The sequence below is a fragment of the Rhyacophila brunnea genome, unplaced genomic scaffold, assembly GCF_057557595.1.
Source record: "Rhyacophila brunnea isolate RB1 unplaced genomic scaffold, BYU_Rbru_1.0 scaffold_13, whole genome shotgun sequence".
Taxonomy (NCBI): Eukaryota; Metazoa; Arthropoda; class Insecta; order Trichoptera; family Rhyacophilidae; genus Rhyacophila; species Rhyacophila brunnea.
In genome coordinates this window covers 3,707,441-3,779,529 of record NW_028232785.1, presented here as the reverse complement: position 1 = coordinate 3,779,529, position 72,089 = coordinate 3,707,441, and the positions used below count along the sequence as shown (strand labels likewise).

General features: G+C 34.3%; 2 protein-coding genes across 2 annotated transcripts; one reads left to right on the top strand and one right to left on the bottom strand.

Moving 5' to 3' along the window:
• The first annotated feature begins 31,790 nt into the window (after positions 1-31,790).
• Positions 31,791-32,785, top strand: LOC147076179 (uncharacterized). Its single transcript, XM_085941565.1, has 2 exons — positions 31,791-32,004; positions 32,279-32,785. The coding sequence occupies exons 1-2, from the start codon at positions 31,813-31,815 to the stop codon at positions 32,405-32,407; spliced, it is 321 nt and encodes a 106-aa protein (XP_085797691.1). The 5' UTR covers positions 31,791-31,812; the 3' UTR covers positions 32,408-32,785.
• Positions 32,786-45,911: 13,126 nt separating this feature from the next.
• Positions 45,912-46,889, bottom strand: LOC147076178 (uncharacterized). The gene is made up of 3 exons (XM_085940885.1): positions 46,720-46,889; positions 46,311-46,463; positions 45,912-46,053 (listed from the first exon to the last, which is right to left on the bottom strand). Exons 1-3 carry the CDS (start codon positions 46,858-46,860, stop codon positions 45,991-45,993), a joined length of 357 nt encoding a protein of 118 aa, XP_085797011.1. The 5' UTR covers positions 46,861-46,889; the 3' UTR covers positions 45,912-45,990.
• Positions 46,890-72,089: the final 25,200 nt, after the last annotated feature.

The following is a 72,089-nucleotide window of genomic DNA, read 5'->3' as shown; positions in this document are numbered from 1 at the left end:
ATAGAACTGCGTTCTAGCAAGACAATGCAATATTTAACTCAAAACAGCCATTTTTGTAGTTTCGCCCTTATGATCCTAGAACTCCGACTTGATATCCACATAATGTGCATATAGAATACCTATTTGAGGCGCCGAGCGCCAAAGGAGCTCAAGCACCATTTAACAAAAGTGCTACAAAATGGCCGTCAAGTTTTCAGTGAATTTATTTTTTTAATTTTAAACTTGAATGTTGAAATGGACAATTTTTTTCTAAGCAAAGCAAATTTAAAAAAATCAAAGTATTATTTGCAATAATATTTAATGAAAAATATCTATTGGATTCCAAAAAAAAATGGTGTTTGAGCCTCTTTGGCATATAGAAAAATGAAAAAAGGTGGCACTTGATACTTTTATTTATTGCATAAGCTTCTGTGGCATTAACATTTTCAAACTCAAGTAATGGCATTAATTTAAAAAAAATGTTTTAAAGTAAGGGTTTGGTAAGCAATAAAAAAACATTTTGATATAAACAAATTTTATTATGCCAAATAAACACTGAAAAAATGGTCAAATTTGTTATGATTGTTACATGAGTTTGTTTGGCATAAAATTTGCCATATAATATTAAATACGTTTTTGCCATTACAGCAATGATTTCAAAGCCTTTGGATTGTTTTTTTTTGTAATAACTATCTATATACCCAATATTATTAATAATACTAAATCAAATCGTTACTCCAAACTGGCCAAAATAACAAAATCATTATTCAAATTTAACACCATCATTTTTTCTCAAGGATTCAGGTGATTTTTTAAATACTTTTTTTAGTGTATATCAATCGTAATTGGATATAAAACAAGATGAAATTAGAAATAAGAATTATTTTCCTTTCCACACTTCATGTGTTAGTGGACATAATTACTTAAATGATGTTAATAAACATATTTCAAAAGTAATCTAAAATATTGTAAAAAGCTGCGTACCTATGTGAGAGAAAAACGGATAGAACATGTTAAACTTAGAGCGATTTTCCTCGTTTACAGGTTTAATACAGTACATCGAAACTATTTTTCTAATCCTTCTTGAGCTCATTTTTAGTTTTTTTCACTGTTGATAACGTATATTCAATACGAGAAATCTGACAGCTGTTTTGGTCTCGCGCTCTCCATAGTATAATGGCGGATAAGCTTCTGTGGCGTGCCGACATAACGACCAAAACAATTATGCCACAGAAAATAAATGTCTATTGTAAAATATCTATAATTATTTGAGCGATAAGACTTTGTGGCATGAGACATATCGATTTATAGAAATATCCTACATTCAAATGTCAAAAATCGTAAAGTTGGCGCTTGAGCTCCTTTGGCACTCGGCGCCTCATTTTACTTGTTATAAAATAAAAAAAAAAAAAAATTTTTTGTCATAGACTCTCTTCTTCCTTCTTCTGAATTAATTCAATAAAATCAAAGAAATATTTTTTTCAATGGCTGGTTCTCCCTCGGGTCTCAAGAGGTATGTTATGACGGTATTATTTGCGACCCGGGTTTCGCCTTTCGGCATCTTCAAGGTACTGTGTTCACTCACCAAAAGGCAAATAAACACTTACAATGAGTACGTCTTTTAACTCTAACTTATATAAAAAATCAATACAATAAAGTAGGTAACATTTCCATTACCTACCTATCAAGTCATGGGTCACAATAAAAAAATATTACAAAAAAATTATGAATAGTTGGTGTTTGTAAAAAACCCCCTCTATTATCATCAATAATAAATCGTCAAAACTTAATAGGTCATTAGTAATTATAAACAATAAAAATACTTCACTCAAGACGTGTAAAACATCTGTTTTGACTCATTGCCGGATACCGACTAGACGGCGCTGATTCGGCTTCATCAGCTTAGGATCGCTCTTCACAGGAAGCACGATCCAAATTTGACCGACATGTCTACCAACCTAAATTTTCGCTGTATTACGAATTGGAGAAAGCCGCCGATAACTGTTTAATGTATGGAATGCCTTTCGTATTAATTTGGACAATGGAAATAATGGAAACGTACTAAAGTGATGACCGTTAAGAATAGACCTGTTGGAAAGGTCTATTATTTACGTCGATACTTTATTAAAAAGGAGCGTTTCCGATTTTTATTATTTGAAAGACGACGTCATAATGTCACACCTTTGAATTGTTCCCATTTGGGGATGTCTTCTCTGGGGGTCTAGAGAGGCCGGAACCATTTCCGAGCTGACTCATAGTACTGGTTGGTTAAGAGAAAAAAAATATCCGGCAACGCTGTTTGTCCGAACACAAAAAAAGCAACGCTCCATTTGTGTACACCGCTTTTATGGTGGGAGATCACTTGCAGTGCTAAAGCGCGTCTCGCTGATAGCGATATCAAAAAGCGCTTCTCGCTGATGGCAAGATCGTAAGCGAAAAATATCTAATAGGCTTCCACCAGAGATTGCTATTGTAAACATATGCATTTCGCATTCCGAAAAATTTATGAAAATGTAATAAATAGTAAACTAGGTATATGTCAAATAAAAATCTCCGTTGTGTTTATTTGATCTCTCCCAAGTCCCAAATAACAGAAGATGACCAGCAACAAGCATACCGAGCGAAGAAAGAGAATGCATATTCTTCGCACTGACGGGAGATGGCAATAACTATAATATTATGGGTTACAATAATAAATAGTTTCCTTGTGCGAACAGGTGCTACTTATTATGAATGGGAAAGTGTGAATAAAAACGATTAAAACCAAATATGTTGGCTTGCTTGGCGAAGCTTGCACACATTTATATTTTTATAAAAATCTATGTTTTTTAAAATGATTATAAAAAATAATAAAACAAAGAATAAGTAAAAATCTCTTAAGCACATCATAGAAAACTTAATAAACTAATACCTTAATAATATGACATTAAACTATATGTCCCTAAGTAATAATAAAATGGGGTCCTTTGACAATTTCACATGTTACAGGCATAAACGAAAATACGATGACAGTTGAACATTTTTTGTTGTATTTAGTGACGTCACACGTATTTGGATTCAATTAAGTAGATGTGTTTATCTACCAGAGCATCTATTATATACACAAGACTGATATCAGCCGCTATCGGCAACTATCGAGGGGGGTTTTCATTTTTTTGTGTCGAAGTATTAGCAGGTCTTGTAACAATAACAAGAAGTTGGTTGTAATTGTTACAATACGTGCTAATACTTCGACGTAAAAATGAAAAACTACCCTCGATAGAATCTTGTGTAAAGAATAGATGTGCAGAGACACCTAGCGCAAAAGTACGAAGCTTGCACACATTTATATTTTTATAAAAATCGATGTTTTTTAAAATGAATATAAAGCATATTAAAACAATGAATAAGTAAATATCTCTTAAGCACATCATAGAAAACTTAATAAACGAATACCTTAATAATATGACATTTAAAAATATTTCCCTAAGTAATAATAAGGCGGGGTCCTTTTACCAATTCACATGTTATAACATTTTTTTTAATTGTAAGTTTATCTTGGACTTTAATGTTTTCAGATAGGTAGGTACTTACATATTTATTAATTATTATAGATAAAATTGTGAATTATCAAAAATATGTAAATCGCCTTAAACCCTGCGAAACCAAACCATAACAGAATATACTTTGTCAAAAAATACTCATCTATCTATAAAATATATGCATGAGAAATTGCAATTATCATATGTAAATGGCTTTAAACTAGAATGAGTCATTTTGTGCAATTTTATGCTACCAGATTTTATGCACGAGTAATTATTACATAAATCACGTTTAAAAAGCTTTTCACCAGACTGCGTGTTTTTGTGTTTTTTCATGGTACCTGAATGTATGTATAAGTAATTTTTCTTAATCACATTTCATTGTTGTTTAATTTATTAAAACGCATCCCTCTGAGTCAGACGAAACCGGACCTAATTTATTGCTTAAATGTGGAATAAGTACAACAAAAAAAATGCGTTTTATTAAATTAAACAATACAATGCAGTTCAAAAGTTTTTCACCAGAATGAGTCTTTTTATGCAATTTCATGGTACTAGATTTTATGCAAGAGTAATTATAATATAATAATAATAAATATAATATAATAATAATAAATATAATATAATAATATTAAAAATAAAGTAACATTTAACACATAATAACTTTCCAACAGGATGAGTAATTTTTTGTCTTGTCATGTGACTAGACGTCGTGCATGAGTAATTTCATGTGTCACATTTAAATGTTTTTTCACCAGAATGACCATTTTGTGTCTTTTTATGTCACTTGATTGGCTGCATGAGTATTCGCACTTATCACATTTAAATGGTTTTTCACCAGAATGAGTCATTTTGTGTCTTTTCATGTTATCAGACGTCGTGAATGAGTCATTTTGTGTCTTTTCATGGTACATGACTGTCTGCATGAGTAATTGCATTTATCACAGTTAAATGGCTTTTCGCCAGAATGACTCATTTTGTGTATTGTCAAACTACCAGACGTCGTGCATGAGTATTTGCATTTATCACATTTAAATGGCTTTTCACCAGAATGAGTCATTTTGTGTCTTTTCATGACATCTGATCGTGTGCATGAATAATTGCATGTGTCACATATAAATGGCTTTTCACCAGAATGAGTCATTTTGTGTGTTTTCATGTTACCTGATTGTTTGCATGAGAAATTGCATATATCACATTTAAATGGCTTTTCACTTGAATGGGTCCGTTTATGCAATTTCATGCTACCAAACGTTGTGGATGCGTAAGTACACTTATCACATTGAAATGGCTTAGAAACAGAATAAGTCATTTTGTGTGTTTTCATGTCACCTAAATGTTTGTTTGAGTAATTGCATATATCACATTCAAATGGCTTTTCACCAGAATGAGTCATTTTGTGTTTTTTTAAGTTATCTAATTGTTTGCATGTGTAATTGCACTTATCACACTTAAATGGCTTTTCACCAGAATGAGTCATTTTGTGTTTTTTTAAGTTATCTAATTGTTTGCATGTGTAATTGCACTTATCACACTTAAATGGCGTTTCACTTGAATGAGACATTTTGTGTTTTTTCATTTCAAAAGATACTCTGCATGAGTAATTGCATATATCACATTTAAATGGCTTGTCAAAAGAATGAGTCATTTTATGAGTTTTCATTCCACCAGACGTTGTGCACGAGTAATTGCATTTCTCACATTTAAATGGCTTTTCACCAGAATGAGTCATTTTATGTATTTTCATGCGACCAGACTGTATGCATGAGTAATTGCATTTATCACAGTTAAATGACTTTTCAACAGAATGAGTCATTTTGTGTGTTTTCATATGACCAGATTGCTTGCATGAGTATTTGCACCTATCACATTTAAATGGCTTTTCATCAGAATAAGTCATTTTGAGTGATTTCACGTGACCAGAACGAAATCTTGAAAAATTACCATCGTCACATATAACCAGATTTGCAACGGAATCGGTCGTTTTTGCAATTGTGGTTTTATGTATCGCTTTGTGAAGCAACATTAGGTCGAACGATGAAAAAAAATCAAAACAGATACTGCACACAAAATTTTCTTTATGAAATGATTTTTTTTTCAGTTGTATAACAGCCACTAATAATTCTGTGGTTAACATATTCGATTGACAAATATCACGTTTAGTATTGCGACAGGCGACATCTTTGTACCTTTCAATATATTCCCCTAGTTCTTTCTTAATGTTTTGTTCCTCAATGTGTAGGTCTTCACTAGACGCTCGTTCTTCAGTCACGTCCCTGGACGATATGAAACTCGCAACATTGGCCGGTTCAGTGCTTTTAGCGATAATCTAAAAAAGACATTTAAAAGTATTAATAAATTTAAATTATAAGATTTTTAAATAACAGTTAATTATAAGTAAAAGATCTAGGTATAAATATTATACCTAGACACGGTGTTAGCAAACCTTTTTACAGTGGCACCCGTGCCAAAATTTTCTATATATAATCTTTCGACTGTCTGACGTGCCGAGCAGTTTTTTTTATTGTGAATGAAAAAATGAAAAAGTAGTTTTTTTAATAAAAAGGATTTAATTTTTGCAATAATTCTTGAGATTCTATCTTTCATCGTGTTTCTAGACGGATGCATATATTTTATTCTTTGAATATATAATTTTTGCTTGTTTTAAATTTTTTCAAAAAGGTCGTAGGAGCAATTTAACTACGCTTGTGTCAGTCAGAATTACTACTACTAGCTCCACCAAGTTTTTGTTTTTTATTTCGTACACAGGCATTTTTGTTGGTGCCAATTAAATGGTTTGTTACTGTAGTACTCAGATGAGGCATTCTCTCGCTGCAGTGGTCTCAAGCATTGTAAATCGATCAAAATCAGAAGTTCGCGCAGCGGCATCCTCCGCCGCCTGATGAGGTGACTACGACACGATTGTCACTTATTTTCTTTCGTGAACCGATTATAAACGATTGCTTTAGTTGATTTCAAAAAATGGACCTCCTCCAAGGTCGTGCAATTTGATATATCTGGATTAATTCCTGTAATACTTCGTGGAGTAACTGGTTTATGCTGATAAACCCAATGGAAACCATTATTGTTCGCGATATACACCCAGCAGTTCTCGAATAAATGACATCCAAATTGGGTGACCAGAATTTTTTTCCTTGAGAATAATTCTGGTGACCATATTAATTTTAATGCCATGTAGATATCGATTATTCGAATATAAAAAAAAATGTTTAAAAGTTGTGTTATTAGTGAACCTGTAAATGAACGTACCTGGTCTACTGGGCTGTATTGTCGATCCAAGGAGCCGGGTTGAGGATTCTCATTATTGATTTGGCGAATTTTTTCGTCAACAAATTCTTGTTTGATGATGAACACCTCATTATCATTCTCCGACCTTATATTGATCAAGCTGTCTCCACACTCCTGAAAATAACAACATGATTAATAATATTATGTAACAGTATCGCCATTATGATCAGCCAGAGTCAATCCATTTCTGGATAAGACCTGCCACCAATGTACGACTGCATTTGGCAAGTGTGTGTATACTCACCGAAAGACATTCGTAAACTTCGTACTTTTTGTAAACATATAGCACATTGAGATCTATAGGGTCGTAACTGCAAATAACATGATCGTGAGTAATTTGAGTTTGAATGTTAAATAATTAACTACAATTTAATTAATTGCAGTAGACTGCAGAAAATTGTACCATGTTTGAATTCTTTTGTTACTTTACCCTGTAGTTCTTAAATATATTAATATATTTTAAAAATTATATTGTGGATTTTAGCAGTTGCGGCCATATAGTTTTAGAATTGAAGAACATACTTGCAGATGCGGCTTCATAGTTTTAATATAAAAATTTTTTATTGAAGAAATAAAAAAACTAATAAAAATAATATGGAACATATAGAAATAAAAGAGGACAATAAAAATAACTTAATCATCAGTATGATTTGAAATATCATATATTTCAATGTCGGACTAATAAAAATAATCGGTGTGTGTACTTATGTATTTACGTTAGAAGTTATACTTCTTTTGCGTAACAAAACAAGAACAAAACTTGCGATAACCTAGATTCTTCGACTAGCTCTTAATCATCTTGTTAAATTACACACGTAAGAAATCGGGCCGCCTATTGAAGCGCCGTTGGTTTATTTCTATAAATTATATAATTATTTAATTTATTTTTTTTATTTTTAAAGTACCAACTGTCACTCTGACGTTTAATTGTTTGTTTAGGTAAGGAATTGCAAATTGCTGACAATAATAAATTCGCTGCCTAGGCAACGAAACAATTCTTACCTATAATATTATAGTGTATAATCGTCACGATTGCAGTATCATACTGTGGCGTAAAGGCAGCGCGTTCGGCTGATAACTGAACAATCGGTGTTACGAATCTAATCGACTGCGTTTTTTTTCGTGTGAAAAAATAAATTATGTGTACATTTTTGGATAAATTTGCAGTTGCGACCCTATAGATCTCAGGGTGCGATAAGTATTTATCATACCATGTTAAACATACATAATTTATAAACACTCATGAGAAAATATTGCCAATAGAGAAATTATTTTTCGAAAAAAGTAAGAATCAAAACTGCGTATCTTGGGTATCGCGCACTGTGCATTACCACTATCCTACGACTGCCATGCTTAATTACGAGAAATTTTAACTATTGGTCTTTTAAATACCTGCTCATAAGCGCTTTCGAAAACTGAAAAAATCTATAAACACAAAAATGTCGATCCTCAGCCATGAGTGTACGACCAATAAGAAGTGCAAAGCATAGTGTTAGCCGCGTTAAGCAGGCTCTCACGTAAAAACCCGTCCATCTGCAACGTGTCGAATACGTCATCGTTATTCACAAAACACACGGTGCCAAATGGATCTGCGCAGATTGGCAAAAATAGTAAATTAAATTATTAGCAATTTCAAGTAAGTTACAACATCTTCAAGTGATCCGTGACGTCAGTTTGTAATTAATGTAATTAATACTTATTTTGATTTAAAATACAAAATCTAACTGCCGATAATAACTCAATTTAGAAAGCGCTTCACAGAATATTGTAAAAACTAATAGTTAAGAGTTCGTCGTCGCAATTAGATAAGATGCCTATAGAACTGTGTTCAATGAGCGTGGGCGCGAATTCCGAGATGCAGGGTCGATTTTTAGTGGGTGTCAAAAAAGATTTTTTTCTATTGGTTATATATTTCTCAGAAGTGTTTTCAAATTATGTATGTTCAAACATTCATAAATCTTGTGAATTATTCGTTGGATAAAAAAATAGCTAATACACAGTTACGTATATAAGCACCTTTCCATTATTTATAGTGACTTGCCGGATATATTTTATAAGTATATTATGCGTCAATAATTCGCAACAATACGAGGCGGTGTACGCGTGTCTAGTAATAGAACAATTGTATCAAGATGACCACGCGGCTTAAGCGTCAGCCAACAGCGTCGTGGATCACAGGTTGGAGTCCTGGATCTGGCAAGAACACATTGTTTTTCAATTTGTGTATGAGATAATATTGACCTAATAGGTTGAGCAGAAGGCTGATTAAAAACAAAAATATGTTAATACAAACCTCTACTCTGTGGAGGCCCATATGAACTTATTAGGAACGTACCTAGATCTGAAAAATTAATACTCACCAAAGACGGATTTGGGCGTTCCCCAGATTCGACGAACGTATGACAGCTTTCATTTTCAGTCTCTCTGAGAAGAGGATCAACTTCACATATTATTTCCACGTCAGGTTTGACGTCAACCTATAAACAAAATAGTAAATATGCACTGTCATTAATATATTTATAAAATAAATAATGTGTTTCACGAGATATCATTGTATAACATTGAATCATTAAGCCTATTCCAAACCAATATAAATACAGTGTCACCTTAAAGCAGACTTAGAATGCGGCCACCTTTAACTTTTAGTTTCAAATTGTCAATGGATACATTTTGAACACAGGACATCCTTAGAAAATGCGAAACGGAGTAAGTCCATACTACTATCCAATCATGGTAGGGCGCACTCGAGACAACATGGTGAAGTGGGGGTTCTCCGATGACCAAACATGTGAGTGCGGTGGAATGCAAAGCATGGAGCACCTTTTTTCATGCAAGGCTTGCCCAGAACGCTGCAATTTCGACGAGGTCCTATAGGCGAGGAAAATGGTGTGGCCTTCGACAACTTCTGGAGTGACACATAGTAGCTATTGAAGACCTGACACGACGAAGAAGACTGAGACTTTTTAATAAAGGTGCCCACTGGAGAGATAAGAACGGAGAATTAACAAAAATAATTGCTTCTAATTAATTCACATAGGTATAACATGTAAAAACAAAGCTAAATCAATACAGACAAACTAAAATATGTGAAGAGAACTACACGTCCGCAATAAGACGTCACAATGTTTCTAAAGTAACATAAATACTTGGCCCTTGTGGCGACCAGCTCGGACGGCCCGATGGGATTTTTTAAAACTATTATAACTTCAAACTTTCTAATGAAGCGACAGCAGCGTCTGCTTTTTGGATATATCTAATATTGTCATTGGATCCTTCATTCGCCGCCTTTTAAAATGTGCCGCATCTATACAATGAATATCCTGCCAAACCCCACGGGATGTCACCGTAAATATACTATATTTGCATACAAATAACTGACCTATACAACTACATATGAAGCTATACGTCACAGTGTATAGGTATAAGGACACTTAATGAAATTCCACACCTGCAAACGACTATACCACATAATACAAATTTGGCGTAGGTTCTGAATTGAAACAATCCACACCTGTCGTACAAAAGTAATTGTTATCTACACATATTATAGACCCACGTGCAAACGTTGACGTCACCAAGGCCGTTGCATCGAATGTCTTCGAGAAAAGGTGCTGAGTAGGATATGTGGCCCTATACCAGGAGGAAACCGGGTGCCCTACACCAGGGAACACAGAATTAATGGGGACTGAAATACCTAACGGGTGTGGAGTAAGAGTCAACCAATCTAAAGTGTGGAAGACTATGGAATAAAATAAACACATGTCAAGAATACACTTGTATTTCGTTCTGACAACTGCTCTCGGTTTAGGCACTGGCGCTCATTCAATATTGGTGTATTGTAAGGTTGCAACACACACTATTGCACGTCTATAATGTTAGGCTCATTTTTGTAGGAGACTCTCGTGGTGCAGTGCGTAAGCCGCTCGCCTTCCATCCGGGAGCTCCGGGTTCGACCCAGTAAGGTTAAAAATATATTTGCATAATCTAATAGATAGGTAAATAAAAAAGCTAGGGAGTTTTGCCACTGTTATTGGGCTTCACGGCCTGTTGTGGTGTTTAACAAAGAAACAAAACCCTGCATGAAAAGGTAGTGTATTGGGGTATTATAGCATACCGGAAGTCTATTTATTAATCTGTTCTGTGCTCAAAACCCTTCAATACGTAGATTGGGTACAAGTTGTTATGGGGAAACCAGCAGCAAACACATTTTGAAAATAGCCGATATACTGTATTATTTGTAAGGTTGGGCTAGTTTAGGTCAGGTTAAGTTACTTTAGGTTATCATTCTTGAATTCAAAAATTAGGTATGCCAACATCAGCTATGACAATTAGAGCGGTTCCCGCCTGGCTTCCCCACAACCGACTTGTACCGAAAGTTGTAATTACCAAAACGCCAATATTGGTACTTAGGTATATAAATATATAATGTATTTTACTGCGAACCGATAACATATTCAAATGCACTGACAGACAAGCTGTGTACATGGTTACTGTTTTTTTCAGCAATGCTTGGCAACGCGCAAATTACTACGGCGTGGTACTACTTGTCCACACTTCATTTAATATGATAATAAGACCGAATGATTCTACGCGTAGAGTTTCAAACAATTGGTTCCGCGCCTTCATTGGTATGCGTCAAGCACTGTACAATAATTAGATAATATACTAAATATTAAACTTAAACATATTAAATTACCTCCAAAATGGCGGCGTACGAATGCTCGATACGGAATTGTTGAATAAAATATGATTGTGACGTTTGTCCTTCCGGGCTGTGCGAGCGTTTTATCGGTATATAGACAGAACTGAACGACGTTCCGGGATCGGTGTCAAAGTCTGCTGGTTCACTTTTAATTTCCATCTTTTAAAATGTTACGTAAATTGAATGAACAATAATTGGCATCAGTGACAGCTGACAGCTCACGAAAACGTTACTAAAATAGTGTCAGTGTTGCCATAAGAGAGAAGGTTGCAATAAAAGGCGACGAAATAAAATTTTGTTAAAATAATATGTGTGATAGATTAACATAACAACTCATTGAGAGCAATATAGGTATGTTGGTAAACAATCCATGTACCTATGTAAGCGAAAGCGTCCATCCAATGATTTGGGTTTCGGCAGCTAAGCGATTCACTGAACAGCTGCCTTCTGTTCAGAACTGGTCTGAAGTTTCATACCAAACCATTTCTGACGGTCAGAGAATGGCTAGATTTTCGCAGGAACAGTGAACCTAACGTAAAATCTTAAACGGTCTCCGTTTTGCCTACTTTCTACGCGTTCGATTATTATTTTACTAATATTGTCTACGGTCACGCGGATGAAAACATCACTGGAACGCACCTTTAGTCAATTGTCTATTGACACGTCTGTCAATCTTCTTACCTACAATAATTGTGATAGTTTGCGTCAATTAAACTTCTTAAAATGGATGTTAAACGTGAACTAGATAGTTTTGAATCTGACACAGAAGTCCAGCAATGGTTTGATGTGCCAATAATCCATCCAAACAATCCGCTTATAAAGATTTGTGTAAAGCAAGAGAATGCTTATGATGCCAACAGCACTATTGAGGTTAGGTTTTCCAAACTTATTAATCATTTTAAGATTGTGTTTATTCTACGTTGAAGTGGTGTCTTACTAATGCAAATAAAACAGTGGCACGATATATTGGACTTTACTAACTGAAACATGACTTAATAAATTATACATCATAATATTGACACTTCACAAGGATCATTTGTCTAGATACCTACCTACCTATAGGTTCTGCGTCTCTGTGACTGCTGGTTTACTACATTCATTAATCTGAAGACAACTTTACTATAGAACGTTTATTAATAGTAAGTAGACAGTATCGAATCATGATAATAGGTCACGTACAGAAACGTTCATGTGTTTGCGCACAACGCTTAATAATACTATATAGGTGTAAACACGTATTATAAAATACCTTCTGTCTTGTTTTTCAGAGCCCTGTAACCAGCTGTGCTGGTATTAAAACTGAGATTGATTCTCTCCGAGTTGATTTCAAAGAAGAATTTACCGAAGACAGTGATCCGCAACCTAGTTGCTCATATTCAAAATGCGAGCCAATAAATCAGGTACCTACTTACCTATCCATACAATATTTCATTAATATTTTAAATATGTAAATATTGTGTAATTCACATCGTGCTTGTATGAGATCATTTATATTAGTCTCCGTTATTATTATATCATTGGATACAAATTGTATTTTGTAAGAATATGTTTTATATAAATTTAACGTATCGATCAATTGTTTGGATTTTACACTCCTTCAGTGTCTTGTTTTAGGATACTAGATTTGTGAAAAAGACTGCCTGTTATTTTTATTAGTATAATGGTATTTTATTATTGACATTCATTGATCTGCCTAATTAATTGGGTCGAATTAATTTGTCGCATAATAAATCCCGGTGCTGTGAGTATCTACAGCAGTGTTTGCCAAACGTTTTTACTTCACGGCACACTCGTGAATGGGATTTGTACCGCGGCACACAAAATGCGTTAAAAAGGAAATATTCCTTATTAATATGAATAAAGGAAATCATAGTGTGTGTAGATCCTTTTTTTATTATTATTTTATGAACAAATATGTACACAGGTGGTAATAATTTTATTAGTAAGATGAAAGCAATTGATTTTTAGAAAGAATTCTGTAAAATCTGGCTCTATAGTAGATAAACAAACACGTAACTCCACATCTACCATTTGTTACTGTTCTCCTTTTACGATTTCATTTCCACGAGTGCTGCAAAACCAATTTCGCAAAGATACGACGATTCAAACGGCAACAGGGATTAAATGGCTGCTGTAGATAATTGACGATATTGACGCCAAAACGATATCCAAAATGCCGACAACCTAGCTCAGAAAATGAGGCTGTGTGCTTAGGATTGTTTTTTAGATCCTTTCAAATGTCCTCCTTTGTTAATGTCAGGTGTGTATCGTCGAATCTTGAGAACGGATTGATCACCCACTGGTACATTAGATAATCATCATTATCCACTGCTGGATAAAGGCCCCGCCAACCTTTCTCCAACTCTCTCATACACTTCTCCATGCCTCGCTGTGCCAATTACTCAAGATCATGTGATTAGCAGTTGCAACCCTATAGATCTCTATTCGATATCTTATGGTATTAAAATTTATATGATAACGCAGTTCTCAAGGAAGAAAATTCTTGTCACCCAATTTGAACACCACTTCAATTTGAGCACTGCTGGTAGTACATCGCGAACAATATTGGCTTCCATTGGTTTATTAGCATAAACCAGTGACTCCACGAAGTTTTACAGGAAATAATCCAGATATATCAAATCGCTCGACTTTGTAGGAGGTCCGTTTTTTGAAATTAACTAAAGCAATCGTTTATAATCGGTTCGCGAAAAAATATAAATGACAATTGTGTCGTACTAACCTCATCAGGCGGCGGAGAAAGCCGCTCCGCGAACTTCTGATTTTGATCGCTTAACAATGCTTGAGACCACTGTAGCGAGAGAATATTTCATCTGATAGAAGCATATTTGGTGTCATTTTGTGTGTAAAAAAACAAGCTAAGTACTACACTAACAAACCATTTCATTGGAACCAACAAAAATGCCTGTACCAAATAAGAAACAAAAACTTAGTGGAGCTAGTAGTAGTAATTCTGAATGACGGTGAAAATGGAAAATCGTTCAGTTATGGGAAATCTATAAAAGAAGCGTGGTTAAAATGCTTTCACAACCTTTTTGAAAAATTTGAAAACAAGAAAAAATATATTTGAAGAATAAAAAATATGCCTTTGTCTAGTAACACGGTGAAAGGTAGAAATCCCTCATAATAATTTGTAACCCTTTTTTAAAACATTTCTTAAAAACCACTTTTTCATTTTTCCTTATAAAAAACTGCTCGGCACGTCAGACAGTCAAACGATTATATTTTGAAAATTTTGGCACGCGTACCTACGTATAATATGTTTGCTAATACCGTGTCTAGGTATAATATTTCTACCTGGATCTTTTACAAATAATGAACTGTTATTTAAAAATCTCATAATTGAAATTTATTAATACTTTTAAATGTATTTTTCAGATTATCGCCAGAAGCACTGTACCGGCCAATGTTGCGATTCGCATATCGACCTGGGACGTGACTGAAGCACAAGCGTCTAGCGAATACCTACACATTGAGGAACATGATATTAAGCAAGAACTAAAGGAACATATGGAAAGGTATAAAGCTGTCGCCTGTCGCAATAGTAAACGTGATATTTTTCAATCGAAGAATATGGTAAAAACCGAAGTATTAGTGGCTGTTATACAACTGGAAAAAAAATCGTTTCATAAACAAAATTTTGTGTGCAGTATCTGTTTTGATTTTTTTTCATCGTTCGACTTAATGTTGCTTCACAAAGCGATACACAAAACCACAATTGCCGATTCCGTTGCAAGGCTGGTTAAATGTGACGATGGCAATGACATATTAAATGGACGACTCACTTCATACCCGGCGCGCACGAGAAATTGTGCATGAAAGTCATTCACAGATGTATAGGTAGATGTCACGTGACCATTGACGTATTCGTTTCCATTATGCGATACAAGCTTCGAGAATTTATAGTAATATAACCTTTATTGTAATGGCGTATTAGTGTCATGACTCATTGCGTTAGAAACAGATTCTCGGTTACTTACGACTTCTCGGAGATTAGACGCAAGTGAGCCCAACGAATCACAGGCGACTGACTGTCCAATGGTTCCTGTAATTCAATTGCATTGCATAAACATTCATCAATATCTTAAAATGGCATTTTATAAATAATAAATAATACTAACACATGCAAAGTGATATCCCATCTTTCTTGGAGTGTTTAGTAGATTTTTTTACGATTTTTAACTAGGCACATTGGCATTTTGTAACACAATAATAACGGTGGAGTCGAAACCTGACAGTCAGAAATTTTGTATGGGTAGACCCATCGGTGTCGCCAGACCGCTTGCAAGCAGAATGTTCATTTGAGCGTAGTATACCGATATTAAAATATGAATTTCGCCATCCGGCAGACCTGACACAAAGTGAGTGTCATTTTATTTTCTAGATGCTTCGTCCATATTAATGTCATTGGACGATGGTCATTTTTCAAGATTTCGTTCTGGTCACGTCATGAAGTCAGTCAAAATGACTTTTTCTGATGAAAAGCCATTTAAGTGTGATGAGTGCAATTACTCATGCAGATTATCAAGTAACATGAAAACTCACAAAATGACTCATTCTGGTGAAAAGCCATTTAACTGTGATAAATGCAATTACTCATGCATACTATCTGGTCGCATGAAAATACATAAAATGACTCATTCTGGTGAAAAGCCATTTAACTGTGATAATTGCGATTACTCGTGCACGACTTCTGGTAGCATGAAAACACATAAAATGACTCATTCTGTTAAAAAGCCATTTAAATGTGATACATGCAATTACTCATGCAGACGTTCAGTTAACATGAAAACACACAAAATGACTCATTCTGGTGAAAAGCCATTTAAATGTGATATATGCAATTACTCGTTCAATCAATTAAGTAACATGAAAACACATAAAATGACTCATTTTGGTGAAAAGCCATTTAATTGTGATAAATGCAATTACTCATGCAGACAGTCTAATAGCCTGAAAATACATAAAATGACGCATTCTGGTGAAAAGCCGTTTAACTGTGATAAATGCAATTACTCGTGCACTAGTTCTAATACCATGAAAACACATAAAATGACTCATTCTGGTGAAAAGCCATTTAACTGTGATAATTGCGATCACTCGTGCACGACTTCTCGTAGCATGAAAACACATAAAATGACTCATTATGGTGAAAAGCCATTCAAATGTGATAAATGCAATTACTCATGCACACAATCTAGTCACATGAAAACACATAAAATGACTCATTCTGGTGAAAAGCCATTTAACTGTGATAATTGCGATCACTCGTGCACGACTTCTCGTAGCATGAAAACACATAAAATGACTCATTCTGGTGAAAAGCCATTTAAATGTGATATATGCAGTTACTCAAACAGACATTTAGGTACCATGAAAATACACAAAATGACTCATTCTGGTGAAAAGCCATTTAAATGTGATAAGTGTACTTACGCATCCACAACGTTTGGTAGCATGAAATTGCATAAACGGACCCATTCTAGTGAAAAGCCATTTAAATGTGATATATGCAATTACTCATGCAAACAATCAGGTAACCTAAAAACACACAAAATGACTCATTCTGGTGAAAAGCCATTTAAATGTGATACATGCAATTACTCATGCAAACAACCAAGTAACATGAAAACACACAAAATGACTCATTCTGGTGAAAAGCCATTTAAATGAGATATATGCAATTACTCATGCAATCGATCAAGTAGCTTGATTAAACACGAAATTACTCATTCAGGTGAAAAGCCATTGAAATGTGATATATGCAATTACTCATGCGAACAACCAGGTAACATGAAAACACACAAAATGGCTGATTTTGGTGAAAATCCATTTAAATAAGATATATACAATTACTCATGCAATCTATCAAGTAGCTTGACATCACACAAAATGACTCATTCTGGTGAAAAACCATTTAAATGCGATTTATATAATAATTACCTATGCACTAGATGCTGGTTGCATGAAATTGCATAAAAAGACTCATTCTAGTGAAAAGTTATTTACATAATTATTATGATAAATGCAATTACCCATGCATATATTCTAATAAGATGAAATTACATAAAAGGACCCATGCCAGTGAAAAGCCATTTCGTGTAAATTCTTATACGCATGCAAATTGTCTGTAAAAGATACTGGCTGTGCTTTTCAGTGAATTGTAAACTGTGAAGGAATAATTCGGATGCTGCGAGGACAGGGTATGTCTAGGATGCCAGGCCCTGACCTTTTATGCTATTGAGGCTAAATCCATGGTCTGGTTGTCAATCCTGGTCGTCTTATCAAATCTCGTTCGGTATTGTTCATTAGGTCATCCGGTGCGTGACACTTCACGGTTTAGCTTAAGTATGTGTTTATATGCACAAGGTTGATGAATGACTGGCCGATATTTGTCTCGCCAGGCAGGGTCAAATTGTCAGGTAAGTATGAATTTATCTGTTGTATTAGGGCCACACTAATTGGCGTACTCAGACAAAGCCATTGGAATATGATATAATTACTCAGGCATAACTTCTGGTAGCTTCTTTCACGACTTATTAATTTTTAAAAAATCCCGCATTTTTGTGGAATAATTTTAATATAATATATTATACAAATAAAGGCTTTGGCTACCCGTTCATTTATTAGCTAGGATAAAGAATCTGTTGGTAAGACTTTGAAATAATGGTCAGTCGAGAAGGGACCGAACGTGCGTACGTTATTTTTATCATCAACCGATTACGTAAACAATTTATATTTTTGTACCCAATCTATATCGACATAATATTATGTAACCATATGTAATATTATTTTAAACCATACAATAATAATTATTGTCTCTGTGCTTAATACAGTTTTTGAATACTTCAAACCCACTTGCTCTATGAAATCTCGTTTGATGGTTGGTGTATTTTAAAAAGTTGAAGTTAGGTCTTAGATACATATCCATAAATTGAAGTGTATCGAACTCGACTACCGTAAGCTTGTTGTTTTTTTTTTTAAACCATATCCGATCCTAATAGGAACATATGGGCCTCCAAAAGATTTTGTTTTTACGAGAAACGAATGACAGCCACTTGCTCAACCTAATAAGTCCATACTCTGACTCTATACAGTTTGAAAAACAATATGTGTACATGCCAGACCCAGGATTTGAACCTGGAACCCACGACGCTATAAGCCGCGCGGCCATCGAGGGACTATTAGCTAGTTCATAGCTTTGTTTGGGTGATCCGACAATATGGTGCACACTTTTTTATTATATTTATTTGTTTTCGTTGAATTAGAAATACATATCACACATGCTGTTTGTTAATTTTTTCATGCCCTCCCCAAACTAAACTATAGTCGATTAAATATTATTCTATCTATAAAATATCTTATTTGTTGTATGATTAAATGGCATAATTTAAGATATTTTTTTGATTGATGAGTATTTTTTACAAAGTATATTCTGTTATGGTTTGGTTCGACGGGGCTTAAGGCGATAGACATTTTTTTGATAATTTACATTTTTATCTATAATAATTAATAAATATGTAAGTACCTACCTATCTGAAAACATTAAAAAATATATTTTTTATTTCAAGTCAAAGATAAATTTACAATTAAAAAAAAATGTTATAACATGTGAATTTGTCAAAGGAACCCATCTTATTTTTACTTAGGTACATATTTTTTATGGTCGTATTATTTAAGTATTATTAAAATATAGTTTAATAAGTGTTCTATGATGTATTTAGGAGATTTTTACTAGTTCATAGTTTTAATATTTTTTATATTTATTTTAAAAACATCGATTTTTATAAAAATATAAATGTGTGCAAGCTTCGTATTTTTGCGCTAGGTGCCTTTGCACGCTATCGAGGGTAGTTTTACAATTTTGTGCAATTACAACCAACCTCGTGTAATTGTTACAATAAGTGCTAATACTTCGATACAAATTAATAAAAAACTATCCTCGATGGTTGCTGATAGCGACCGATATCGGTCTTGTGTATAGAATATGCCTTGGTAGGTAAAGACATCTCTTTAATTGAAATACAAAAAAAATGTAAAGCTATCATCGTATTTTCGTTTATGCCTGTAAATTATTGGTGTTATTTAATGTTCTGTGCATGCTCCTCTTAATCGATAATTATTAAACTTTTGCCTTGTTATGGTAATAATAGTTATGTCCAAAGAGATTCGACTTGCTTCCGTGTAAATAAAATGTCAGCCGACGGAAGTTTTGTTTAAAATGAATGAACCCAACATTTTTAGCCGTTTAAAGGTGGAAGGTATCTGCTGATTATGACGATAGCTTGGTTTAAAACTATATTTACTGACAATATGTGTTATATTTTATATATAAATAAAGAAAATCTGAAACTTATTTGGTTTTTTATCGTTTTTATACACACTATCCCATTCATAATAGGTAGCACCTGTTCGCACAAGGAAACTACCTACATTAATATGAGATTCATTATTGAAACCCATATAGTTATTGCCATCTCCCATCAGAGCGAAGAAGGTGCATTCTCTTTCTTTGCTCGGTATGCTGGTTGCTGGTCATCGTCTGTTATTTGGACTTGGAGTGAACAAATAAACACCTCTGAATGGTCTAAAACGGCGATTTTTATTTTTCGGAAGGCGAGAGGTATATTATGTTAACAATTACAATCTCTGGAAACCTAAAACTTTTCGCTTTTGATCTCACTTTCAGCGAGACGCGCTTTAGTGCTACAAACTATCTCCTATCATAAAAGCGGTGGACACAAATGAAGCGTTGCATTTTGTTGCGTTCTGACAACGTTGCCGGATATTTTTTTCTCGTTATCGAGCATTAGGTACTATGAGTCAGCTCAGAAATGGTTCCGGCCTCTCCAGGCCTCCAGAGGAGTTTGACATTATGTCTTCTTTCAAATAAGAAAAATCGGAGACTTTTTAATAGGTATATTATTGAACCTAAAGTTTTTCGCTTTCGATCTCTCTATCAGCGAGAAGCGCTTTAGTGCTGCAAGCGATCTCCCATCACAAAAGCAGTAAACACAAATGGAGCGTTGCATTTTTTTGCCTTCTGACAAACTACATTGCCGGCTATTTATTTTCTTGTTATCGACCACTACTATGAGTTAGCTCGGAAATGGTTCCGGCCTCTCCAGGCCTCCAGAGGAGTGTGAAATTATGTCTTGTTTCAAATAAGAAAATTCGGAGACTCTTTTTTTTAAATTTGACGTAGAAATATCTTTCAAGCAGGGTTATTCTTAATGGTAATCACTTTAGTACGTTTCCATTATTTTCATTGTCCAAATTAATAAGGCAGGCATTCCATGCAAACAGTTATCGGCGGCTACCTATCTCCAATTCATAATACAGCGACAATTTAGGTTGGTAGACATGTCGGTCAAATTCGGATATGTTCGTGCTGCCTGTGAAGAGCGATCCGAATCAGCGTCGTCTAGTCGATAACTCGGTAATGAGTCAGAATAGACGTTTTACACGTCTTGAGTGTACTTAGTATTTTTATTGTTTATATTTACTAATGTTCTATTAGGTTTTGTTGATTTATTATTGATGATATTATAGGGGGTTTTTTACAAACACCAACTATTTTTTTTTATTGTAACCCATGACTAGATACCTAGGTAGGTAAAGGAAATTTACCTTCTTTGTTGCATTGATTTGTTATATAAGTAAGAGTTAAAAGACGTACTCATTGTCAGTGTTTATTTGCCTTCTGGTGAGTGTACATAGTGCTTGAAGATGCCGAAAAGCAAAACCCGGGTCGCAAATAATACCGTCATAACATACCTCTTGAGACTCGAGGGAGAACCAGCCATCGAAAAAAATATTTAATTGATTTTATTTAAGAGAATTCAGAAGACGGAAGAGTCTATGTCTATAAAAAATTTTAGCTTTTTTCATTTTATAACAAGTAAAATATTCTATATGCACATTATGTGGATATCAAGTCACTCTGCAGATGAATATTACCTACTTTATAAACTTAGAAGGTAAAGAAATTAACTTGTTCATAGGAATGGATAATAATTTTATTAGAACATTATAAATAGGATAATTAAATATTATTACACTTAAAATTAGTTAAAATTATGAAATAAAACCCTAAACATATACTTTAAAATTGCTGAGCTGCATCCTATACCGTGTGATACAGCTGAGGGCAAAAAATTGTACACAGGTATATATTGCATTTTATGCAAATATACCAGGTGTGGGACTTGCATCCAGGATATCAGCACACGAATGTTGAATGGCCATCCTAGAAGCGAGGAAGATGGGAAGATGTCCAACGTTCTCCAAATGCATCTCATCGATCGGTTGCGGGACATCATTTCTCCTGCCTGCTGGTGGCTCTGTGTCTACCTGCGATGTTGACATGTTTCTTGGCCGACCTCGTGCTGGCCGTGTTAAAATGTTGGCTACCCGACCTTCATATCGAAGCATAGCTTTTGCTAATCTGATTCGATACGACAGCAGTCCCATAATTTCCATTCAGGGAACATTTTCTGGTTTGCAGTTCTGCATATTCATCAACCAACAATTTACCACCGCCAAGTCCACAAAGTGGTTAAAAACCCTCACAGGCCATTTGCATGTCTTCATCGCAGTCCTGTAATAAGCAATCATCCGATCGCAAAGATCAATGCCACCCATGGACATATTGTAGTGTGCTTTACAATGGCCGGCTGAGTGACATTGATCTTCCTCTTTACTTCCTTCGACCATCACAATATGCAGGTACCAACAGGAGTACTGCCGACCTCGGTCGAAAGTAATAACACGGATTTATTATCTTCCCACTTGACTACACAGACTTTTTCTTCCTGCTGAAACTTCTCATCCCAATCTCCCCTCTCCATTGCCTTATCGTTTTTTAATTTCTTTATCCCGTCGCCGATTCTATTACCTAGGTACCTATTTTTGACAGTTCCAGTTAAGGATAGTTTGTCTTGAAGTAACGAATCGGCGAGCTATAAACTGATGAAAAAACTATCAGTAGGTATAGACAATGCAGGAAGAGTCATTGGCGAGAGTCCGGCAGAGTAACTTGACCACACGTGCGCCCAGGCCGAACTGCTTTATATCTCCATCCGATACCCTTCCCTTCTCTACATTATATGTGAAAATCTAACACTAATCCATCTCTGGCCGCGAGAACAAAATTTTTAAGACCTACCTACATGATTTGGCTTGTTAGGCACAAATTGTCTGTGTTCACAGCGGCCAGTGAACGGCATCATTTGCCCGTCGATGGAGTTATGAGCAGGTCTGGGCAAAGGATGGCATTTTTTGAGTACCTAGCTCACTCAAAAAGGGACTAATCTTCCAAAGTTTATTTGTGCAGCCCGTGCGGTCAGCAGTATTATCTGCAAAATGCAAGTGATTCCGCAGTTCGAAGTACCGGTCTCTGGGCATTGCTTACCTAATATTAAGTAAATCAGGTTTATAATGTCTAATTTTACAGTGTTTGACGCATACCAATGAAGGCGCAGTACCCATTGTTTGTAACTCAACGAGTGGAATCATTCGGTCATAATATAATATTAAATGAAATGTGGTCAATTCACGTCGTAGGTTATTTGCGCGTTTTAACACATATTATACTTATTATTATGATGATCTAATCTTAGCAATGTTGGCATTTAAAAAAAGTACTGTGTGATTAGGTAAAACCCTTCTCTATAAAAACGTCAGCAATTTCATATCACAAACCTTACCTCAATGACAAACATACCCCTGATAAAAGTTTGCAATCCCTGATAAATATTAGAAAATAAATAACATTTCTTAAACGATTTCTGCGAGAAGCGACCTTCGAGTACCTGCCTGCGCCCAATGCTATTGTCTATCCCTAAACCTCGGCCGAGCCAAGCTCGCTTCGATCCCAAGCAACGGTGAATTTTCAAAACCCAAAAAGACCTGAGAATATTCGGGAATTTAGCTATACTATTCAGACTTCCTACGCATCTCCCTTCCTTCCGTCACATGATAATAATAAGAGATATTTTCCAATCAGTATGAAAAAAAACTGCGAAGCGGTGATACCATCCAAGGGTCCGCTACCCACGCGGCGGATATACCATACCAACAGAAAACCACACTTGTTTCAACATAATAAATCAGTGTATCCCTTGTGTGTTAATAATAATAATAATTCATATATCTACCTTTCAAGCAGCCCGTGAACCTAATCAAGTGGGTCAGTGTTACCCCAGATAATGTACCTAAAAATTAATTATATTATATTCATATATATATATATATATATATATATTATTGGTTAATTTAATAAAACGCAGAACTTTTAGTGCTTCATCAACTTCCGACTCAGAGAGACATATCTAAAGTTGATAATGTCCCTCTGAAGCGAACGATACCGGTCCAGATTTATTAAAAATAAAAGTGAAATATGTACTTATAATCTTGCGATTTATTAAATTAATAAAACTATGCAGTTCCACAATTTATTGATAGTAAACAAATTAAAAGAAATTCCAATATGTAATTGACATAATTCATTATTTAAAAAAAATATTTATTGTTTTTCCTTGTTAGCTAGACACCACACTGCGCCTTCAGGAATACACGTCCCTCTGAAGTCTCTTACCATAATTCCAGGTCATACCAACATTTCGTAGGTGCACTCTATAGATAGATGGTATGGATATACTTTCCAGGAAACCAGAATCTATTAGGCTGGAAGCAGGATGAAGTTTTTTCTCGAAACCCAGTAAAGCTACCTCCAGCCTTCTCGGTACCTAGTTTTTTTTTGCTGTCACGTGCATCCTCCAAACATTATGAATCCAGCGGGCTTAAGTGTGTACCTGTGGGCATTTAGTGCTCCGCTCTTTGGGTACCATTGTAGGACGGCATTTGTCCAGCGGTTATCTACTTACTAAGAGACATCTCTAGTCTATTAAAATTTTATCAGCTTAGCGAGCTCGATCACATCGCGTATTTTTGTCTGTTTCCTTATCAATTAGCTTTTCTTGCAATCTTTAACCGTTGTGCCCAAGAAGCACTTTTTCATGTCTAGTTGCGCAAGCTATCCATATTTTTTAAATTTTATATTACATTAAGAGTTTATGTTTCAGATACTTACGTGAGCGTTGGTAGCTCAAACGGGTTGAACACTTTACGCAAACACAATGTGAGGTAGGTCACTTGAAGATACTATTCAGGAATGTGAAAAGGATCACCTGCATAATATGAATAATATATTTTTAAAAAGGTTATTCACCAACATGTCGCATTTCATGTTTTATAAAATAACTAAGTTGCGAGTATCTATATGAACATACATTGCATTTATAAGGTTTTTCACCGGTATGTGTCATTTTATGTTTTTTAAGGAGTCTCGAGGACCTATATGAACATATATTTCATTTGTAAGGTTTTTCACCACTATGTCTCGTTTTATGTTTTTTAAGATTACTAACTTGCGTACATCTGTATGAGCATACATTACATTTATAAGGTTTTTCACCAGTATGTGTCATTTCATGTTCTTTGAGATGACTAATTCGCGAGAATCTATATGAACATGTATTACATTTATAAGGTTTTTCACCAGTATGTGTCATTTCATGTTTTTTGAGACAACTAATTTGCGAGCATCTATATGAACATACATTACATTTATAAGGTTTTTCACCAGTATGTGTCATTTTATGTGTTTTAAGATTACCAGATGTCGAGGATCTATATGAACATACATTGCATTTATAAGGTTTTTCACCAGTATGTGTCATTTTATGTGTTTTGAGATGACTAATTCGCGAGAATCTATATGAACATATATTACATTTATAAGGTTTTTCACCAGTATGTGTCATTTCATGTTCTTTCAGAATACTAATTTGCGAGCATCTATATGAACATACATTACATTTATAAGGTTTTTCACCAGTATGTGTCATTTTATGTCTTTTAAGATTACCAGATGTCGAGGATCTATATGAACACACATTGCATTTATAAGGTTTTTCACCGGTATGTGTCATTTTATGTTGTTTAAGATAACTAATTTGCGAGCATCTATATGAACACACATTACATTTATAAGGTTTTTCACCAGTATATGTCATTTTATGATTTTTAAGTTTACCAGATGTCGAGGATCTATACGAACATACATTGCATTTATAAGGTTTTTCACCAGTATGTGTCATTTCATGTTCTTTGAGAATACTAGATCTCAAGGATCTATATGAACATTCATTGCATTTATAAGGTTTTTCACCAGTATGTGTCATTTTATGTGTTTTAAGATGATTAGATGTCGAGGAACTATATAAACACACACTGCATTTATAAGGTGTTTCACCCGTAATTGTCTTTGAATGTACATTGACATTACTATGTTGCGAGACTACTATGCTTTGATTTTGATCAAGAATCACGTCCATGTGCACCATTTTGTGAGTTTTTAGAGCATTTTCGGATCCGAAAACTGCGTTACAATTGCAGCAAATCAAATTACGTGAGAAATGGATTACTTTTCTAAGAATAAGTCGAATTTCCTTCGGAGCACCTCGTTCTAAGATTTCTTGTTTAATGTGATTCTCATCTATCGTCACTTCTGAATAGTGTATCGTTTTATCCTGGATGCCATCGCCTGAGGATTGTTGACTCTCATCTGTATCGTGATGCCTCGTGAAAAATCCCTTGGTAGAAACCTAGAAAAAGCGTAAAAATCAATATCAATATTATCAGTTATGAGTTATAATATTCAATTTATTTTTCAGCACCTTCAGACATTATTAAATAGCGAAGTGAGAGTAATTATATTGTTACAGAATGATCCATAAATGGGTCAAAGCAATGCTCTTTTATGTATGTATACATCATATTCGAGAACAATAATTATATCGTGTTCTGTTTTAGTGTGTCGTTGGAGAGTGTGCACAGTGCCTGCCATGCTGAAAGGCAAAGCTAGAAAATTATATTCAAATTTCATCAAGCAACCTCGATCATTGACAGTATTTTAATATTTCATACATCAGAATTCCACATGATTTAATAGATTATTAACGACAGGTACTATTTCGTATTGGAGAAAATGTGGCCAATAATTCCCAGTTGAAACCTTTACCATTGGTTTCAATATATCGTGAATTTGGAACATGATTATTTAAAATATAATCACTATTATTAATGTGCTAATAAATAAATAACGTTTGGCTTGCCCACTTTAGCGGCACACTTCGCTTTTGTCTATGAATTATTGGTCGTTTAACGATAAAGAGTTATTTGAACACAAATTTTCATTGACTTTTATTTGTCTAGTCTACAACACATTAGGGTAAGTGGTCCAATCGCTTATCCACACTTAAAATATACGCTGCATGCAAAGAGAAGTGAACCAAGAAAATCTTACTTTAAAGATGAATCTTGAACCACAGCACATGACTACACTCATTAAAGATGGTATTTGTTTTTATATTATAAATATTTTATAACAAAGCACATGGGAGTCAAATTTGATGTCAGGAGTAATATCGCTAGTTTTAAGACTATTCGGTTCAATTTGAATTAAATGACATTTACCTTTCAGTTTGTTGTGAATCCACAACTACTTTTTTGCTAAGATAGAACTTACGAAAGGGTTAACTGTCAAACAGAGCTGTGATACTGCACATACTTTTGGACATTTATGAACAATATTTAGACAGGCAACCAAGAATAGAGTAACGATCGAGCACTGATTCCAAATTGTCAAAATAATCTTTGACTAAACGGATTGGTTAATAGACAAAATTGACGTATATGGAGTCCAATCTAGGTGAGACCCTACAAAATCAATTACATCAAATAAATGCACTACTTTTTGCGGTTCACATAATGGTGAAATCATCGAACTTTATTAATTAAAAAACGAAGCCGGCACTCGCGTTACGGTCAATAGAGATCATTAGGCGCTGGACATTGATCAATGATATTTTTTGCTGTTGCATATATGCATGACATTGATGCAGATAAGATGTAGTACCTACAGGATGAAAAAAAAACAGCAATCACGTCCGTGTGAATCAGTTTGTTACTTAAGAGCCTTTCCACATCCAAAACTGCGTTCCAAATGCTGCAAATCACATTACAACATCACAGAAGTTTCGTTGGACGGGAGTCGCGACAGCCTCTATGCAAAGCATAAAAGAAGAGTGCGGAAACCCTTACAACTAGCCCGCCCCGACTTAAGCCGACGAATCAACCTACAGAAGGACGCCACCGGACACGGAATGGGGGCCGTCCTCTTCCAAGATAGGGACGACGGCGATCGACACATTATTTTATACGCCAGCGGTTGCCTATATGCAGTGGAACGCAAGTACAGCAGTAATGAACAGGAGGCCCTCGAGATCATCTGGGTTATTAAACGTTACAGCGTCTGCCTAGTAGACCGAAAGTTCACCCTGGTAACCAACAATAAGGGGCTCACTTGGCTTCAATAAGCGAAAGACCTAAGAGCGAAATATCAGAGTTTTCTTTCACCAACACCCACTGTCAAGGGAAAGATAACCAACTACCGGACGCTTTAGCACGGAACCGGAACCGTCGGAAGACATAGACATGGACGTATGAGCATACTAAAGGGACTGACAACAGATTCAACCCCCATGGCTTTAGTGTTGGAGTTACAAGACCTGGCGACCAGCATAGTACAAAAGCAACGAGACGATCCGGAGTTGGCCGAGATGATCACCGAAAGACCCACTCCAAGAGACGACACCGAGAATGAAGATCGCACTACAATGCACGACTACGCCCTATGTCGAGTAGTCATTCAAATTATACTTTTTTTTTAGATTTTTATGCCTTGATACCTAGCATTTACTATCGAGTTCATTTAGGAATTTGGCATTCAAACTATTCTACTTGTTGCTGACCCAACTGCATTTTATCGCAAAATTGCGTTTAGCGATGACCCTCATTTTTGCTTAACGGATTTGTTAATAAGGAAAATTTCCTACACGGAAAAATAAAAAATACAGAAGGCTTCTTACAATTTATTACATTCACAAAAATGCATCATTTGGTGCGGTTTACACGCTGGTGGCATCGCCGCACACTTCTTAAAAATGAGGCCAAAGCTCACGTTAAGGTCAATGGATATACTTGTCGAACCATGATTAATACTTTGTTTTAAATGTGGAATCATTCGAAAGAACAGTGATTTCAACAGGAAATGCTATACAGCTACCGCAACTATCGCTTTATTTGAATCAAGATTTGGAGATAAATTGATTTTGAGAAATCGACATGTCAATTGGCATACAGGATTTTGCGATTTGACATTTCTGGATTATTTCCTATGAGGCTTCGTGAAAACACTGTTATATGCTAATAACCCAGCAGTATGAAGCCAAAATTTTCCGTACTATATGACCAGCAGTGCTTTGATAAAAGTAGTCCGAATTGCGCGCCCTGAATTAGACTTTGGCTTATCGGACTTTAAAAAACACGATAATTATATCTAATGGCCAACGAATGCAAACGTGCCGTCGCGTTGTTAGCACTAAGTGAGAACACAATCACTGCTGACCTTGACCTTTTAATTACCACATTTAAATATCGAATGGCCAAGTACTCCAAACGCGCCATTCGCGGTGTTAGCACTAAATGAGTTAAGGCCAATACAAACAAGTGATGATATCGAATCGAACTCCATGCATAAAAAAATTGGGTGGAATCATGGGACAATACGACTAAAAGCAGTTTATTGTTCGCATATGGTTAGTATTGAATAATAGGTATAAGTTACTACCCTAGAATATGGTATTTTATGGCTATAAGTAGTTTTTATAGACAATAGGCTTACGTAACTTGTCTTACCCACATAAAAAGGACTCACGGGTGATTAATTTTATTCACCATACAATTGATCACAATTTTAGATAATCGCATTAATTATTGCTTTATATTCGAACGATTGTGTTGTATAAATCATCATATTTAAATATACTTACGTGATTTAACAAAAGATTTATATACCTACTCAATACTGTCTCAAAATATCTGTTTTAGCAATCGCCAATAACTCGAATCTACTCCGAAATCAATAAATAAAACAAGTTTGACCGAATTATAATATAATAGTTCCTTATGAAGTATCAAAGATGCATTAAAAATTCGAACCTTCAATATAAGACTGCATCAATGAAAGAAAACGGCACATTTATACCGACGCACAATTGAACGTACCTGTTGTATTGGCCTGTAATCTGAATTAGAACAACCCGGTTGAGGGTATTCATCATCATATAATGGGTATGTTATATCTTCAATTATCTCACGCTTGACGACAGCTGGTTGATCATCTGTCTCAGATTTTATATCACAGAGGTCCGCCACATTAAGGTACTGAAAGAAGAATTATTACATTTTGTAAACACGGTGAAAACAGTTGCGGGTCTCGTAATCACCATATATTATTGTATAATATTTATATTTAACAAGAATTAGTAGATAAACAAACCTAACCTATAATATTACAGATGTATCATAGCTGTCAAATTGTATAAACATGTAATTTTTTTAAACAAAGTTTAATGTCATCTTATGTTCCTACATAGTTTGTAAAAAAAACCACAGTTTATAATATTAAACTAATCGTTGTTATTCTCAATCTAAATTGATTGTAAAAGATTTCACTTTCTAAAAACTAACCTCGAAATTGCAACTTGAAACGTCCATATTCTCTTGCGTTACATGAATGCGAGGTTCCGGGTTTTTTGGAAGGCTATTCAGCGTGTCAAACAAAGGCGTGCCTTCTATATCGGAGTATTCTCCATCACATTCTTGCTTTACATCCATATTAAGTGTAAATATGGCAGGAACAACGTGACAGACAGGATACATTCGGGGTAATGTTAGAAAAGTGTTGCCACAATACTGAAAAGTGTTTTCCGTCGAAACTAATATAAATTTATAATAGATACAAACGCTTACTTGACACGGTGACACACTTCAATAATAATTATATTTATGTTTTGTTGTCCAAAAAAAACAATGTAGCGAAAATGAACTTGACATTTCCTCAACCATAACGAGATCAGCGAATCTCGGTATTCAAATGGCAAAATGGCCCATCTGCATTTTTTCTCTTTTCAAGTTATCTTGTACAGAATATGTTGTTAAATACAATATTAATCATCAACGCGGCAAAAGAACATATCTGTCAGTGCAATTTAAACCAAATGCCACCCGTATTTTGAGCCAGGTACACGGACATTGGGTGTGATTTGCACCATGCACGGATAGACAAGGCAAAGTCAAAAGACATGGCCCTTTCACAATGTCTTGTTCGTTATACTTACTACTTGATCCTTGACTGAATTGGTAGGCAATAAAGTGTCCTTACTGTATTGTATTAATTGATTCATTATATAGGTTAAAAATAACAGTGTAGGTATTGACATAATATCCCGGGTCCTGTGGCTAGCTCGGGATTTTGGTAGGAGCCGGGATTCATAATAATAAAATGACTTTCTTTGTTGAACACGTGGCTTTATATTTTCAACGGTTATTTTCACAAAGAAACTTATGTTTAACATTATTCATATTAATATTATATTGTTACGTTCCTAATGTTAATTATACCGCTTATAGGTATTCTAATTATTTATTATCTGAATTCGTTTCATTGTTAAGTTTTTAGCGCGGGAATTCGTGAACTCAATACCACGTCTTCCCGCGACTATGTACCTAATTTTTCAATTGTACTCTTTTTACATTGAGCAGTGATGCCATCTTTTCTTTTTACATACCTACTCCTGAATATTAAGTTACTTTGTCTTTCGTTTATTTTATTCGGCACAATCACATTCTTCCCTGACATAGGTAGGTACTATTATTATAATTAGATAAACAATAATTCGTACGTGCTAAGTAGGTACATGTTGAATATTTTGACAGTTAATCTAGGAATTTTGGATGTACGTCGCCCATTGTTGACTAGGAGGTCAGGTGACATGGTTACACTTAATAAATACTTAGGTAATTAAGACTATCAGGAGAGTCCCAACAGTCATGGGTGTAACAGTATACCTACCTACGCTGTTAGTGTGTATTTGCCATTGGTGAATACGTGTAGTGCTTGAAAATATCGAAAGGCAAAACCCGAGTGGTAAAAAACTACCTACCTACTCAAATAGAATAGTACAAAACTTAAATCTAATAAAACACAGTTTATTGTTTAATCGCTTCCACGGTATAGGCTTTTCAGTATTTCGGCCATACATAATAAATGATTACGTATTGCGGCAACACTTCTCTTAAATTAATGTACCTTGAATGGATCCTGCTTGTCACGTTCTTCCTGACATATTTACCATTAAAATGGACGTAAAGCAAGAATGTGATGGAGAACAGTCTAATACCAAAGGCAAGCCTTTGTTCGATACGCAGACTAGCCTCCCAATCAGCCCGGTAGCTCGCACTCATATAAAGCAGGAGAATGCCGACGTTTCAAGTTGCAATTTCGAGGTTAGTTTTGGGAAACTGATTTCTTTTACAATCACACTGTATTGTGACTAACAACGATTAATATTTTATTATAATATGTTGCTTTTTTATAAACTCCGTAGAGACATACAATGATATTAAACGTTGATTTAAAAAAATAACTCGATTATACATTTTGACAGCTACGATACATTTGTGATTTAGGTAAGGCAGGTTATCTTCTAATTCATTTTGACTATAATTAGTCATTCAAGTGAAAGTGGTTTTACTGTGTTAACCATAATGTTTCTTTCAGTATCTTTTAGCGGACCTCTTTAATATAAAACCTGAGACGGATGATCAACTATCCGTCATCAAGCGCGAGATTATTGAAGATGTAACAGACCCATTATGTGATGTTGAAGATCCTAAACCGGGTTGTTGACGTTCACCCGGTTCCTGGAATAGTCTCAAAGGTACTTTATCTTCATCCGGTCCTGCCCTCGGACCGATTAAGAACCTTTGTTTGGCTTGCTCGATACTATTCGGGGAGAGGGTGATCAACTAAAGTTCTTGATTGACACTTTTGGAATTCACTTGATCATTATTATTTAACTTTATATTATTTAGGACCACTACCTAGCGATAGGTTAGTGTCTAGATCATTAATTATCTGATTGTCTTTCAAATCGAACTTATTTTCGTAAATATTTACGTAAACGTCAAAGACAGCTGACTATCTGTCACTTTCCTTAGTATTAGATGTTTTTCATAAAATGTTTCGTTGATTGTTTCTCAAAATAAAAATAAAAACTCCTTTTAGTAATTTAATTCAAATTATTTATTAAATTGTTCTCGATAAATAAATTTAATTTCTTTTTAATTAATTATAATCGACAATTATACACTTTAGTTTAATTTCGAATAATTGCATAATTATTTTATAAATCTTATTTAAATTAATTATTAAATAAAGTTAATTAATTATAATTATTTTATATTTAATTGATGTACGATTACACACTTATAACTATGAGTCGCCGGCCGCAAACTTTAAGGAGCTATGCTCTTTCAAAAAAAAAAATATATCGCGGAAATAACCTCGCTAACGATGATACGACGCAGTACTATTACGTTATCGATTAACAACTCGAATCACACACGTCATCCGGTCCTGACGTCAGACTACGACGCGGCCGAAATACCTCCCGAATGAATGTCGGTGAAATATCCAAAACTAAGCGAATTCGGATCACCTCCGGGCATAACCTTCCGGGAATAATGAAAAACCGACGACTGAAGGTACATAAAATGCAGGACGTTATATAGGCCCACAGCGGGAAAAACCCGAAATTTTGACATCATTAGGAATATGGACCAATGGGAGATCGTTCTACTCCCTCCACAGAGCTAATGGCCAAAATTTTTGGACCAATCATAGAAAAGCCGTTTATTTCCCGGCTTTTCCGAAAAATTATGATCATTCAATAGAGTAAAAATATATAATTAGTTAATACCTATAGACGGTACAAGTTTGATAACAATCGTGAAAGTCCTTATAGTGCTTTCGACACAAATTGACCAAATATCTGTTAGTCCGTTTATCGAGCTAACAGAAAGGAAAAATGAAAATATTTTCGCTAAAAATAATACGTAACAAAGACGTGAGTCATTAAAATCACCGTTTAAGAGCGTGGATATAATAAGACTGGCAGAAATCGCAGTTGTTCGTTTTCTTTTATGCAGAACTTTTGCGGGCTAATTACAGACAGCCTGAAGGGGTTGCGATTAAAATTTATTCAATTATATTTATAGAACACTTCAACTTAATGTTATAACATTAGTTTCAATCTAAATTTCTATGACAAGTCTTCATTTATTGAGTTTGAAAATTACCTATTTCGGGTAATTTAATATTGATCTGTCAGGGTTAATTGACAGATCTAAAGAATAATTTTTATTTGTAAATTAGGAGAGCAACCGATTCCTTAGACTTACATTGTCAGAATTTCCATTTTCGAAATTCCTTCATTTAACTTTTACAAAAGTAGGTACTTAAATTGGTACCCTTTTTATTACAATTCGAAATATTAATTTATTATTTAAATTGAGTGTGTGTAACCAGTACTTACAAAACGTAATCATTAGATATTAATTACGACAATATTTGATATCATAATTTATTTATTTAAGGTATTTGATTTTGGCCGCGGTAAAAACATCGCGACTAAATTTGGAAAAATAAAATTTATTCCCATAAGTCGTTTACAATTTATCATCTATTTTTAACCTTAATCCTATACATTTCAATTACTTACATTTCACCTTATGAGACCATTTGGTCCCCTTGAAAGAAAATTCATCCGTAATTCATTCTGAGGGGCTATAAGTCGCTCAGACTGTACTATGGGACTCAATACACCAGTGGCGAAGGGTGGAGGTAGGCTGTTATCAAAAAATACATGTCTATTTCTAAAATATCTAACAGTATGCAATTAAATCATACATAACTTTGAATATTTTGTAAATAGAATAATATTTTTTATTTATTATAGTTTGGTTTACTTAGGGCTTAATGAATTAAAAAAATCAACCAACAATATGTGTAATATGTATATTTAATCCAACGAAAACGAATAACAATGAATGAAAAAGTGTGCACAATTTTGTCGTATTGCCCAAATTAGACCAAATCTATTATGGTTTCGTTTAGGCATGGTTTAATTGATTTTTAAAAACTAACTAACACCATCTGTAAATTGTAGTCTTAGTTCAATAAAAACAAATACATATGACTAAAAAAGTTTAGTGTGCACTATTTATAGCGAATCTTAACAGCCTACCTCCACCCTTCGCCACTGCAATACACAATCAGTATAGCTTTGCTTAGAGATAGGGCACGTATTTTCAAGTAAAATCGACATTTAAGGTCGGATCGAAAAGTTGTGACGTCACTAATTTATTAAGAAAAAATGCCAGCTGATGGCCTACATTTTGGGGCCGTGTCAAACGTCCCTACTTCAAAGAGTCACAACTGTGAGTGCCCGATTTCGATAACGTCCGTCTCACCTCTAAACTTCACCATATATAAAGCAGTTAAAGCAGTTAGTACAAATTTTTATAATAAAGTACACACTACAAATGGGTGGATGCACATAGATTACTTTATTTGTATTTATTTATTGTCGACTTAGCATCGGGTCTCAAAAGAAAATAATAAAATTTTGATACAAAACAAAATTTGATTTTATATATTTCATTTCTTCAAAATGGAAAGCTGCATAACGCGAAGCTGTCTTCGTCATCAGAAAGGAAGTACAACCGGCCTCTTCGTTGTAAGCTGCACTCTCCTCGCTAAGGAACAATCATAGTATCCTAACATTTTAAGGGAGAACTTCCCCATAATATTACCAATAACCAACAAAGCTCTCGTTTAGTAAACCTAAATATTTTTCGATTTAAAATTTAAAAACCATAGGGCTTAACGCGAAAATCGTTAAACCTCCCTCTAGTGAGCGTTTACGATGGATAAGAAGACCAGAAGGGTCCTCTTCCCCACGCTCCACGATCTTCATGACAAATTATTAACGTAGTATTTATTTCTTCATCCTCCTTCTTTCTATTATTATACGCAGCTCCGAATACTAATGAGGACTTAGCGTGGAAGTAAACGTACTTCCCCAGGCCATCATTTAGCAACATTTTCTTCATTTCGCAGCTCCGAATACTAATGAGGACTTAGCATGGAAGTAAAAGTACTTCCCCATGCCGTCACTTAGTAACACTTTCTTCATTTCGCAGCTCCGAATACTAATGAGGACTTGGCGTGGAAGTAAACGTACCTCCCCATGCCGTCACTTAGTAACACTTTCTTCATTCCGCAAGAACCGGAGGAAGAGACCGACCCATGCGTCTCCTTCCCGTCCGACCTGCACGTAGGTATCTCCTCTTAGGGGGCCTCGTTTTAATGGGGGCGTTTCGTAAAACGGCGTCCAACGCATCTTGCCTCTCCCTAAGGGTCATTGGTATTCTTCCAACCACATATCCACTACGTTTCACTTAGGGGGCGCTGTTTAGGTGGAGGAGCCATTGGCTGCGACTGCAACACCCTATCTCTCACTAAGATCCTTTCTCCCTTCTTACTATTTTAACAGTGAATTAGTTAAATTTCTTTTACTCAAGCACATCCAGGTACATCCAAAGTATACCGGTAAGATTTCCGCGAGTCCGTCTCCGTACCGCTTACTGGCACTGTTGACGTCGGTGGTTCCGAAATTCGTTCCGCCGTCGACGCGGTTCGTTCCAGTTGCTGGTACTTCCTCTCGTTCGCAGGTTTCACCGATATGACCGGAAACCTCTTAGTATGTGGTATTAGAGTGGTAACTAAATTGTTCACCCATCCATCTCCATTCTCCGCTCCTTCATGAGCTTCTTCATCTCGCAGCTCCGAATACTAGTAGGGACTTAGCGCAGAAGTAAAAGTACTTCTCCATGCCGCCACTAGTAACTCTTTCTTCGTTTCGCTTAAACTTCTTCTTCCAGCTACACGTTCATATAACCACTCCGAACTTCACATAAAACATATATATATTTCACAGTAATCCTGTTTACACTTATTGTTATCACGTATTACTTAAACGTCAATTACATTCAGTATATTATTCACACAATACGAATATAACATACTACACTATTAATATTTGGAACACTTAATTAACACTATTATTAATGACCTCACTAAATTATAAGTATTTCTTATAATGAATTATATTTATATTGCGCACAATTGCAGTAGTTGGCAATAGCTCGTCGCCCGATACATCCAAAGTACTACCTACAATTGTCCACACAATCTTACTACTCTATTTTGGACGGTCTGCAGTCGTTAAAGCTGGTAGTGTCTTTTGACACGCCGAAAGTTACTATCCCCGACTACACCTGCCCCTAAGATCTAAAATATTTACAAGCCAAGAAAAATCCGTAGAATCGTTTGTTTTTGTTTTGAGCTGGTTTTCACACCGACTCTCCCTGCATAAGAGGGTAGTAAGTTAGGGTCAATCGTCATTACACCTCATAACTTTTATCTTATAACTAACTTATATAGTATGGTCTCACCACTACTATTAACTCAATAACATTTTATACTAATTAATATTATTACTAACTAACCTATCATTACAAACTAACACACTAACTAACAAACAACTAAAACTAACGAACAACTTAGGCTTACACCTACTTGATTGCTAGCTGAGGTAGTGATCCAGTCACTTACCTTTCAGCAACGCTTTTTTTAGTTCCTTAGACTAAATTTAACGAAGGCATTTACATTGATGCAACTTGGAGACGACTCAGCATCCAAATTACATAATTTATTTAATTAATCAAGTAGATCGCCAAATTATCGAACAAATACATCTCGTAGGACGTTATCTAATACATTTAAGTTTAATATACTATCTCTTCTACAATACCTCTTCATATAATCATTTAAATGATCATTAATCGGTTTCGCACCGACTTCTCCCTCATTATAGCGACAGAAATCACATCCAATAATTTCCTCCGATATTTAATTTTACGATATAACCTATCAATGGTATTAAAATAATAATCACTTTATCTCTAATATAATTAACACACTTTATTCTAAACTTATTTAATTTCATCTTAAGCCTATTTAATCTCTTCTTGTGGTTATACTCTTCGAGGTATACCACGACGTCCTCTTTAATTTTATTTTTGTCAAGTCGACCAACGACTTTAACAATGGTTTTATTAGATTTCAAAGCGATTTTGCTTTGCCCTTTAACCTGCCTAGGGCCGACCTCCTCTGGGTCAACAGCTAGCACAGGAGCCAAATGCTCGATAGAACCCTCAGGTTCAAATTCCAATTCAGGATCCATTTCCTGTTCACGTTTATTAAAGTTATCAATATTATAATCTTCAGGACCACTTTTTGGCCCGACCTCTTCAGGGCCAGTCACCATCCTTGAATTTAAACACTTCAGAAAACCATTGAAGTTCAAATTCGACGCGGGCTTTACTTCCCGTTTACATACGCCAATACCATTATTAGCATTATTTAAATCAACATTAAATTTATTAATGGAGTTAGTATTCATATTCAGATTAGCAAGAGCATAAGAATTAGTTAAATGATTAGTAGATGCACAATATCTGTCACTAGATTCAGTGATACTACTTGCACCTACCTTTAATGAAGTTCTCCGCTCGGCAAGAGCGGCATCAACACAACTGGAACTACCGGAAGCACAGGTAACTACCTTTCGAAGTTTATTTTTATAAACCTTTAACTTCTGCTTCGTTAACATACACATTAAATAATTTAGTTGGGAACTTATCCCTAATAAAACCTGTTTCATAGTTAAATCGGCTGCCGGTTGTTTAACTTGAGATGTTACATGGTGTAAGGGATTTAATTTATTTTTATCTTTAGAATGGGCAATTCTCTTATTACAAGAGGTAATTTTCAAGGCAAGTTTCGTACCTCGCAATTCTTTCCTTTTCACCTCACCACAATTAGAAGTTACTTTACTTTGCACAGATGGTGCATCAATCAATAGTTCGTTATTAATATTTACATTTGGTACATCTACCGAACCATTGGTAATTTCTACCACATGTTTATTATAATATTCTACCGGTCTTACGCTATCAATGCCCTTATCAAAAGAGACAACACTATTAATAGCAGGCTTATGAATGCCAGCTTCAGCTTTAAAATTAACATTAGTATTAAATGCCTTCACTGGAAGAGTGTTCATTTTAACTTTATTTTTATCACTAAAATTTCTCGCCGGAAGAGCGTTCACATCACTTAAAACTAATTTTGAACGGCGCCAAAAGGGAGTCCGTACCGAAGCACTAGTAGCACCAGTAGTCGTTTGAAGAAAGTCTGCTGAATTCACACTAGTCTCCTTACCGGCGGTAAGCCGGCGTTCGCCATCAGGGAGTCGTCGACGAGACACCGGGGCCGCTGGCCATCCTCACGTTCGGGGTTTACCATTCCGTTGAGGGCGCTGTTGATTTGGACAATCTCTATTGTCATGTGGTCCCGAACAATAGTGACATTTACGGCCGTCACTGAACTGTCGGGCACCCCCCGGCTGCGCACCTCCACGTCCACCTCTAGCTCCATTAGCTGAACCACCACGTTGGTTCATATTATTACCCCCATATTGAGGTCTCCCTTGGGCAACATTTTGCGTCCTATTATTACCCCCATATTGAGGTCTCTCTTGTACAACATTTTGTGTTCTTTCAAAATGTTCTTCAGGCCTTTGTTCCACACGTGGCCTTCCTTGCCACCTATTCTGTTCAACGACTCTTCTGTCGTTATTAGAATAATTATTATTGTATATCTTCCCATAGTCACCCCAAGACGTCATTACTGGAGGTTGGGTTTGCTTTAAGGGATGTAACATCGAGGCTTTCTTCAAGAGTTCGGGCAACGTACGCCACGTCCCTTGATCGATCCGAAATTGATCTCTCTCCGTCAACAAATCGAAGAAAGTAGCAGCCAACGTCTCTGATTGCATTCCTGGCAAAAGGATCTCCGCCAATTCAGCTTTTTGTACTAAGAAGTAGTACGCCTCTTCGTCTTGTCGCTGTGGCCTTTCCTGCAAATCTATCCTTTGACAACGTCTTCGAGTGGATGATTCGAAGTATGCTGTTAACGCCAGACCGAATGATTTCCAGCTGTCCGAAGGACTAATATTCCTTCCCCAAGCTTTGGCTTCGCCTGTCAGTTGCTTCAAAGCTCTTTCCGTCCAGTTTTCTCGCGGGTAATTAACCGCTTCAAAATAATCCTGACAGTGTTTCAGAAAAACATCGGCACGTTGCCTTAAATTTCCATCATATGTGGCGAAGAGTTCAGGTTTAGAATTGCAATGTGCGTCCATCTTTTTATCTGGAGTCGCCGTCGGGCGTCTTATATGTATAGCACTTATGTCCGTGCGAGGACTATCCTCTGAGAAAACTTGTGCGTTTTGTAAACCTTCTTCCAATATGAAGTCCTCTTCAACACTGGGACCAGGAATGGGGTTCGGCATTATTTCCTCGAATTCCTCCGTTCCTCGAAGTTGAAAGTAGCGAACACCCGACCGTAAATTCATAAAAGAATTCCAGCCTCCAATTAGCTTTTGTTTGGATCTTCTATCTCAAACCGTTCGGCTGCAATCGTTGTTTGAACGTATCATCCAGCTAAGTGGTTTAGCAATTTTAAGCTCTATGTTAGTTAAAGATCGTCCGATCTTCGCCGCGCAAAGTGGGCATATTTATAGACCAGCTTGCGAGTATTCTACAGTATGCGGCGTCGCGGTAACCATAACCAACATCGAAGAAAAATTTACAAAAGTCATAAAAAATTATTTTCGAATTTTTTTTTTCTTTTTATTGACTATAGGTACCTCCAGGTATATAGTTCAAATACTAAATTTCGAAAATTTCGAAAAAATTCGCAAATTTTTCGATTCCAAAAATTTTCATAAAATATTCTTAATTTGAAAGTTTCTGAAATGGTGAATCATCATTTTCAGTTTTATTACTTTAAATCCATTTTCCGGGGTTCCGAACCGCCCCAATCATATTTATATCTATTCTAGACATCCAGCTAATGACTTTTTTCCATAAAAAGCGAAAATAAAAAAAACTTAGTAAAAACTATATAAGTGTTTTTTCAATTTTTCTCATTCCATACCTCTTAGTATCATGTCTAGATACTATTTCTATATTTTTTTCTTAAAAATATTAAAATAAAATTTACTTAGTAATTTACTAAGTATAATTTTTATTAATTTTTCTTATCTAGTATCATCAGGTATCATACCTAGACACTATTTCTATACTTAATTTTCATAAAAGTAAAACTATATTTACTTAGTAATTACTATATATTTCATTTTCGATAATATTTTGATTTAATATTATCGCGTATATATTCCAATGCCGATTCAAGACTTGATAGTAAGTTTTCACTGTTTATATTTCATATTACTCACTTTTTATATACTGGAACAATTCCAATATTTCTGCGGGTTCGTTCGACTCCATATGACGTCGAAAAGTCCCGCGTTGTGGGCGCCAAGTTGACGATACCCCAGTCCCTGAATAGTCTAAAAGGTACTCTGTCTTCGACCGGTCCAGCCCTGGGACCGATAAGAACCTTTGTTTGGCTAGCTCAGCACTATTAGGGAGAGAGTGGTCAACTAAAGTTCTTGATCGACACTTTTGGAATACACTGGATCATTACTATTTAACTTTATACTATTTAGAATCACCACCCAGTAATAGGTTGGTGTCCAGGTTATTAATTAACCGATTAACTTTCAAATCGGATTTATTTTCGTAAATATTTACGTAAATGTCAAAGACAGCTGACCACCTGTCACTGTCTACAGATCGGAAATTTTCCGCAAAATACTTCGTAGATTAATTTCAAATAAAACTCCTTGTAGTTATTCCATTTAATTTATTTATTAAATTATTCTTAGTAATTAAATTTATTCTATTTAATTGCTTGTTGTCAATTATACACTTTAGTTTATTTCCAAATAATTACTTAATTATTTTATAAAACTTATTTAAATTAATTATTAAATAAAGTTAATTAATTATAATTTCTTTATATTTAATTTATGTACGATCACACACTTATAACTATGAGTCGCCGACTGTAAACTTTGAGAAGCTATGCTCCTTATATATATATAATAGATCGCGAATGGATGACGCGTACTATGACGATATGTTTACTATATCATCTGACAGCCCGAACCACGTGTCGTCTACGATGACGTTTCAACTCGTGACGCGTCGGGATTGTTACTTACATTTTACCTTATAAGACCTTTTGGCCTTCTTGAAAGAAAACTCATCCATAGTCCACTCTGAGAGGCTATAAGTCGCTCAGACTGTACTATGGGACTCATTACATGGTTGTTATAGCTTTGTTTAGAGGTAGGCCACGTATTTTCAAGTAAAATCGACATTTAAGGTCGGACCGAAAAGTTGTGACGTCATAAATTTATCGAAAGAAAATGTCAGCTGATGGCCTACATTTTGTGGCCGTGTCAATAACCTAAGTGTAATACCAATTTTATTAGAGATAATGAGACGAAGTTTTTTTTATAATAATTATCCTTGAGAAAAAACCGTTTGATTCGAATTTCGAATTTGTGGAAGAAATTGTTTTATATTTAGTCCACGGATGGAATTTTTAGCTGAACTCTTCTTGGAGTTGTTACACTTTACAAGGCATAATATAACGATATATGTAACTTTCTCCGACATATTATGTACATGTAATTTTTCTTAAAAATAGTACGAATGTGGAAATATTTTGCAATAATTTGTTTTACTACGTTTCACGATCATGATGAAGGACGATTTCTGTGTAACAAATGGTGCAAATCATATTAAGTGAGAAATGTATTACCCTTGTGAGAATAAGTCGAAGTTTTTTCGAAGTATTTTGTCTCAAGATTTTTTCTTTAATATTTTGTTTATCTATCGTCACTTGCAGACGACGCAGTCGTGTTTGACTCGACGATCGAGAGGTTGGAGGTGACCGTGAACAGGCTAGCCGAGAACTCGATGCGTGTGGGTCTTCATCTGAATGCCGCTAAGACCAAATCCATGTGCAGTGCTGCTTGCATCGACGCCGACACTCCTCTGCGGGTTTCTGGTCTGCCCGTCGAGCTGGTGTCCAGATTCAAGTACTTGGGTGCCACGGTTGCCGATGATGGTGGTATTTCTAGTGAGCTTGGAATCCGCATGGGTGTGGCGGGCTCTGCGTTCAACCAACTTGGAGTCGCATGGAGGTCAAGGCTGTATTCTGTGAGGACCAAATGTCGTTTGTTTAACGCGTGCGTGCTACCTGTGCTCCTGTATGGCTGTGAGACATGGCATCTTACTAAGCTTCAAGAGTCACGGCTTTTGAGCTTTGAGAATCGATGTCTCCGCAGAATCTTAGGGGTACATTGGTACGACCGCGTTACAAATATCCGAGTTCGTGAGCAGACACAACAGCCTTCGGTGATTGAAGTTATCACGAAGAGACGATTCACGTGGCTGGGACATGTATTCCGGATGCCGCCAAAGAGTGCGGCACTTCGTACCCTTGTGGCACAGCCTCAAGGGTTCCGTCGCCGTGGCCGGCCCTCCCTCACCCTGCAGCGATGCTACAAAAGCGACCTACGTGCTGCAGGTCTGACATGGCGGGAGGCACAGGAGTTGGCGATGGACCGAGGGAAGTGGCGCCAACTTGTGCTTGCCCTATGCCCCAATGTTGGGACGTGACAGGGTGAAAGAAGAAGAAGAAGATCGTCACTTCTGAATACTGCATCATTTGATTTTCGAATCCATCAGGCGAGGGTTGTTGACTGCTATTTGTATCGTGACGCCTTGTGATAAATCCCTCAGTGGAAACCTAGATACCCAAAATTATCGTTATTATAAATTCTAAATTATGTTATACTATTCCGTTAAAGTTTTTTTTTAAACGTTTTTTTATTTTCAGCATTTTCAGACATTAATTAAAGAAATTAGAGTTAAAATAAAGACACAGGAATATGAAATATATATTGCATTTAAAAGGTAATAATATAACTTTACTTTATATATTTCAAAAACGATATTAGTCAGATATCAAAGTAAAAATGTTTTTATGACGCGAAGAAAACCTCGATTTTCCTCTGTAATACCATTAAATTATGCTCAAATCTTGCATGCCACAAGTTTAAAGACAGTTTGATACCCAATTTAACCGTCTGAGCTTAACAGTTATATTTCTATTTAATACATACAATTATTACATAAATACGTAAATATTTTCGGAAAATTATCAAGCGCTCCGGTTCTTAAAATCTTCCATTTCGAGTCCTGCTAGACACCATAGGTATAAATGTAATCACCGTAAAATAATAAATCTATATAATATATTAAATTCGCTGGTATGACTTTTGGTCAGGAGAGGTATCTTAATATTATAAAAAGACCTAGGAATTTCTTAAACTCTCCGTTATTTCTTTTCGTAAACAACAAAAATCCTATACATTTTCAACATATAGGTACTATAATTGCCAAGACCGCGTACTATAATTCGGTGACAAAAAGATGGCAACGCCGATGGTAGAGTGTAGAAACCATAGTATATTTGCCTATAGAACACAACGCACGAATCCGTGAATCTATTTACTGACTTTGATACCAAATGCCGCATCAAATGAAAGTAAAACCGAAACACATAATACCGATATACATAAATCACTACAAGAGCAAGGGTCAATTTGACGTGTCAGTCAAACAGAAAAATATAGAGATCGACAACACTGCCGGCCTCTGTACCTAGCACAGAGGCCGTAACTGATGTATTTAGGTATTTTCATGTTTTGGTGAATTCGGATTCTGCAGTTTTTGCAGATATAAGACTGCTACAGTTACGGAAAAATTAAGCTTTTTAACAAAGATTTTTTGAGAAAAAAAACTCGATAAATACTAAGCGATTCGGTTGTAACTCTCCTTTAGTTTTTTGGACTTACGTCCGGCTGGCCTAGTATCACTCAAAAAGAGGACCTTTGGGTGAAACTGACCTGTGACGGAGACAATATTTGCGTTTGCGCGATTTATTTTCCACCAGCAAAAGTGACTTGGAGGTGTATAAGTGTTTTATTGAAAGTATGCTATCTAATGTCTGGCTAGGACCCTACAAAAATAATAGGGTTAGATATTCAATACAAGGTTTCAATAAATAAAATATAATTGTGTTTACTAATATAGCATTGATATTTAATTCCTAGTTTTTTGACAGTTTTGGTTTTCAGCCGCATTCAGATGAAGACCCACACGTTTCGAGTTCGCGGAGAGTCTGTTAACGGTTACCTCCAACCGTTCGATCGTCAAGTCAAACACGATTACGTCATCTGCATACTCCAAATCGCACAGTCTTTCTTCGCATTGTTCGGTTGTGTCATCATGATTTAGGCGTATTCCACTGTCGGGGCGAACCGTCTTACGCATTATGAAATCAATCGTGATGATGAAAAGAAAGGGCGCAAGTACACAGCCTTGCTTGACTCCTGACGTGATTTTAAAGAGGACAGAAGATGTTCCAGCTGCTCTCACGCGACACTGTATTGGTGTAGAGAGAATAGATAGTCCAGCAGTTTTTGCCATAGAGATTCACGGTGAGGGCTGTCTCAAATGCCTTTTCATAGTCCACGAAGCAACAGGCGAGAGGTATACCTACTCATCTCTTGATACTGTAGCAGGAAGCACGAAAAGTATATATATATGAGATAAGCGTATATATTATTATATATTGTTTATACTTTATATAGCAAGTAAGATTAGTGTAGAAATGTAATTAAATTTGAATTTGTGTAGGTATTTAATAATATGTGAGCACGTGACTAAGGTGTGGCTCTACATATATATACCTATATAAATCCTTAATCTATGGTTTGATGTTTACAGCTGCTTAAAAAAGGGAAATGTTTGATTTTGATAGATGAGTTACATCATAATTCATACACTAACATTAACACACCTACCATAAACGCTCAATGCTACAAAAGACAATTTATGGAAATAGATCTTACTACCGTTTTTTGTATAAAGAAATAGTTTTTGACAACTGATGAATAACAGGAATGTATATTTATAAAAAAAACATAGATAGGTTATACATTTGAGATGCGATTTTTTTATAATAATTCAATACGAAACGAGAAAGACCTTTATATAATTATGTTGTTTTGGAGGCAATCTGAAATCTGATTTTGACAGCTGAACAGTGGGTTCACTCGTTTGAGAGATGCGTGTACAAAAATATGTGCTCAGGCTTTGTATCTTAAAATGGCACTGATACTGTTCACAATATTATGTATGGATGAAATATCGCAAGTAATTTTAAAGTACGCATATGTAGGTAGATAGATATAAACTGTTAAAGTTCATTGAAATTAGATTATTCGAAATATTCTGCGGAATGACAAAACCACATACTTACTTTGTCGCCATACCAGCATGTGACGTGAGCATAATGTCATCGCAGCATTCTTCTGCTACCTACAAACAATAATGTTATGACAAAAGTACTTTCTGAAAGAATCGGTCGATTGGTCATCATCAGTGACAGACATCACATTCAAATACTGTAGGTCAATGCACCCATTCACACTAAACCAGATAAATAGGTTGGTGAAATAGTTATACAAAGCGTGTATAACCGAGACGAGGATAAAATGTACCTTTAGAAATTTAGTCACAAAGCTGTGATAGAATACATAGCCAATGGAAGAAAATATCGCATACTATACAATTACCTGCTGTACTGGTCCGTTATCCGAATGCGAACATCCAGGTGTTGGATCTTCATCATGGAATGGGTGTTTTGCGTCTGCAACGAACTCGCATTTAACGTCAACCAGCTGGAGGTTAATCTCGGGTTTAATTTCATTGAGACGCGTTGCTGGATACTGAAAGAAACGTTATGCATTTTTGTAATTATATAAAAAAAAACAATTTTGAGCTCGCGTACCTATTTTATAACAATGCTTACTTATATAATTGAGGTAGGTAGCTGTCTAAATGTATGTCAAAAGGTTTTTGAAAGAATGTTTGACAACCTCGTATGTTCTTAAACAATTTGTAAAAAATATAAACTTATCGTAGGTATTCTGCTAAAATAATTATAAAAAATCGCAGGAAAGGACTTAATAAATAAAAACTAACCTCAAAATCACAACTGAAATCGTCTGTGTTCTCCTGCTTTATATATGTGCGCGTGTCAGGGCTGTTTTGATGGCTAGTTGTTACATCAAACTTGTCTTCAGTACCAGAATGGTCTCCATCACATTCTCGCTTGACTTCCATGTTTGCGTATCAACAATCGTATGCAATGTGCTAGAGACAACTTGACAACACTCTGTTCTGTTGTAGTAGGTATTATATAAGTGTTGCCGAAATGCAGTTAATAATATTCCGTGTAGCTATTATCTGATAAACAATGATGTACCTATTGAATTTTGTAGGTATTATGGTACAGATGCTAATGTCAAGAACACCGACTAAACGTAGAACACTAATTATCTTAACTAAAACGTATGTCCTGTCGCAGGAGACTAGGAGAGAGTGGAGCCGTCAAGAAAAAGATATCGTCAGTGTTGACATTATAGGAGAAAAAAAAACAATTTGATTTAATTGTTATTTTATACCGAGATGCGCTGTTCTCGTTATGATTGAGGAAATGCTGATGATCATATTCGTACCATTGTTTTGTTTAGACAACAAAACATACATATTATTAAAGTGTGTCTCCGTGTCAAGTATGTATTTTTATTTTAGGTAGTTCTCACGAAAATACTTTTCAGTATTGCGGCAACACTATTCTAACATTACCTTGAAAGGATCCTGTCTGTCACGTAACACGTTGCTTTTGGAATATATACCCTTAACATGGATGTAAAGCAAGAATGTGATGGAGAACACTCCGATATAGAAGGCAAGCTTTCGTTTGACACGCTGACAAGCCATTCAAACAACTCGGACCCTCGCTTTCATGCAACGCAAAAGAATGCGTACGTTTCAAGTTGCAATTTCGAGGTTAGTTTGTGGATAATGATATCTTTTACAAACACTTTAGATTGGCAATAGCAGCGATACGTGTAATATAATAGAATATGTTGCTTTCTACAAACAATGTAGCAACTTGCGATGATATTAAACATTGTTTCAAAAAATTACATGTTTATACAATTTGACAGCTTCGATACATCTGTGATATTATAGATTAGGTTAGGTTATCTACTAATTCATGTTAAATATATTTATTATACATTGTTTTATGGATGTTACGAGAACTGAAACTGGTTTTACCGTGTTTACAAAATACAATAATTGCTTCTTTCAGTGCCTAATCGCTGACCTCTCCAATATAAAATCTGAGACAGATGATCAACAAGCCGTCGTCAAGCGCGAGATTATTGAAGATGTTTCACACCCAATATATGATGATGAATATCCTCAACCGGGTTGTTCCTATTCAGATTACATGCCAATTGTAAGTAGACATAATGTGTGCTGTCTTATATAGAAGGTTGGAATTTGCAAATGCATCTTTGAAACTCATTACACCATTATTAATTCGCTCCAACTTGTTTCATTTGTTGGTTTTAGCTTACACTAATAATATATTAATAATATATGTGTAGGTTTGTACATCTATCGTTAAATTATGAGTATTTAATTATGATAATTTATACATCACAATCATTCGAATGTAAAGCAATTTTTAATGTGAATAGGTATCTAAAATTGCGATCCACTGTATGTTAAATTAATCTCCTACGAGTGCCTTTTAAAGGTTCGTTTCTTTCAACCTGAACGAAACAAATCAAATTAAACCATAGACAATATACATACAAATTGTAGTTGACCGGAAATGGTTTGAGATTTGACGTTTGGTTCAGTGTATCATTGAAAATCAAATCGTTCTCGGACCATCAGAAATGGTTTGACATGAAACGTCAAACCAATTCGGACGATCCATAGACTAATGGCAATCTGTCAAAGTGTTGATAAGCATTATTCGGCATTTATTTATCGTGAGGTGTTCATATTAATATTTTAGATATTTACACCATAGGAGTTCACTTGAATTATGTATATTTTAGATTAATAATTAATACTATAATTATTATGTCAGACAAAGAATTTATTTTCATTTTATTTATATTTTGTAACGGAGATTCTAAACTACAAACTGTGTTAAATCAACCCGGAATGAGCTTTATTATTTAACTACATAATCTAATAACCTAACGAATTTAATATTTGTTCGTTTGTCGTCTAAGTCACAATATCATACTGTCGACATGGACAAGTGGTCAATTATGAAAAGCTCTAATCAAAAGTAATTTTAAAAAACTCGTCATACCTATAAATCTTATAAATTAACTAAATGGCTACCTATTTATGAAGCATTATTTATATTTTGTGTATTTAAAATGAATGAATACGACAGTTTGTTAAATTTGTATTATTGTAGACCACGATAGGAGGTTAGAATTTCGTAACAAGTTGACGTTTCAATAAATATGTTTCTGTTTTAGAGACTAATATAAAGGGGGGACATGCTCGTCGAAGGTCAAAATTGAGTTTTTATTGTATTTTCAAACCATGATCCTGGACACTCCTTAAACGTTGTAGATAATCTATTTATATAATTTTGAAGCCTTATTATCCTTTATAGTTATTTTAAACATTTGATGACTGCATAAAGTATTTTTGTTACATAAAATAGTATTCTTTTAAACCTCTCGCTCTAATGTTTTAGAATATAGTCATATTTCGGTACATAACTGTGCAGTGGTGTTAAGATTTTTTACATTTATTAATTTTTAAACGCATTTATAAAACCATTAGTATAATTTATTACGAGATAATTTTTGTAAAATATTCACGATAAAAAAATATATTGATAATCTCTGTGATCCCAAATTTGACAAGAATTAGGCATTTTATTATTCAAAAAATTGGCAAGATTAACACATTTGAAGATAATTCTAAAGATACTTATTATAAGCTATGTCTTTGACCATTCAAGTGTGATAAACATCTTATGAATAATGATTGCTTTATAATAATTATTGACCTAAGAATAAGGTAGCGTTTTTTTGAAATACGCCATTTCTTTTGTCATTCCCCAGTGGTTAAGCTACAACATACGGCCGTAGCCATAAATTGAAAAACTATAATTAAAGTAGGAAGTAAAATTATGTTAACGCGCGTGTTTGAACATGTACGTAACCGAATTTTTTTTAATTTTTTTTTTAAACGGTACATGTTCAAACACGCGCGTCAATATCATTTTACTCCCTACTTCAATTATAGTTTGTCGATTTATGGCTACGGCCGTATGTTGTAGCTTAACCACTGGGGAATGACAAAAGAAATGGCGTATTTCAAAAAAACGCTACCTTATTCTTAGGTCAATAATTATTATAAAGCAATCATTATTCATAAGATGTTTATCACACTTGAATGGTCAAAGACATAGCTTATAATAAGTATCTTTAGAATCATCTTCAAATGTGTTAATCTTGCCGATTTTTTGAATAATAAAATGCCTAATTCTTGTCAAATTTTGGATCACAGAGATTATCAATATCATTTTTTATAGTGAATATTTTACAAAAATTATCTCGTAATAAATTATACCAATGGTTTTATAAATGCGTTTAAAAATTAATAAATGTAAAAAATCTTAACACCACTGCACAGTTATGTACCGAAATATGACTATATTCTAAAACATTAGAGCGAGAGGTTTAAAAGAATACTATTTTATGTAACAAAAATACTTTATGCAGTCATCAAATGTTTAAAATAACTATAAAGGATAATAAGGCTTCAAAATTATATAAATAGATTATCTACAACGTTTAAGGAGTGTCCAGAATCATGGTTTGAAAATACAATAAAAACTCAATTTTGACCTACGACGAGCACGTGGGCCGTTAAGTACTAGCAACACTAATTAGTTGTCAGAAAAGCGTTTCCGTGGACATTCTACCAAACGGTTCCAAATCAAATAAATCCAACGGTGCCATTTGATTCGTTCAGTTCAGGTTCAATGATACGAACTTTAAGTCATGCAAGGTGGAATAAGTAAAAAAAATAACGTTAATTTGTTATATTGTTTATGGTACGCCGAATGTGCGAAATTGACTATTTCATGAAATGGGCACAATTTTGGCTAATTCATGTAATAATCAAGCCTGTTGTCTTATTTATGAATTAGGTAAATTATTTGCCGACTACGTGAATTCGCCAGGGTATGGAATTCTTAAACTGTCAACGTGACAGTAGAAAAAATTAATTTAATACGGATGGTTTTATTAGTTATAATTGGACATAATATAATATTATTAAAATTAGGTTAGGTTAGGTCTTGTAATTCTGAATTCAACTGAATGTCCATTTTGAGGTTAGCTAACAAGTGTCGACAAACTATCACAAACATAAAATCGACCATTGCACGATTGATACCCAAGCACGAATCAAATCGCGAAAATAGCTTTTAATAAAACTCGTTATCATATTATAGTTCTAGATTTTTTTTGTACATAGTAAATAGATATGAACGACATTGTAGTTATTTATTGGTATATTTTTATATTATAATCAATGAAATTTGACATATTTGGTTAGTTTGATTAGTTGCAAAAAACACCACTGGAGCGCGACCATCTATTTTGACCATAGATAATATACGTAAATTTTGACCAATGCATGAGCATTTGACACAATTAGTTTAGTTGCAAAAAACACCACCGTAGCGATATTATCTAATTTGTCCAATTCACGCACTCGGCAGATATTTTGTCTAATTCATGAATAAGGCAACGGGATTGCATTTCTCATGATTTAGACAAATTTTTGCCCATTTCATGTAAATAGTCAATTTCGCATATTCGGCGTAACATTTATAAAAAAAATTGCTTCCAGCAAAAAGGAGGTTTATCGCACGCATCCCGACGCGAAAGCTGCATGGCCATCGTTACGTTATTAACGTGATCACAAGTTATTTTATGCAGAAATTCAGGAATAATAATAGCACAGTTGCAGGGTGAACATATTTTATTGATATCACAACATACGAAGACTTGTACCACAATAATTGTATCATATTATTCTGTTTTATGTATTTCCTTTTGGATGTTACATGTTGAGTTCCATATTTTGTTTTAACTTTTTACGGATTATTCTGTAACAATATTGAATTCGTATGTAATACCTTGGTAGGGGTAGGGTTAGGTACTATGATCATTTCGTCACTGTTCTGGCAGAAGACACTTATTCGAAAAAATTACATATTGAGTTAGTTGTACCAAAATGTTCCTTATTTCATACTTTACGTCTGAAAACCTTCTTAATAAATAAACAGTCTTTATTTTAAAGTCATCCTTTTTACGATTACTTAATACTTCAAACTTCAAAGTCAAATTACTCTAAATTAGTATTCTCCAGTTAGTATGTTCTGCCAGAACAGAGACGATTTATTGTCTTCATTTTTACTCTCATTTCTCATAAATAACGGCATATAATTTTCAACTATAGGCGCGACGAAATTTTGGACTCGCTGGTATTCGGAGAGTGAACGTCGAGGTGTGAATACGTCAATTTGTTCCGTGATGGCGACGAGGGTATTAATTCCTAAATCTTGTAAAAATGACTAAAAACGTTAACCATTTACTTGAAAAAGAAAACATGTCAATATATTATTATTGTTACTAATAGAACAATAAACAAACATTAAATGGATGCATCTTGGATTTATATGACATAATATATTTCGTTCGGCAAGCGTCATTTGCACCCGCGACCCGCAATCCGCGCATCGCCTAGCCATGATCTTCTTATACCATGCCTCAACTGAGGTATAGCCTTAAAATCGATTCTTTGCTGGTCTACTAATTACTAATTAATTATCACATTTAAATATCATGTTAATTATATCTAATGGCCAACTAATGCAATCGTGCCAGTCGCAGTGTCAGCTCTAATTGGGTTGATGTCTGAAGATTCTGAATATCATAAACGTTGAAAAAAAATAATACTTTAATAAAAAGTAATTTATAATAACTATAATTTTGGCTTTCTAGGTTTCTACTAAGGAATTTTTCACAAGGCATCACGATACAGATAGGAGGCAACAATCCTCGCCTGTTGGAATCGAAGATCAAGTGATGCAGTATTCAGAAGTGACGATAGACGAACAAAACATTAAAAACGAAATCCTTATACCAAATACTCCGAAAGAACTTCGACTTATTCTGACAAGGGTAATATATTTCTCACACATTTAATTTTCAGCATTTGCAAAATTTTGGATGCGGAAGTGTCCTAAAAAGTCACAAATTGTTTTACGCTAACATGATTGCTGATCAGCGACTTAGTAATTCTTAATTATATGAAATATAATATCCTTGCTATTATTTATATCTACAGGTAGCGTATTTAAGTTTTAAAATTAATCGACATATGTATCTAGCGTGTACCTTTAGATAGTCGACAGTGCCTAACATTCCAAAATGATTTGTGGTATCTGGCCACCGCGGAGTTCTTGACGAAGTGCATTCTGTACGTCCGGTTTTGCGCCACTTTTTCGAACACTGCTGGCCGTATATTACAAATAGCACTAACAATGTTGGTTTCCAAGGCGTCAATTATGTATGGCTTATCAGCGTCACCTAGCCACTCAAGAAATATTCCATATTTGTCAAATCGCACGACTTTGGAAGCAAATTGACAGGTTCATATCATAAATAAATCTAATTCAATAATTCCGTATACGTAGTTTCATCCTGTTGACACCACATCCTATCCGGATCAATGCCATCCATATATGCATCAGCAACAAATATAATTCATCATGGGCCAGTGCCTTATGATCTCCATTAACCGTAACGCGAGCTCCCGCCTCCTTTTTTTAATAAATAAGGTTCGATGATTCCACCAGCATGTAAACCGCACAAGCTAGTGCATTATTTTTATGTAAGGAAATCTCTAGGGCCTCTTCCAGATTGGACCCCATATGCGCAAATTTTGTTAATAACAAACCCGTTTAGCCCAAAATAAGCATCATCGCTTAAGTAAAACATTATTTATATCTTTGAATCGCTATTCGATCGTCACTCTATTTATGATTTGCCCGTCTAAATACTGACCATAAGTGTCAAAAAGGATGCGCACTATTACAGGTCGGTTGGACGATTAACCCTTTCGTAAGTTCTATCTAAACAAAAAATAAAACTCTTTTTCCATCGTGGAATCTTGAAAACAGAGATGTAATGGTATTTCATGCGAATCGAGTTGAAATATCACGAAATCGGTGATTTAATGTAGTACCTAATTATAATATATCACCTGCCATAAAATACAAAATCTCGATTGTCTTTCTCATCTTTACTAGTGCAGTGGATAAAAATTCATCTCTTAAGTAAGATATCCTTTGTCTACTGCTCCTTGCATGTAGCGTGTATTTTTAGTATGGATAAGTGATTGCACCCCTCTCCCTACTATACTTTAGATTATACAATCAAAAATTTATGGAAAACCTCAAACAGCTATTTATTCATTAACGACCAATAATTAATCGGGGAAAGCGGGATGTGCCGCAAGAATGGGCAAGCCAAACGTTATTAATTTAAATTCTAATGGATTCAAGCTCTGCACTATTCCATTTAAGTCGTTTTTTGCGACCCGGGTTTCGCCTTTCGGCATCTTCAGGCGTCGTGTACACTCACCAAAGGCAAATACACACTGACAACGAACACCCTTAACTCTACCTTATATAGTAAATCGATACAATAAAGTAGGTAAAAACACCATTACCTACCTATTTAGTCAGAAATTACAACAAAAAACACAATAAACAAATTATGAATAGCTGAAGTAAAAAAAACCTAATTAGTAAAAACCCTCTCTTATTAATAACAATACACTGGACAGCATATTATTATAATAAATCGTCAAACCTAATAATAGGTCAAAATTCTTTATAACAACATAAATACTACACTCAAGCGGTGTAAATCGTCAATTCTAAGAAAAAATAATTAATCGAGTTAACTATGAGATATTAGTCTTTACTAATACTCTTACAAGGTATCTACTTTTAAAACATTATTTTTTAACAAAAACAAAATTATACATATAAACTGGCTTAATATAATATATAACTCACCTAATATAATATATATACATAAATATAAGTATATATGTTTATACATTATACAATATACATACCTAAATTCTCATCCATAGACTCTCATACAAACATATATAAATTTTGTGTCAATGCAATTGACCATATATAGTCTCATATGTAATACATCATATAGGATATAACAAAGGGCTACTAGGAAAGCTAAGTTGATCGTTCAATATAGGTAAGCTTTGCAACTGTGCTCTATTTATTTCTAATATTTCTTGGTAGAAAAATTAGAAGTTTAAAAATAAATCCGGTATTTACAAATTAGACTGTAACAACTGTCCTAAATTTTACATTGGTAAAACTACGAGGAGCCTAAATATTAGAATTTCAGAACATTCAGCAGCCCAAAGATTGGAGAAGGATACTTCAACGTTTGCTAACCACTTATTAAATGAAAAACACACGTTTGACATTGAAAAGGGTGCAAAACTACTTCACAGTCATACGGGTGATTATAAATTATTCTACCAAGAAATATTAGAAATAAATAGAGCACAGTTGCAAAGCTTACCTATATTGAACGATCAACTTAGCTTTCCTAGTAGCCCTTTGTTATATCCTATATGATGTATTACATATGAGACTATATATGGTCAATTGCATTGACACAAAATTTATATATGTTTGTATGAGAGTCTATGGATGAGAATTTAGGTATGTATATTGTATAATGTATATACATATATACTTATATATATGTATATATATTATATTAGGTGAGTTATATATTATATTAAGCGAGTTTATATGTATAATTTTGTTTTTGTTAAAAAATAATGTTTTAAAAGTAGATACCTTGTAAGAGTATTATTAAAGACTAATATCTCATAGTTAACTCGATTAATTATTTTTTCTTAGAATTGACAATTTACACCGCTTGAGTGTAGTATTTTTATTGTTATAAAGAATTTTGACCTATTATTAGGTTTGACGATTTATTATAATAATATGCTGTCCAGTGTATTGTTATTAATAAGAGAGGGTTTTTACTAATTAAGTTTTTTTTACTTCAGCTATTCATAATTTGTTTATTGTATTTTTTGTTGTAATTTCTGACTAAATAGGTAGGTAATGGGGTTTTACCTACTTTATTGTATCGATTTACTATATAAGGTAGAGTTAAGGGTGTTCGTTGTCAGTGTGTATTTGCCTTTGGTGGGTGTACACGACGCCTGAAGATGCCGAAAGGCGAAACCCGGGTCGCAAAAAACGACTTAAATGGAATAGTACAGGGCTTGAATCCATTAGAATTTAAATTCAAATTCCATCAAGTACCTTCGGTCGAAAGTATTAATGTTATTAATTTAATTTACAAATTAATTATAGTGACATTTAATAATAATATTCCAAATTCACGAAATATTGAAATCAACCGTAAAAAAAACTGTAGAACTGGATATAGTAATTTTGAGTTTCGTCGTCTGGGGGTCATCTATGTGAGGATCTTGGAGTACATAGTGGAAACACTTGATGCTTGTGGTTCACTACAGTTATTTTAATGAATAAAACTCACGTTCCGTATAATGATAATTATTGTTAATGGCTCTACTAATATACCATGGCCAAGGTCACATATAATTTATATATTGTTTAATATAGTTCTTAGAAAAACTGTAAAGAAAATATATATAGTTATAATTATAGGAACTAATTCGTAGAATTTTATTGACTATTTAAGTCCAAATTTATGTATATATATTTATTTATTTAATTTTTAATAACTTATAAAAGTCTTAATAATGTCTTAATGTTATAGAGTCGCTAATTAGAAAGTTGGAGAACCGCACACGTTATTAGGATGTACTCGCGGCTTCTCATAAGGTTTCACCAGAAAAAGAAGAGATACGCTGGGCGGATTAATGTTTTACCTCTAAAAAAGTTACATCATGAAAAAGAGAAGTTAATAGTTTACATACATAATGAACCCTTAGCTCATCAACTGGACTTGTAAGGATGCACGTTTAAACTTTATGGTTATATCGTCTAGTTTTGAGCTTTACAAACTATGATTATTCATCTTTACTTATGTTCGGACAAACTCGTCTAAAGGATAGATACAAAGTTATAAAGGCTTAAAGTTATCTTAGTCTATTAGTTAATATTATTATGTTCGCCTTCTATCTATGTTTATATATATCAATTATGGCATCAAAAATAATTAATCTGCAAGGAAATTTTGATTAATTCAGTTTTAGCATTACGGTATTATCTCGCTCACATGTATGGAGTTTATCTATGGAAAATTGCCCACCTAGTGTGTGCTCTTTCCGCTCACTGCACCTTATACTTCAAACAAAACGTGTGTGGAAAATTGGCCCGAGCGCTGGCTCTGTCTGACATACGGAGTTATATAGCAATTATAAGAAGGAGAGCTTGCACTATATTATTACATTTACGTAAATTTGCATAATAATAATACATATTTAAAAGATGCTGCTTTTAACATGATTCTATATAACTACTACGTATTCTGATACTTCATTTTGATTATAATATAATGGCAAATATATAATTATTATTAATATAATTGATACTATACATTGAGTAATGGCATATTAAATTTGCTCTGTGATCTTATGTTAACAATACAACTAAACATTTAAATACATATTATTTCGTTATGCATACGAGTAATACCTATACATTTATTTAATTAATCCATGTACTACATCTATAATACTTACCGCTTAGGTCGACTCTTGTCATCCACAGCCCATCCTGAGTAGTTGCTAAACCGGTCAGTATGAACTGCGAGATTTACACCTTGGTTCTTACTTTGGTTTTGTAATGGGTGCTTAAGGTCATTTTATTAACCGACAGGATTGATTGATAAGGCAGTTATGTCATCAAATTTTCACCTTCAAGAACACAGGTGTCACAAGCCTATGCACACTCTCCAACGACACTATTGCCATTTTACTCTCTCTTCGTTATTTAATAATGTCTGCAGATGCTGAAAGGCAAAGTGAATAAAAAAAACAAAATGGAATATTATAACACATAACAATTGATAATATTGAATTTTTTTCTAGGTTTCTACCAATGGATTTTTCACAGAGCATCACGATACAGGCGACAATCAACAATCCTCACATGATGGAATCCAGGATAGAATGATGCAGTATTCAGAAGTCACGATAGATGAGAAAGACATTAAAAAAGAAATCTTAGAACAAGATACGCCGAAGGAACTTCGCCTAATTCTAAGAAAAGTAATCCATTTCTCACATAATTTAATTTGCTGCATTTGTAGCGCAGTTTTTGGTAGCAGATGTGCTCTAAAAACTCACAAAATTGCTCACATGGACGTAATTGATGATCAAAATCAAGTCCCAGTATTTTCTCAACATAGCAATATTAAAGCAAATAAAAATGCAAGTACTGGTGGAAAACCTTGCTCGCAACTTGGTTATCTTAAAATACATAAAATGACACATACTGGTGAAAAACCCTTTAAATGCAATGTATGTTCATATAAATCCTCAACTTTTAGTAAGCTCAAAAGACATAAAATGACACATACTGGTGAAAAACATTATAAATGCAGTGTATGTTCATATAGATGCTCGCGACTTGGTGATCTTAAGATACATAAAATGACACATACTGGTGAAAAACCTTATAAATGCAATGTATGTTCATGTTCATATAGATGCTCGCGACCTGGTAATCTTAAGATACATAAAATGACACATACTGGCGAAAACCCCTTTAAATGCAATGTATGTTCATATAAATCCTCGACATCTAGTCATCTCAAAAGACATAAAATGACAATTACTGGTGAAAAACCTTATAAATGCAATGTCTGTTCATATAGATGCTCGCAACTTGGACATCTCAAAACACATAAAATGAAACATACTGGGGAAAAACCTTATAAATGCAATGTCTGTTCATATAGATGCTCGCAACTTAGAACTCTCAACGCACATACAATGACACATACTGGTGAAAAACCTTATAACTGCAGTGTATGTTCATATAGATGCTCGCGACCTGGTAATCTTAAGATACATAAAATGACACATACTGGCGAAAACCCCTTTAAATGCAATGTATGTTCATATAAATCCTCGACATCTAGTCATCTCAAAAGACATAAAATGACACATACTGGTGAAAAACCTTATAAATGCAATGTCTGTTCATATAGATGCTCGCAACTTGGACATCTCAAAACACATAAAATGAAACATACTGGGGAAAAACCTTATAAATGCAATGTCTGTTCATATAGATGCTCGCAACTTAGAACTCTCAACGCACATAAAATGACACATACTGGTGAAAAACCTTATAACTGCAGTGTATGTTCATATAGATGCTCGCGACCTGGTAATCTTAAGATACATAAAATGACACATACTGGCGAAAACCCCTTTAAATGCAATGTATGTTCATATAAATCCTCGACATCTAGTCATCTCAAAAGACATAAAATGACACATACTGGTGAAAAACCTTATAAATGCAATGTCTGTTCATATAGATGCTCGCAACTTGGACATCTCAAAACACATAAAATGAAACATACTGGGGAAAAACCTTATAAATGCAATGTCTGTTCATATAGATGCTCGCAACTTAGAACTCTCAACGCACATACAATGACACATACTGGTGAAAAACCTTATTAATGTTATGTATGTTCATATAGATGCTCGCGACTTGGTGATCTTAAGATACATAAAATGACACATACTGGTGAAAAACCTTATAAATGCAATGTATGTTCATATAGATGCTCGCGACTTGGTAATCTTAAGATACATAAAATGACACATACTGGTGAAAAACCCTTTAAATGTAATGTATGTTCATATAAATCCTCGACATCTAGTAAGCTCAAAATACATAAAATAACACATACTGGTGAAAAACCTTATAACTGCAGTGTATGTTCATATAGACGCTCGCGACCTGGTAATCTTAAGATACATAAAATGACACATACTGGCGAAAACCCCTTTAAATGCAATGTATGTTCATATAAATCCTCGACATCTAGTCATCTCAAAAGACATAAAATGACACATACTGGTGAAAAACCTTTTAAATGCAATGTCTGTTCATATAGATGCTCGCAACTTAGAACTCTCAACGCACATACAATGACACATACTGGTGAAAAACCTTATTAATGTTATGTATGTTCATATAGATGCTCGCGACTTGGTTATCTTAAAAAACATAAAATGACACATACTGCTACAAAAACCCTTTAAATGCAGTGGTTTTTCGTATAGCTGCTTGCAACTTGGTGATTTTCTAAAAATAAAATGACGCATACTGTTGAAACACCCTTTAAATGCAGTGTATGTTCATATAAATCTTAGACACCCGGTCAGCTCAAAATACATTAAATGACACATACTTGTGAAAAACCTTATACATTCAATGTATGGTCATATAGATGCTCGCAACTTAGTGATCTTCAGATAAATTTAATGACACATACTGGTGAAAAACCCTTTAATTGAAAGGTATGTTCGTATAGATCCTCGACATCTAATAGTCTTAAAAATCATACAAAGACATACTGGTGTTATAGCTTTCTAATCATAACCTAAGTTCGTATAGATAGAGATACTTGCAATTTTATCCATTATTTTATATTTATGTTATGCGTTTATGAAGACGCACCCCTTATGCAGTCTGTCAAACATCATGTTGGTAGTATTGGTCACTCGTATTTATGTGACAAATTAGTATTTGTGGCATAGATACTGATTGTATTGACACTCAGGAATCCCTCGGGATCCTTCCCGGACAATTTTCGATACCAATGAATTCCGTGATTAGTAAATATTGTCCTGAATCTTTCGGGGTTGATTTTTTCATCAATCACAAACAATCGGTATGTGTAAAAAATCATTGTGTTAGTGGCGTGTATGTATCTACACACGTCACTCCCGGAATCGCCGTTGCTTGCGGATAATAAATAACTATAGACGTTATGACCTATTGTTGTAGGTTGTGAAGATATAACGTCTATTATTTGTATGTAGAAGATTGCTTCGTGTGTGTGATAATATAATGTTCGGGGCACGATTAAATGAGACACAGTTTTGACATGGATTGTTTTATATTGTCCTAAAACATTTAAGATTAACATTAATTAAACTTTATGCGGAGTTGCTCGCATGATTGACTGTACTGTTGAAAGCCGGTTTTTCAATTCAATTATTGACTCATTTTATTATTATTGTCTATAGTCAATCAATGACCATAGACAACAACTTGACATTTGTAAGTTAAAATATAAAACTTCACATAACCATTTTTACTGCTGTACGTAATTGTAACATTAAAAGAATAATAAATCCGATTATTTAAACCAGTTAGACGTCATGGCACGCGAGCAGAGATAGTTACTACATTTAAATAGCGTGTTAATTATATCGAATGGCCACTTCACCGTTACGCACTCGTGCATCTTCAGCGTGCAATGATTTAAACCTAATATGTAATTCCAAGATTTAACGAACACAATTTTCATACTAAATGTCTTAAAACAGTGTATACTATGTTTTGTTTACCGATTTTATGAATGCTATAAGAGTTGTTCACAAGCCAAGTGAACCAAGTCCATTCTGGTTAGTTTTAAGTAAACTACGTTCACACGTCATAATCTTGGAATTTTTCTGTAAGGGTATTATTGCCCTTACAAAATAACCCAAATAAACTCGAATTTCAATCATATTATATAATAATATATAATTTATATATAAAACAAATATAATTTTATATTTTATAAGTATATAAAAATGATATATTAACTATCGAAAAAAATACCAATCTCGGGATTGGATTCCTTAATTGACACATAGGAATGACGACATTTTTTTAAACTTTATAACTAACATTTGTAATTATTTTGCAAGCGCATGAATCGTGGTTATGTTGGAAACTCCACAAAAACATTAATATCGCTTTGTTTCCATTCCATTTTTTACATGCGCAACAGTGGCAGTATTTTATTAACTTTGTGATTATGTACTTACTTGAGTCCAGTAATAAATGGTTTTTCACAAATTACCATAATTTTCAATTAAATAATAATGATGTGTAGTATTTATTATTGGATGCTTCTGTAATCAATAAATATAGTGACGGATTGTCTTTCTATACACCCAGCATATTGGTAAAGAATATTGTTATAGAAATATGTAGTGTAAAATTCTAGTAGCTAATTTAATTTATTTATACTATATCTCAAGTAGGATTTTCTTATCAACTTTGAAGGTACCTGCCTAACTAGAGTGTACTTATTAGTACCTAATCACCTAGAAATATTTTAAATGCCAATATTGAAAAGATCTGATGCTACATTCATAATAACTATAGGTAGTGTTACGTTCCTGTACTTTGGTCTTATACCATTATCCATCCTTCACTAATTGATTAGCGTGAACACAATCTCTGACCTTGTAGTCAAAAAGCTTTAAACATAATATGATCGATTTTCTTCCTCAGATAAAAGTCCTATTTCTTGCGTATCGAGCTGGTATACGAGGCGTAGAAGTAAACGGCAACACAGGGTGAAAGATGAGGGAAGTACTTGTCTAGTAATAAGATTGGATAATTTTATAAAATGTCAAGCGATAACACATGGAAATTTTGTCTACATTATATAAGCTAATTGATAAACATATAAGTATAACGTAGATGAATGCATGATAGTGCTAACGGAAAGAAGGAGACGAAAGCTAAAGAAAATTAGTAGGTAATGAGAATTATATTATAAGAATGTTTTATTTGGTATTATTTTGAATTGTAAATAAACATCATTATGTAATTGGGCATTTGTATTAAGATAAGAACCTTATATTCATTGTTGGAAATATAATAATTTTGATGCCAACCGTTAGCCATTTAAAAGCAGAGTTACGCGGAGTTATTTATCTCTGTAACCGCGCCGGTTCTCGCGGGAAGGGCGGTTAGAGCCTCAGACTGAGATGCACGTAATAATAATTATGACCTCAACGGTTTGTTACGAAAAATAGTGCAAACTTACAGCCGACGCCGGTCGCTGCAGAGATTGTTTAATTATCCGGATAACTTAAAGTCATCGCTAGGTGTTTAAGTGATAGCTCAAATATAATAATAATTATTATAAAATAAGAACAATAACGATTGTAATCCAAAAGCCTCAATTGTAAATTAAAAAAACAATAAGGATTGTAATTCAAAGCAATAATAATTGTAAAGACTAATTCGTATTGTGTTATATCACATTACTTAGGTATCTAAAAAATAATAAATATTAAGAACCTTGTTATAAAGTATTTTCATATTCATATTAAGTCATAAATTAATATTAAGATGCAAGTGTAAAGGAATATTATAAAAATATTTGGTGAAAACATTATACGAAGTAAAGCTAATCCTGGTGTTTTTTTTAATTCTGGACCCGTGCTCCTTTATAGTATTAAATTACAAAGTCGAAACAAACAATTTATTACACTATTAATTATTATTTATTGACACCTCAAGTGCACACCAACAACCTGAGCTAGCTTTGAACTTGAGGGTAAGTACATCAGTAGGTGCGTTACGTTCTGGTCTATTAAGTCTTTTTTACTTTACAAGAATTACAGCACTGAATCAAAGAGTGCATAAAATCAATCCAAACATAGGTACACATTTAGGCAACCAACGAACTGCTATTTATTTTAACATTCATAATAATGAAAATGTGTCAAATATTTTTGTAAGTACCTATATTAACATTTCGCGGACCCCCCCCCCCCACACCGACGTTATCTACGCACCGCCAAATTATTTATAACTTGCAACAGACTTCTTCAACGGTCACAAAGACCCCTGGGGTTCTAAAGGAACCACTTAAAATAACGATTGAATAGACCTACCGAATAATTTTAAGCCTTTAAGATCGCTGGTACTAATGAAAAAAGGTGTCTGAAACTCAGTACCTACCTACCCAACTCATTTATAAAATAAACAAAATGGCTCGCGGTGAAAATCCCATGTTAGGTACCATTGCCACCAAATCTGTGGATTCAATAGCGATATGTTTTGATTTACGCTCCTTCCTCAAAGTTGCCTGTGGTGATGTAACGGCTTTTTTATAAAATAAAGTTAAACTGTTTCAATATTTGACATAACTACTTAACTAGAAAACAAAATAGGTCAATGCTTAAGAGATTGCACCGTCCAATATCTTTGGTAAATGCTAGTTTTTTTAATCAAGCTTTAGCTAACAGAGGTGCCAGCGAAATCAGTTCTTGCGTTTTGCTGTACAGACAAGAAAATAGTAGTGGCAGAGACATCATTTTCTATTCTGACAATAAACTGCACTCTCCAGAATAAGAAAAAACCAATTACCAGCATAAAATATATGCCATTGGGAACTTGGACATACCGACCGCTGGATTGTAGGTCTTACCAAAAAAACGTTGATTCTATGCATTCACCAATAGATTGAGCAATATAATATAAAATGAGTAATTAATCATATTTCTCATTAAAGTAAATATTGTCAAAGTATTCTGTTATCTATGAGTTAATGAGTCTTGATTGCTGGCGTTTAATTCTTAAGACTGGTTATGTGATAAACCAAGGATATTTTGATGGTACCCCAAAATAGCCACACATAGAAAGCTTTCAGTATTCTTATTTAACGTCTAGGCTTCGACTCCGCAGAGCGGAACATAGCGTACCTACATATACTTATTATCATGATGAATGTAGCATCTGATCTTTGAATGGTGGCATTTAAATAATAGATACTCGATGATTAGGTAAAACCCTTCTCCATAAAAACGTCAACAATTTCATATCACAAACCTTACCTCAATAACAAACACACCCCTGATAAAAGTTTGCAATCCCTGATAAATATTATGAATTAAATAACATTTCGCAAACGATTTCTGCGAGAGGCGATCTTCGAGTACCTGCCCTGCGCCCAATGCTATTTTCTATCCCTAAACTTCAGCCGAGCCAAGGATGCTTCGATCCCAAGCAACGTTGAATTTTCAAAACCCAAAAAGGCCTGAGAACATTCGGGAATTTAGCTATACTCATCAGACTTCTTACGCATCTCCCTCCCGCCCTTCATAAGATAATAATTATAGATATTTTCCAATCAGTATGATAAAAAACTATGAAAGCGCTGGTATATGGTATGGGATGGGATGGTATATGCCCACGCGGCGGATATACCATCCCAACAGAAAGCCACACTTGTTTCAACATTATAAATCAGTGTATCACTTGTGTGTTATAATAATTCAATAACCACCCTTCAAGCCACCCGTGAACCTAATAAGGTGGGTCAGTGTTACTCCCGATAATGTACCTAAAAATTAATTATATAATATTCCTATATATATTATTGTTTAATTTAATAAAACGCAAAAATTTTTAGTGCTTCATCAACTTCAGCCTCAGAGGGACAATTCTAAAGTTGATAATGTCCCTCTAAAGCGGACGAAACCGGTCCAGATTTATTAAAAAGTAAAATAAGTACTTATTTATAATTTTGCGATTTATTAAATTCATAATACAATGCAGTTCAACCATTTATTGACAGTAAACACATTAAAAGAAAATAAAAACCAATATGTAATTGACATAATTTATTAATTTTAAATTGTTTTCCCTTGTTAGCTAGACACCACACTGCCGCCGTCAAGAATACATATCGCTCTGAAGTCTCTTAGCATAATTCCAAGTCATACCAACATTTCTTAGGTCTCCAGTGTGCACTCTATAGATAGATGGTATTTAACTACTTTCCAGGAAGCCAGAATCTATTTGGCTGGAAGCAAGTTGAAGTTTTTTCTCGAAACACAGTAAAGCTACCTCCAGACTTTTCGGTACCCAGTTTTTTTTGCTGTCACGTGCATTTTCCAAACACTATGAAAGCAGCAGGCTGAAGGGTGTACCTGTGGGCATTTAGTGCTCCGCTCTTTGGGTACCACTGTAGGACGCCATTTGTCCAGCGGTTGTCCACTCACTGATAGACATCTCTAGTCTATTACCATTTCATCTGGATCGAGATCCCATCGCGTATTTTTGTCTGCTTCCTTGTCCATTAGTTTTTTTGCAATCTTTACCGATGTGCCCAAGAAGCACCTTTTCATGTCAAGTTGCGCAAGGTATCCATTTTTTTTAAATTTTATCTTACATAAAGAGTTCATGTTTCAGACACTTGTGTGAGCGTTGGTAGCACACATGGGTTGAACACTTTACGTAGACACAATGTGAGGTAGGTCACGTGAAGATACTATTTAGGAATGCGAAAAGTATCACCTACATAATATGAATAATATTGTTCTAAAAAGGTTATTCACCAATATGTCTCATTTCATGTTTTTTAAGATTACCAAGTCGCGAGCATCTATATGAACATACATTGCATTTATAAGGTTTATCACCGGTATGTGTCATTTTATGCTTTTTAACATCACTAGATGTCGTACATCTATATGAACATAGTTTGCATTTATAAGGTTTTTCACCAGTATGTGTCATTTTATGTATTTTAAGAACACCAATACGCGAGCATCTATATAAACACACACTGCATTTATAAGGTTTTTCACCGGTATGTGTCATTTTATGTGTTTTAAGCTGAGATGATGTCGTGCATCTATATGAACATACATTGCAATTATAAGGTTTTTCACCGGTATGTCTCATTTCATGGTTTTTAAGATTACTAAGTTGCGAGCATCTATATGAACATACATTGCATTTATAAGGTTTATCACCGGTATGTGTCATTTTATGCTTTTTAACATCACTAGATGTCGTACATCCATATGAACATAGTTTGCATTTATAAGGTTTTTCACCAGTATGTGTCATTTTATGTGTTTTCAGATGACCAGATGTCAAGGATCTAAATGAACATACATTGCATTTATAAGGTTTTTCACCGGTATGTGTCATTTTATGTCTTTTAAGACGACAAGATGTCGAGGATCTATATGAACATATATTGCATTTATAAGGTTTATCACCAGTATGTGTCATTTCATGTTCTTTAAGATGACCAATTCGCGAGCATCTATATGAACATACATTGCATTTATAAGGTTTTTCACCGGTATGTGTCATTTTATGTCTCTTAATCATAATTTGAACATTTTTTTATACTAAAATCATGGCTTAATTTAAATCGATTTTTGTTTTTATCAAATCAATGTTAAAAACAATTGAAAATCGTACAGCGCGTACTTAGCTTAATTCTGGACACTAATGTCAATTATAATAAGAAAATAAATTCGTTCACCCATAACTATTAATTTTTATTAGGAATCAAATTTAACCTTCTAAATTGTAATCCTTATGATATAAAAATTATATCAGATAGCCAGAAGTGTCATCTATAAACTTAACGTAATTCTTATTTTGTCCGAATTCGAAAATTCGTTGAAGAAAATAATTAATTATATCTAAGCCCCACGCATCAGATTCCATAGCAAGCAATACAATTAATTATTACACACCGTGGGTATACTGTGAAAAAGCATTAAGTCAAAAATACTAGTTTTAAGATAATCGAGTTTGAAGGTTTGCGTGGACCTAACTTTTTTTATATATACCTACAAAAGGTCATAATATAGTTATAGATTTCAAATTACAGATCGTTTTATTGGCTACAAATTTCTTAATGTGGTACTAAAAAATAACCGCAGGTTTTCTACTTTTTGGAAAAAAATATGAAGGTAGTACTTGACTTAGTGCATTTTCGGTGACAAATTAAAGTACAAAAAGAGAAAACACAGTAATGTGGCGACTATCATATATTTTTTTCATACAATTTTGCAATATTTACAATGGTTTCACAAACATATTTTATCAAAAGTATAAAAATCAGAAAACAGCATTTTTTGCACAAACGAACGCAACCAAAAAAAGTTGGAGTTTTAACATTGTGTGATCCGGGTAAATGGACCTTTCAGTAATAAAATTTATTATAAAAATAATAAACTGTTTACATTTTCATATTTGCAAAAATGAAATCAAAGATAACGCACGTGTTTTTGTGTTCTTACCTAAGGCCACATTGCGTTTAATGTTTCAATTATTTGTGTTTTATCTTTAGCTGAAACAGCGTCAAAATGAAAAAATTTCACGAGGGATCAAATAATTTGTGAAAATATTAACATAATTAAGTTTCAATTTGTATTGTAAGTATATTTTGAAACATATTAATATTTAACGAGACTAAATATCCACTTGGCGAATTGATGCCACATATTCAAAGTATATTAGTAATAAGCTAAACTACAATTTATTTTTTAATAACTGTTCTTTTTTATACAATTATTTTTTCTTTCCGTTCTTTAATACTAGGTAATTGTTTTTTCCTCTTGTCTCATTTTTAACTTCTTTTTCCTCTGTCCTAATGTGATTTTAAATAAATGTATTACTGCTCGATTTAAATAATGGTCTCTGTGTCCATTTGTTATTGGATTTGGGACCATCACCTATTCATGTATTTTATAATATTCACTTTAATTGTGTAGTTAAATATATGTGATTGATTGACCTTATGGGGATGATGAATAGGAACGAGGGTAGTGAAGTTGAAATGACGATAATCAGATAGGGTTACGTGTGACAATGAAATTATCCACATAAAATTTATAAATGTCGTTATTAATTCAAGGTTACAAAAGTGACAGGTGCACAGTTATACAGATAAACAAATACTGATTGATGAAATAATTGATTAAAAAACGCAATGTAAACAAATGCTGATAATGCGGATTCTTGGAATTTACCTAAGTAATCGATTCTAATGAACGTCTCAAAACGAGTGTCCTTAGTCTTAATTCACTTCGCGTATTTATACCGCTGTTAACAATGAAAGGTGGCTTTGTTTTATTTGTAACATGGCACACAATAGCAGGGGCCCTAGATTATAGAAAAATATAGACTATAGAAATATAGAGAGCTATTGCAAGTGTTTGTCCCTCAAAACATGACGAACTTTTTCACGCACTTGCCTCGCCCCCTTCACGCTTCCTCCTAGACCCTTTCCTGGGTTATTTAAAAATATGTGTGAATGCGTAAGTGTCTTAGTGTTGCCAGATATCGAAAATTTATTCCGATGTTATAATTTTATAAGCGATGTTTTTATAAATGATATTATGGCAACACTGGCGTGTTGGCTATGCACTTGGCAAAACATAACTCACCAAAATCAATTCATGCCATAGACCATGCGGAGGGCTTGGCAGGAGCAGTGACCTACTGATGACCACATTTTGCGATTGTTCGGAACATGAACTTTTGAGGACAAGTGTTACAATTATTGTATTTATCTTTAATCGATCGAAATCGATATCTATGATTTGAACAATTATGCTTTTGCAATACCATGTATCATACTTTACTTTGTAGACGTACATGGCATTGTTTTATTAATTTGTAATAACAATAGCGTTAGGTTAAAACGATTTTTGTGGTCATGTAACCTACAGAGCATTATTTCTTAATTTGTATTGTAATTTCTTTATATTTATGTTATTCTTACTCTCTATCTTGTAAGGCTTAACTATATTATAACGTATACGTGGAAACTTTGGTGGTTGCAATAACTTTTCATTATTATATTTTAAATTTTTGTTAACAATAATATGTAACTGTTTGTTTCCTTAATAAATAAATCATAAAAAATTGATTTTAATTATAACAATGTGCAATATCGGAAATCATACGGCTAGCTTTTGTGCATGTCATGTTAACATTGTAATTCTTTTGACACAGGTAACTATCGTAAGATCGCATGTCATACGATTAGATTTCTTTTGCTTAATTAAGCCATATACAAGTTTTACATGTTGAATTTATAGTAGGTACTTAAATAAGCTATAAGGGTTCAGAGACTGACCCCTGCAAAAATGTATACAATCTTTACATCTCAATTCGAATACTTAAATAAACTATGATCGGCTTAGAGTCTAACATAACATTAATAAAAGAAAAGAAAAACAATAAAAAAAACTAGTACATACCTATACATAACTATTATATTTGTATTCCTCAACTAGATGTTCTGTTCGGGACAACCCTTGATTAATAATATTTGTATGAATAAATCCAAGGTGTTGCAAACATTGCCTAAATATTTTTTTTTCTACCGAGTATTGTTTATTAGACCTTTAAAAATTCAAGCATTTCCTAAAATAATTGGTTGTTTTGTACATATGCTAGCTTAACATATTTTTTTTGGGTAAAAAATATATTAAAAAGTGGGCAAAGTTGGATGATTTCACGTTATATTATGTTCGACAGTTTTGGTAGGAAACAAGACATACTTTTAATTTATTTTGTAAATTCCAATACTCACATTGACTCATCGATTCATTCAATGAAAAAAAGGTGACAAAAACAGATTGCACCAAAAGGGCAGTCGTTCGAGCGAAACCCGACACAGCGACCGTTTAAACATTATAATATGCCCTACTCCCAGGCAGCCGGTCAAAAATGCATATAATCATACTAACATACATGGATAAGGGGTTTCAACATGTCATGTATTTTAAGCATAGGACGATGTGAACGAGCATATGAATATATATTAGATTTTCAGGTTATTCACCAACATGACTCACTTCATGTTTTCTAAGACCACCAAGTCGCGAGTAACTAAATGAGCATACCTTGCAATTATAAAGTTTTTCATGAGTATGTGTCACATAATGTTTCTTAAGATCACCGGGTTGCGAGCAACTATAAGGGCATACATTGCATTTATAAGGTTTTTCCAGTATGCGTCAATTTATGTCTATTAAGATTACCAGATGTCCTGCAACTATATGAACACACAATGCATTTAAAAGGTTTTTTACCAGTATGTGTCATTATGTGTGTTTTCAGACTACTAGATGTCGAGCATATATATGAACATACATTGCATTTATAAGGTTTTTCACCAGTATGTGTCATTTTATGTGTTTTGAGATGACTGTGTCGTGAGGATCTATATGAACACACATCACATTTATACGCATACGGTTTTTCACCAGTATGCGTCAATTTATGTAAATAAAGTCTTCTAGATGTCATGCATCTATATGAACATACAATGCATTTAAAAGGTTTTTCACCAGTATGTGTCATTTTGTGCATTTTCAGACTACCAGATGTCGAGCATTTATATGAACATATATTGCAATGGAAAGGTTTTTCACCAGTATGTGTCAATTTATGTGTTTTGAGATGACTTATTTGCGAGCATCTATATGGACATGCACTGCATTTATAAGGTTTTTCGGTAGAATGTGTCATTTTATGTGTATTGAGATGACCAAGTTGCGAGCATCTAAATGAACATATATTGCATTTATAAGGTTTTTCACCAGTGTGTCTCATTATATGTGTCTTAAGATGATTATGTCGCATGCTTTTATATGAACATATATTGCATTTATAAGGTTTTCCACTAGTATATGTCATTTTATGTGCTTTGCGAAGTCTAAGTTGCGAGAATACATTGTCTTGACTTTGATCAGCGATCACGTCCGTGTGAACCGTTTTGTGACTTTTTAGAGCATTTTCACATCCAAAAACTGCGTTACAAATGCTGCAAATCAAATTGCGCGTGAAGTGTTTTACCCTTCCCAGAATAAGTCGAAGTTCTTTCGGAGTATTTAGTTTTGAGATTTCATCTTTAATATTTGGCTCATCTACCGTCACTTCAGAATACCGTATAATTCTATCTTGGATTAGATCAGCTGAGGATTGTTGACTCATATCTGTATCAAGGTGCCTTGTGAAAAAGCCTTTGGTAAAAACCTAGAAAAACCAAAATAATCGGACTCTATTATAAATTCTAAATTATTTTTAACACCATTCCACTTCCACTACATGTAACATCCAAAACCAGATAAATTATACACAGATGCAATAGTTATGGTAAGATTCTAGATGCCCACTACCTATAGAAATTGTTATAATTCGAATGCAAAATTTCAGATTGAACGAAGTTATTGACTGATGCGAACAAAATAGATTTACTCTGCAACCGTGCGCTGTTCATTTCTAATGTTTCGTATTATGCAAGATTGCATGCATGAATCAAAAAAGGTTCAGAAGTTTCTGAATTTTCACGCGACAATTAGAATATGCAATATTTGCGATTGCTCAATATAACGATAGAAACGTACCTCTTGGTAAAAAAAAACTAACTACACCGCGCAGTCTCATTTTGAGGTTAACCGATTTTCACAACCTGTCAAATAGTACCATAAAATAACAACATCGCGTCTCGCTTACTCTTGAAAAATGAAATTGCCGAGACAGTTAGCACGTTTACGTGTAAACAGTTATTATC

Excerpts from the sequence above, each read along its gene's own strand:
- LOC147076179 (XM_085941565.1), top strand. The coding sequence starts at position 31,813 with ATGGATCCTGCTTGTCACGTTCTTCCTGACATATTTACCATTAAAATG. Across the intron at positions 32,005-32,278 it reads TTTCAAGTTGCAATTTCGAG|TATCTTTTAGCGGACCTCTT; the intron begins GTTAGTTTTGGG and ends TGTTTCTTTCAG.
- LOC147076178 (XM_085940885.1), bottom strand. The coding sequence starts at position 46,860 with ATGGAAGTCAAGCGAGAATGTGATGGAGACCATTCTGGTACTGAAGAC. Across the intron at positions 46,464-46,719 it reads ATTTCAGTTGTGATTTTGAG|TATCCAGCAACGCGTCTCAA; the intron begins GTTAGTTTTTAT and ends CGTTTCTTTCAG. Across the intron at positions 46,054-46,310 it reads ATAACGGACCAGTACAGCAG|GTAGCAGAAGAATGCTGCGA; the intron begins GTAATTGTATAG and ends TATTGTTTGTAG.